The sequence below is a fragment of the Silene latifolia genome, chromosome Y (assembly GCF_048544455.1).
Source record: "Silene latifolia isolate original U9 population chromosome Y, ASM4854445v1, whole genome shotgun sequence".
NCBI lineage: Eukaryota > Viridiplantae > Streptophyta > Magnoliopsida > Caryophyllales > Caryophyllaceae > Silene > Silene latifolia.
In genome coordinates this window covers 173,195,932-173,268,020 of record NC_133538.1, presented here as the reverse complement: position 1 = coordinate 173,268,020, position 72,089 = coordinate 173,195,932, and the positions used below count along the sequence as shown (strand labels likewise).

General features: G+C 39.5%; 3 protein-coding genes and 1 long non-coding RNA gene across 4 annotated transcripts; 3 read left to right on the top strand and 1 right to left on the bottom strand.

Moving 5' to 3' along the window:
* Positions 1 to 15,524: 15,524 nt before the first annotated feature.
* LOC141627467 (uncharacterized) lies at positions 15,525 to 18,390 on the top strand. The gene is made up of 2 exons (XM_074440730.1): positions 15,525 to 15,825; positions 17,323 to 18,390. The coding sequence occupies exon 2, from the start codon at positions 17,476 to 17,478 to the stop codon at positions 18,007 to 18,009; it is 534 nt and encodes a 177-aa protein (XP_074296831.1). The 5' UTR covers positions 15,525 to 15,825; positions 17,323 to 17,475; the 3' UTR covers positions 18,010 to 18,390.
* A 12,199-nt stretch (positions 18,391 to 30,589) lies between these two features.
* On the top strand, positions 30,590 to 34,865 carry LOC141629445 (uncharacterized). Its single transcript, XM_074442446.1, has 4 exons — positions 30,590 to 31,788; positions 31,904 to 32,415; positions 32,509 to 33,309; positions 34,165 to 34,865. Exons 1-4 carry the CDS (start codon positions 30,590 to 30,592, stop codon positions 34,863 to 34,865), a joined length of 3,213 nt encoding a protein of 1,070 aa, XP_074298547.1.
* Positions 34,866 to 42,761: 7,896 nt separating this feature from the next.
* LOC141634233 (uncharacterized) lies at positions 42,762 to 45,257 on the top strand. Its single transcript, XR_012538986.1, has 3 exons — positions 42,762 to 43,080; positions 44,861 to 44,895; positions 45,218 to 45,257. It is a non-coding gene; the product is annotated as an uncharacterized LOC141634233 (long non-coding RNA).
* Positions 45,258 to 49,892: 4,635 nt separating this feature from the next.
* Positions 49,893 to 62,929, bottom strand: LOC141634088 (uncharacterized). Its single transcript, XM_074446392.1, has 11 exons — positions 62,485 to 62,929; positions 58,978 to 59,073; positions 58,621 to 58,724; positions 56,332 to 56,588; positions 56,108 to 56,230; positions 55,628 to 55,716; positions 55,285 to 55,390; positions 51,959 to 52,056; positions 51,128 to 51,385; positions 50,435 to 50,521; positions 49,893 to 50,228 (listed from the first exon to the last, which is right to left on the bottom strand). The coding sequence occupies exons 1-11, from the start codon at positions 62,575 to 62,577 to the stop codon at positions 50,214 to 50,216; spliced, it is 1,326 nt and encodes a 441-aa protein (XP_074302493.1). The 5' UTR covers positions 62,578 to 62,929; the 3' UTR covers positions 49,893 to 50,213.
* Positions 62,930 to 72,089: the final 9,160 nt, after the last annotated feature.

Here is a 72,089-nt window from a genome sequence, read left to right as displayed (position 1 = left end):
GTCAAATACTCGACCATAGAGAAGCCTAATGAAAAGTAAGGTGCCTCACACAGGGTCGTGCAAGCGGTGCGGCCGCACATGGCCCCCGACTTGAAGGGGCCCCAATTTCAAGAAATATCTGTAATAGTTAATAATTAATTTAGCGCGTATTTTAAGTGTAATAATCCGCTTGACTCAGTTGTAAGATTAATGGTATATATTGTCAAATGGTCTTGGGTTCGATTCTTGCTCCAAGTTTAATTTTGTTAAATTTTTACACAATGGTGTTATTCAATTTTCAGCAAAATAAGGTTGTCAGGAATCGAACCTGGGTTGGAATGCTTATTTATCTTACAACTAACCACTGTACTACTTAATTGTTGTTGAAGAATGGAAAAGAAATTTATCTATGTACTACATTATTTCTAGAATTGAGAAATAAACTAGCCATATAAAAGTTACTCAAAATAGTTAACATATATTTTTCCTATTATTTTTTTATGAAAATGAAGGGGAGCCTTGACGCACCAGTTAAGGTGTTGCTTTGTGACCGTGAGGTCACGGGTTCAAGTCCTTGGAGCGGCCTCTTGCCAAAATGGCAAGGGAAGGCTTGCCCCAATTACACCCTTGTGGTGGGACCCTTTCCCGGACCCTCGCCTAGCGGGGACGTCATCGTACACTGGGCTGCTCTTTTTATTCTTTTTATAAAAATGGTACGAAGAAAAACAAGGAAGATTCACTGCTTACAAAAAGAAGATTGTCTGCAGTCAAGCTAGGGATGTCAATGGATCGGGTTCGGGTCGGGTAAATCCTCATCCGTCATCCATCCGTCCTTTTAAAATCTCATCCAACCCGTTCGTCATCCGTGAAACATATCATCCATCATCCATGGATGAAACGAGTGGATCGGGTGATAAACGGGTGTTGTGTATTTATATGTTTCAAGTTAAAAAAATGATAATTTTTTATTCGCTACAAAAATAAAGTTAGATTATTATTTTAATTTAACTTTATAGTGGGAGGTTCACAAAATATCTATAATAAGAGTATAAAAATATGAAAATTTGAATATTTATATCTTAATAATGTGATATATGTAAAAAAAACATTAAATAAAAAGTAATAAAATCGGGTGATGGATGGATGGCGGGTGAAATTTCTTCATCCAACCCATCCGTCATCCGTCATCCGTTTCATCCGTCATCCATCCATCATCTATTTAAATCGTATTTTCATCCATCTTTTAGAATCGGGTGGATCGGATTTCAATCGGGTGCGGATGAAATTGACATCCTTAAGTCAAGCCAACAGAAAGTCAGAGTCATAACTTACCCAAATGAATAGCAACTAATCACAGCACACACTGATAACACAGGTCCCCTTCATGACTAACAATCACTTGAATAAGGTCTCAATTACCAAACAGACAAACTGGATAAAGCGAAAACAGACATATATAGATGACATTTGTGAAAATATATAAGATGAAGAAAGGTGATGTTTCTCATTGATAATAAACGTAATACAAGCCAATGCATATATACAACACATAAGGATCTCCTACTTATCTTCATTCCTAATTCTACTCTTATTCGTTAGCAACTAATCTTTTCTATCCATAACAGAAAGATTACATATCACACAATATATACACATGCTAATAATATTAAGGAATATCCTTAATATTATTCTTTATACTCCTCCTCAAGTTGGAGCTCTAGGCACTCCGTGACCCAACTTGAATTGCAAATGGTCGAATAGCTCTCCTCCTAGCTGTAACACCCCCATACTTCAAGTGCCTTACCAGGACCACTCAGGTATGAAGGTATTACCATCTCGGTTACCCGAGGCAATGATAATCAAATAAACAATAAAGAAACAACATTTAAATAGAAATACTTAGTGAAGGGTTACAATTCTCGAAACCAAAACCAAAAGTATAATACATGTCCTCAAACTAACTGTTTACTGTTCTAACTGAAATGTAAAGAAACTACTAAGCTACAGCGGAAGACTTCTATCATCATATCGTGGCAATCCCAGCTATCACAGTACTCATCTCATACCGCTCAATATCCGCTCACCATCCCCGAATGGATCACCGCAGTTTACAAAACAACAACCGGGGTCAGTACTAATCACACAATTCAATATATATAACAACAATAAGATAAACATACAGCTTGATTGATCACACACACAACCACACCAATTCCAATCGTCTCAATCATCGATCGTCCCTGGATACGCCGCCATGGGGGACCGCAGCCGTACCCACCAAATCCCCGCTCCTCATAATGAGCGATAACCCTGTCCATTAATGTGCACATCCCTTCTGTGGCGGGTTCCACAGAAGGCGAAACTAGGGCGTGAAGCCACTCCCGCAAGTGACCCCACTCAGCCGAGGACACGCCTCGAGGACCATAGACCACAATCACAATCACAATCACAATCACAATCGTCACAATACAATTACTATATCAAACAATCAATCTCAACACATCAACAAACATCCCATTATGGGACTAATACTGAGTAGGAAATCCTACCTGGAAAGCACACTATCGACGGTCTCTCTATCACAGATCAAAAAGCTTCCCGCACGAAACCTCCTCCTATCATACAACATACAAATGCTACCAAATCACATACTACTCAAAAACCCCCAAATCCCTATATTAGGGTTTAACCAAATCAAAGGAAAGACAACAAAAAGGGTACATAGATCTTACCCTCGACGCAAGGATCTCAACGGTATAACCAACGATGAGAACCGACCTTCCAAACTCCGGGATTTGCTAACGATGCGATTAGGATTAAGAACGTACTTGCTTTCTCTCTTTAACAGTAAATTAGGTTTTGCAAAAGTGTTTAGTAAAGTGACGACGAAGGTTATATATCTTAATCGCATAATTAACAAAACCCAAGAAAAACTCCCCGTAAACCGGCTACTCGATCGAGTACCCCCTTACTCGATCGAGTACCCAACAGGTCAGAAACTTTTATAAAACACAACTCACCCTTACTCGACAGAGTAAGGCCTACTCGATAGAGTACCCGAAAACTCATAAATACGGAGTATTACAGTCTTCCCTCCTTAAAAAGAACTTCGTCCCCGAAGTTCAAACCACTACTAAACAAAGGTACTCCCACAACACTTCCGACTCAACAACCAAAACAAAACCCAACATAAAACATGTTACTAACCCAACTCACCCCGACACACATACCGACACAACATACAAAAAGGGTATAAAACTCTTAAAAACTCTATGCGATCATCTCCTACCCCCTAAAAGAAACAAGGTTACGTCCTCGTAACCACACATACCTGATCAAACATAAAAGGGTATCGCTCTTTGATAGCTTCCTCTGGATCCCATGTAGCTTCCTCAGTCTCATGGTTAGACCAAAGGATCTTAAGCAAAACTGTCTCACCACTCCTAGTCTTCCTAACCTTTCGGTCAAGAATCTGCTTAGGCACCTCAAGATATGATAAGGACTCATCTAGCTCTAAGTTCTCTGCCTCTAACACATGTGACGGATCACTCACATACTTCCGCAGTTGCGATACATGAAACACATTATGCACTCTCTCTAACGCAGCTGGTAAAGCCAGACGATATGCAACTTCCCCAACTCGCTCTAAGATCTCATAAGGCCCTATAAACTTCTGACTTAGCTTGCCTTTCTTCCCAAATCTCATAACCCCACGCATAGGAGACACTTTCAAAAGAACCTTGTCCCCAACTTGAAACTCTATGTCCCGGCGATGTAGATCTGCATAACTCTTTTGCCTATCCTGAGCTGCCCTCATCCGTTCCCTGATCATCTTAATCTGTTCCACCATTTCATGCACCATCTATGGTCCTAAAATCACTGCCTCAGCACTATCGTCCCAACAAATCGGGCTCCTACATCTCCTCCCATACAAAGCCTCAAACAGTGCCATCCCAATACTAGTGTGATAGCTGTTATTGTAAGAAAATTCTATCAAGTCCAACCTCTGTTCCCAGCTACCACCAAAATCCATCACACAAGCTCGTAACATATCCTCAAGAGTCTTGATTGTTCTCTCAGTATGTCCGTCTGTCGCAGGATGAAATGCTGTACTCATCTTCAAAGTTGTTCCCAACGATTCCTGGAACTCTTTCCAAAACCTCGATATAAATCTCACATCTCTGTCAGACACTATGTCCTTAGGGACTTCATGTAACTTAAGCACGTTCTTTCGATAGGCCATAGCCAATTGTGCTTTAGTCCACGTATCTTTCATTGGAACAAAGTGAGCTGACTTGGTCAGTCGATCCACTATTACCCAAATCATGTTGTTACCTTGTTGACTCTTTGGCAAACCCACAATAAAATCCATGGAAATGGATTCCCACTTCCACTCAGGTACCTCTAAAGACTGAATCTTACCTTGTGGTCGTCGCTGTTCCCCTTTAACTCTTTGGCATATCAAACAACGGGACACAAACTCAGCTGTCTCTTTCTTCATCCCAGGCCACCAAAACGTGTTCTTTAAATCCTTGTACAATTTGTCTCCACCTGGATGAACTGAATATGGTGTACTATGTGCCTCTGTCATGATTGTCTTTTTCAATTCCTCATCAATAGGGACACACCACCTACCATCAAACCTCAAACTTCCATCTGTATGAATAGAAAATCGGGACACTGTCCCTTTCTCCACTCCAGCTCTCCACTCCACTATCTTAGGATCCAACGCCTGTTTACCTCGAATGTCATCATAAAACTCAAGTTGTACTGTCATATCACCCATGGCATCTCCTTTCTGCATCATATGTATCCCAAACCTCGCTAACTCATCTCTCAGCCTCATCAAAGATAGAGCTGTACACAGAGAATGTACACTCTTCCTACTCAAAGCATCAGCAACTACATTGGCCTTCCCTTCATGGTAGATAATTTCCATGTCATAATCGCCAATCAACTCCATCCACCTCCTCTGTCTCATGTTCAACTCCTTTTGAGTGAAGATGTACTTGAGACTCTTGTGATCGAAAAATACCTTAAAGGTCGCCCCATAAAGGTAATGTCTCCAAATCTTGAGAGCAAACACCACCGCACCCAACTCCAGATCATGAGTAGGGTAGTTCTCCTCATAAGGCTTCAATTGCCTAGAAGCATAGGCAATCACTTTACCATTCTACATCAACACACATCCCAACCCATTCTTTGAGGCATCTGTATAAACCTCAAAGTTCTCGCTCCCTTCAGGCAATGCCAAGACAGGAGTTGTGGTCAAACGCTCCTTTAATGTTTGGAACGCCTTCTCACAACTCTCATCCCAACGAAACCTGTTCTCTTTCCTCATCAACGCGGTCATAGGTCTAGTTATCTTGGAGAAATCTTTCACGAACCGTCTGTAGTACCCAGCTAAACCCAGAAAACTCCTGATCTCCGCAACATTCTTTGGTGCTTCCCACTTTGTCACTGCTTCTATCTTTGCCGGATCCACAGCTACCCCATCTTTAGAGATCACATGCCCTTAAAAGCAACTTTCTCTAACCAGAACTCACACTTGGATAGCTTAGCATACAACTCATGCTCCCTCAAAGTTTGCAACACGATTCTCAGATGCTCCTCATGCTCCTCCTTAGTCTTGGAGTAGACTAAGATATCGTCGATAAACACCACTACAAACTTATCCAAAAACTATCTAAAGATCCTATTCATCAAATCCATAAACACTGCCGGTGCATTAGACAACCCAAACGGCATCACCACATACTCATAATGGCCATACCTCGACGTGAAAGTTGTCTTTGGTATGTCCACCTCTCTAATCTTCACCTGATGGTACCCCGACCTCAAATCAATCTTAGAAAAGACTGATGCACCACTCAACTGATCAAACAGGTCATCTATCCTTGGTAACGGATACTTGTTCTTCACCGTCACTCGGTTCAGCTCTCTATAATCTATGCACAACCTCAGACTCCCATCTTTCTTCTTCACAAAAAGAACTGGTTCTCCCCACGGTGATACACTAGGTCTAATGTATCCCTTCTCTATCAGATCATCTAACTGTTTCCTGAGCTCCTCCATCTCCTTAGGACCCATCCGGTACGGTGCCTTAGAGATTGGCTCCGTCCCCGGTTTCAACTCAACGGTGAAATCTATCTCCCTCTTCGGTGGCAACCCCGGAATCTCCTCTGGAAAAACATCTGTAAACTCTCCCACCACTGGTATCTGATCAACTGTCGGACTCTCTATCCGGTCATCTCTCACATGGCACAAGATCAAAGGACATCCCTTCCTCAGATAAGACTTCAAGGTGACAGCTGCAATCAACTTAACTTTGGGTTTGACTAGAAACCCACGATAAGACACACTAACGCCCTTAGGACCTCTTAAAGACACTTTCTTTTGATGACAGTCTATCTTAGCTTTATACTTTCCTAACCAATCCATCCCGACTATCATCTCAAAACCGTCAAAAGGAAACTCTAGCAAGTCTACAGGTAGATCAACTTGCCCAACTATCATAGATACATCTCTAAACAACCTCCCACATGATACAGACTCACCCGAAGGTATAAAAACTTGCTCACTAACAGACTCATATACCCTCAAACCCAATCGTTTAACATGACTTGAAGATACAAACGACTGAGAAGCCCCCGAATCAAACAAAACAAAGGTATGAATACCATTAACAAGGAATGTATCGGTGATAACGTGTGCATCCTCCTCACCGCTTTCTTCTCCATCATGAATAGCTTTCCATCGGTCTTCCGTCCACCTCCCGGACAAGATCTTGGTTGAAGTGGTCGCTTAGCACCCGACCCTTGATTGTTGTTGTTGTTCGTTGGTGGTTTCGGATAAGAATTACCGCCGTTGCGGTTGCCTCCACTGTAACTCGACTTCCCGGTTTGCCCACGATCCAGCCGGGTCTATTGCTCGCGTAGCTCGCGCAGTCTCCGGAAAGTTCCCTGTACTTGTGCACTCATGTCTCTTGTGGCCTACACCACCACAGCTATAGCAGTTCACTCCCCAACTACCACTAACACTTCCACGGCCACGCCCAAAGGAAGCCCCAAAGAGAACCCCGACCTAAGAAAACCCCTTAGATCGATTGTGGTTGCCTTTCTTGTGATTAGATTGGCCACCACCCTCGCTCTCAGACTTCCTTTTCTCACCACCTGACCTCTCCTGAGCCATCTCCACCAACCTCTCAGCTCTCCCAACCCTCTCATAAGCTTCCTTAACATCAGTAAGGACTCCCACGGGTAACTTATCCATAATCTTAGGGGTCAACCCCTCTCAAACCTCAACGCCAGATTCTCCTCACTCAAACCCATATCCTCAAAGATACCTAGACTTGTCATTGAACCGCTCGTAGTACTCGGCCACGACATCTCGCCGGTTATCTTAAAACCTGTCAAACTCTTCTCTCAACTTACTCCTCACATGCTCCGGTACAAACTCCTTTCTCACAGCCCTACGAAACTCCTCCCAAGGTATAGCAGGTAAACCTTGGTTTGTATATATCTCCTTAGCACTCACTTTCACTGTATCCCACCACTTGCCAGCTGCCTCCCTCAGATAGAACGCAGCCTGTTCCACCCACATCTCATCAGGACAGTGAACCAAATCTAATATGTTGTCCATCTCTCTAAGCCAACTATCAAGAAGGTTAGGCTCCCCAACTCCCTTATACTCTTTCAGGTTAAACCTCGCTATATAGAGGCTGATTTTAGAATGATCAACCTCTTTCTCCTTATCCTTATCCTTATCCTTATCCTTCCCCACAGTCTTTAAAGCCTCAGTGAGAGCATCTTGATGCTCCAACATCTTAACGATGTCATCTATATTCATAAGCTCAGCTCTCGCATACAAATCAGTCTTCTTGGGCGGCATCTTGAAACTATAACAGAAAAGGAGTGGATATAAACATACGCACTAAACCTCAAAACACGAAAAAAAGCTGCCCAGACCCTACTCGATCGAGTTCCCAAACATACTCGATCGAGTAGCCCAACATACTCGATCGAGTGCCCCAACATCAGACCCCAAACAGACCTTATGATCTCTAACATACTCGATCGAGTAGCTAGCTAGGCTACTCGATCGAGTGACCCCCTACTCGATCGAGTGCCCAAAAACACGATTCTGGACTCAAAATCGTCAAAAACCCACCCGATCAAGTCAGTCCCACTCGATCGAGTCATGCTAACTCAGAAACGCTACCCGCATGCTATGTCATATGCTAACATGCTAAAACTTTATAAAATCAACGTTATAACATAACTAAACATACAATGCTACGCATCCTTTCATACGATTCACGAAATCATTATATCATGCTATTAAACGCCACATTGTAAACATCCAACATATTTTCATTCCAACAACAAGTCTACATATATCATCAACCTTTTTTCATATTCTCAGCTTTTTAACTCCCCAACAGTTACACACACTTCATCACATTCACACACAAGTTAACCAAACAACACATACGACCTTGACTTACACCCCCCATGTGACCGGTTCAAAATTGTAGGGCAAGTTTGCGGCTTTAGGACGTCTCCCAAGCCTTTGCATTAGCTCCTACAACTTTTACCCCGGGTTCATTTTAATTGACTCCCTATGTTCATTAGGTTCATTGGTTACAGGTTTCAGGATCGTCGCTCTGATACCATTTGTAACACCCCCATACTCCAAGTGCCTTACCAGGACCACTCAGGTATGAAGGTATTACCATCTCGGTTACCCGAGGCAATGATAATCAAATAAACAATAAAGAAACAACATTTAAATAGAAATACTTAGTGAAGGGTTACAATTCTCAAAACCAAACCAAAAGTATAATACATGTCCTCAAACTGATCACATCGTTTCTAATCGAAATGTAAAGAAACTACTAAGCTACGGAAGACTTCTATCATCATATCGTGGCAATCCCACTATCCCAAGAATCATCTCATACCGCTCAATATCCGCTCACCATCCCCGAATGGATCACCGCAGTTTACAAAACAACAACCGGGCCGTACTAATCACACAATTCAATATATATAACAACAATAAGATAAATGACATAATGACTGATCGTCACACACGCAACCACACCAATTCCAATCGTCTCAATCATCGACCGTCCACCTGGACTAGCCCGCAAGTGGGGACCGCAGCTGCACCCACCAAATCCCCGCTCCTCATAATGAGCGATAACCCTGTCCATTAATGTGCACATCCCTTCTGTGGCGGGTTCCACAGAAGGCAAAACTAGGGCGTGAAGCCACTCCCGCAAGTGACCCCACTCAGCCGAGGACACGCCTCGAGGACCATAGACCACAATCACAATCACAATCACAATCGTCACAATACAATTACTATATCAAACAATCAATCTCAACACATCAACAAACATCCCATTATGGGACTAATACCGAGTAGAAATCCTACCGGAAAGCACACTATCGACGGTCTCTATCTTTGTATCAAAAAGCTTCTGTACGAAACCTCCTCCTATCATACAACATACAAATGCTACCAAATCACATACTACTCAAAAACCCCCAAATCCCTATATTAGGGTTTAACCAAATCAAAGGAAAGACAACAAAAAAGGTACATAGATCTTACCCTCGACGCAAGGATCTCAACGGTATAACCAACGATGAGAACCGACCTTCCAAACTCCGGGATTTGCTAACGATGCGATTAGGATTAAGAACGTACTTGCTTTCTCTCTTTAACAGTAAATTAGGTTTTTTAAAAGTGTTTAGTAAAGTGACGACGAAGGTTATATATCTTAATCGCATAATTAACAAAACCCGAGAAAAACTCCCCGTAAACCGGCTACTCGATCGAGTACCCAAGGTACTCGATCGAGTACCCCCTTACTCGATCGAGTATCCTAGTTACTCGATCGAGTACCCAACAGGTCAGAAACTTTTATAAAACACAACTCACCCTTACTCGACAGAGTAAGGCCTACTCGATAGAGTACCCGAAGACTCATAAATACGGAGTATTACACTAGCGCCTTCGTAAAGAGATCCTCTATCTGTTCCTTGCTCCGTACATGCATCGTTTTAATCACCTTTGAAACAATGTATTGTCTAACGAAATGGCAATCGATCTCAATATGTTTCGTTCTATCATGGAACACCGGATTCCTTGCTATGTAAATAGCAGCTTGATTGTCACAATATAAGTCCATCTCCTTAGTATGAAACACGCCTAAGGAAGCTAGAAATGACCTCACCCATATTAATTCGCTCGTTGCACCTGCCATGGCTCTATATGCCGCTTCTGCCATTGATTTAGCTACTGTGACTTGCTTCTTTGCCCTCCGTGATATGGGTAATTGTCCTAGCGAAACAAAATAACCACTTATTGACCTTCTTGTCAATGGAAAATTTGCGTAATCCGAGTTACAATACCCTCTAACTCGTAAATTTGACTCTTTCTTCATCTTTATACCCTTGCTCGGATTTCGCTTTATATACCTGACAACCCTTAAAGCAGCTTCCCAATGTTCTTTCCTCGGCTCATTGACGAATTGCGATAGTATATGGACTGTGTAGACTAGGTTTGGTCGTGTGATGGTCAAGTATACTAATCTACCAACTAGTCGTCGGTACTTCATAATGTCCTTCAAAACATATCCTTTGGCTAAGGACAAATTATGCCTCTGTCTAATTGGCGTGTACACGGTCTTTGCTCCTGTCATTCCCATCTCTTCTATAATATTTAATGCATACTTCCTTTGGTTCAAAAACAAACCATCTTTGCCATGAGCCACCTCTATTCCCAGAAAATATTTCAACCTTCCCAAATCTTTGATTCCAAAACTTTTATCTAAGAAACCTTTGAATTTATCACATGCCTCTTTATTGTTACTCACAACAATCATATCATCCACATAAATAAGCACTCCATTGAAAACCCCATCTCGATTCAAAGTGAACAAGGAATAATCCGCCATTGATTGAATAAACCCGTAATTCTTAAGTGAAAGAGGTAATTTTGCAAAACAATTACGTGAGGCTTGTTTTAAACCGTAAATGGATTTAAGTAATTTGCATACCTTATTCTCTTCACCTTTTTCGAATCCTTGTGGATTTTCATGTATACTTCTTCTTCGATATCTCCATGTAGAAACGCATTGTTCACATCAAGTTGTTCAATATTCAATCCCTTCGACACAGCAACCGCCAACATGCATCTCACGCTCGTCATTTTTGCCACCGGTGCATATGTTTCATGGAAATCAACTTGTGTGAATCCTTGCGCTACTAATCGAGCTTTGTAACGTTACACCGTACAGTCCACCTTGTATTTGATTTTGTACACTCATTTGCATCCTATGGGTTTCTTTCCCTTTGGTAATGTCACGACCTTCCAAGTCTTGTTTTTCTCCAATGCTTTAATTTCTTTACTCATGGCTTCTCTCCACTTACCATGCTTGGCTGCTTCATGATAATAAGTTGGCTCTCGCCCTTTGTCAATTGTGGCTAGGAAAGCTTTGTGAGTGTTTGAGAAACAGTTGGTTATAACATAATTATCTAGAGGATAACGAGTACCTGACCGTGAAGACTTTGGTTGGCCGAGATGAGCTTTCGAATTCGGGACAATTACTCTTGTGGATGTACACTGATAGTCCTTCTTCCATGCGGGTTCAAATTTTTCTCGCGCTCCTCGACCTATCACCTTCTCCTCTGCTTGCGTGCCTGTCGCACCTGACATAGCAGCTCCCTGTACTCCCTCATTCTCTTCTCTGTTAATGTCATCATTTCCTGCACCTGTTTCTGTTTCCTGTCCCTCTTCCTCACCTGTCTCGTTAATTTCCGATTCATCACTCCCCCTTACAACGTGATCTAGGTCGAGTTCGCTGTTGTAATTGGTATTTAATTGATTGGTTTTTGTATTTGTGTTGAGTTCAAGTTGTGATGAAGGTTCAGTCGTGGAAACAGAATAGGGATATATATTTTCATAAAATATGACATCTCGTGAAACAAATACCCGTCTTTCTCGCAAATCATAAACTTTCCACCCTTTTTTGCTATGAGGATACCTAATAAAAATACATTGTGTACCTCTTTCACTAAATTTATCTCGGGTTCGATCTTTATTATGAGCATAGCACAAACATCCTAAAACTCTTAAATTATCGAGTTTGGGTTGCTTGTGGTATAACAACTCGTATGGGTTTTTCCATTAAGCAAAGGTGTGGGTGTTCGGTTTATTAAATAAGCAGCAGCCATTATGCATTCTCCCCAAAAATGTAAAGGCAAATTTCCTTATAAACGTAGTGCCCTTGCTTTCTCAATTATGTGTCGATGTTTTCGCTCAACCCTACCATTCTGTTGGGATGTCCCTACATTACTTGTCCGAAACAATATTCCATTTTCTTCGTAATAAGCTTGCATCGGTCCGGACAACAACTCCGACCCATTGTCACTTTGTATTATTTTGACACTTTTTTCGAATTGATTCTTAACCATTTGACAAAAAACTTTCATGTAGTCTCCTGCCTCACTTTTATCTTTCATCAAATACACCCATACTCCCCGATTATGGTCATCGACTATAGTGAGAAAATAATGTGCACGGGTCAAGCTAGGTACTTTGTACGGTCCCAAAAGATCACAGTGTATAAGGCCAAATAAAACATCACACTTACTATCATTGGATTTAAAAGGAGTCCGGGATTGTTTTGCCTGACAACAAGAATCACACAAATTATCCAAATTCCAAACTAAATTTCGTCCAACCAAATTTGAAAAACGAGAAAAAACATTCTTTGAAGGATGTCCTACCCTTTTGTGCCACAGCCTGCTCTCCTTATCAACCGTCATTTGCCTTACGATTTCATCTTTTTCCGGCTGAAAGTAATATACCCCTCTTCTATGCTCACCTCGTCCAATCATCATCTTCGTAGTCTGGTCCTGCATTTCACAATGATCCAGATAAAAGGTTATTAAACAATTGTTCTCATGAATTAGTTGTTGGACAGAAATAAGGTTACATGTAAGGGAGGGTACAAATAACACGTCTTTCAAGACAAAATTTTTGCTTAGACGAACTTCTCAATGGGTCGTGGCTTCAACACGTCTACCGTCAGGTAGACTGACAGTTGAAAATTCCTCCTCCCATACGTTTTCCAAGCATTCTCGCTTTTCCGTCACGTGATGTGATGCTCCACTGTCAATTAACCACTCAAGATTTACAGTTAATTGCATACCTTGAATTTTATCGTTTCCATCAGGACTAGTATTCAACAGTGTCTTCAATCTGTCTATTTCTTCTGCAGTGAATGGGATATTCATCTTCCCTTGATCCTCTGTTTTGCCAGTCCCTGTTATTGCGTTCGCCCGATGGTGTCCACGGCCCCTTCCTCGGCCACAGTTTCCGCCTCCTCGACCTCTTCGACCACGGCCGCGCTCTCGTGCTTTCACCTCTTCATACCCATGTTTGTCATAATAATTTTCTTCTGTATGGTAATATTTCAAACAGTGAGTACATCGTGGTGGTGGTGGTCGATCGGACTCTTCCTCATCGTCTCTTGGATATTTTCCTCGATCTTTTCCATTAATTTTAATGGCCATCGCAGCATTATTGCGCTCTTCCTTCACTTGGGTGAGGGAGTTATGGCGCTCTTCCCTGAGTACCAATGCATAAACCCAATTTAATGGAGCAATCGGATCTTCCATGAGCAAATTGGTTCTGATTTGGCCATATAATTTCGCATCTAGCCCCATTAGAAATTGGTGCACTTTTTCTTCTTCTTTCTCCTTTGCTATGGAAACACGCCTTAAATACGATCTTTTATCTTACTGTATTTTGCTAATTCATCCCAAATAGTTTTAAGCCTGGTATAGTACTCGACTATAGTCTCCTTCCCTTGCTTGCATTCATTCAACTCGCTCTTAAGTTGATGGACTCTCGGAGCGTTCCCATCCGAATATCGTCCTTGTAACTCCTCCCAGATTTCTTCTATTGACTGAGTAAACATGATACTCGGATGTAATTTCGGGTCTATTACGTTCCGAAGCCATGCTCGTAACATCGCGTTGCATTGACGCCATGCTACCAACTCAAGATCATCGCTATCTCCACTGCTCGTTGGTTTCTTTACCGTCCTCTCAATAAAACCTAGTTTATTCTTTGCATCCAATCCATTTTTTACTGCATCTGCCCACATATCATAGTTTGTGCCGTCAAAAATTATTTGTGTGACGTTCAAACTAGGGCTATCGGATGGATGAAGATACAATGGAGACGACATGGGAATTGTCTTTGGACCGCTCCCTCCTCCTTTCAATTTATCACCACTCATGATTTTGTTTGATTTTTGTGAAAAAAATAATTTGGATCTTTTAGGCTCGAGATACCATGTGAAAATTTATAAGATGAAGAAAGGTGATGTTTCTCATTGATAATAAACGTAATACAAGCCAATGCATATATACAACACATAAGGATCTCCTACTTATCTTCATTCCTAATTCTACTCCTATTCATTAGCAACTAATCTTTTCTATCCATAACAGAAAGATTACATATCACACAATATATACATATGCTAATAATATTAAGGAATATCCTTAATATTATTCTTTACAACATTCAACAAGCCACAAATTTCTAACCAAATCCATTAATAATGGGAACTTGGAGCACTGAAAGAGATGCACAAACCAGGCAAGAAAACGAATTTTGAAGGTAAAGAAATTTAACCCAAATTAGAGAGGACCTTACAAATAAGTAAACCAAAACCCATTAAGGGGGTGTTTGGTTCACACAAGAAAGGTATGAGGTATGGGTTTGGAATGAGCCAAACCCATACCAAGTGTTTGTTTGGTAAATTTGGGGGTTTCATACCCATACCTCAAACCCATGAGGTATAGGTTTCTCATAGCCAAGGAGGGGGGAGGGTATGACTCGTATTAGATTGATACCCATGGGTATCAAACTAAAATGAACAAAAATATGAAAAAACAAATTATAGCATATTATAAATTCAATTTTTTATATACTTATTTGATTAAATAATCATTTTCATGATTTTATAATATTGAAAATTATTATTTACGATATTTTAATTTACGCATTTTAACCTTAATTGATGTTCAAACCCATACCACTTAAAAATGAAACAAAAACAAGGTATGAGGAATCAAGTTCCAAACCCATACCACCCGGGTATGATTCCTGATTCCAAACTCATACCCGTGCACGAAACAAACACCCCCTAAAGATCAAAGCTTAACCCTTGAATGGGTTAGAAGATAAAATTAAAGAACACAGATGAATTGAACTTGTTACTCAAACCTTTCAAAATAAAACCAGAGAAAGGGATCGGACAAACCGACATAAAGAAAGGGGGAAACGAACCGACTTGTTCATAACAAGGCAGCCGAAGATCAGAGGTAAAGAGGTCCGATTACGGACCGAACACCGTAGCAGTGCTAAGAAGACTCGGCTACGAGCACAAATGAAAAAAAGAGGTTGAAGGGGAAAGGTGGCTAAAAAAAATGGAACTAGAACGGAATCAAACCATGGTCGAGCATTTGAGGCCGCTGAAGATCAGCCGAAGGACGGCCCCATCTCCGGCGGCGCCGGAGGGGAGTAGGGAAGGTCAAGGAGGATGGCGGTGGTAGTAGATCAAAGTTTACTTAAGAGTGGAGGAAAGGAAGAGAGAAGGGAGAGAGTTTTAGAGAGGTTTGGCGCACTCAAAATATCAGAAAATCCAATGCTAGAAAGAGAAAAAGAGTGGAAGCTAGAGAGAGAAAGCACAAGTTGCTCTAACATAGCGGGAGAAGACGATCAACAGATTCAACGCTACTCGATTCTCGAGAGGTTGAATTCGTGCTCTATATTTACATCTTTTAACGCTTAATTTGACATAATCGTTGATCTAAATTAATGAAAATCAACATTAACGCTTAATTTGACGGAATCGTTGCTCTAAATTTGATGCAATTATTGTTCAAAAATGATTAAAAACAACACTTTTTAATGTATTTGAAGTTACGTTTCTCCTACTGTTACTTGAAAGTCCTAATTAGGATACATAACTGAAAAAGTAATGCTGATGTACTGTCGTACTGTCACTGATGATTTATGAAGTTACATTTCAGCTACTGTTGCTTGAAAATGATGATTTATGTTAGTTGATGATAATATATGCATATCTGATGATTAAGAGAGAGTTAATGCTGATTTTTAAGACCTAATTGACTTTTGGTTGAATTATCGAAATTGAGATGGATTTCGCCCTCTTTCTCCATGTTACTAGTACGCTGCTGAAGAATACGGAGTACTCCGTATTATACTAGTTATTTAACTAGTTTTAGTTGAAGATTTGTATAATTGATGATGTGTTCATCAGTTTAGTTTAGCTAATTGACTAGTTTAAATCTAGTTTATGAAGGTAATTAACTAATTGCTAGTTTAGTTGATGAAGTACACGTTGTTTGGAGTTTGTTTGGTGGTGATTATCAATTTATCATGCATTTGCGTGCTAATTGACATTATGTGAAAGAAGTTGATTGACTAATCTTGCTCTTTCGTAGACGTTTGAATGTTTGAAATCGACGTGTCAATCTTTCTCCGTATTCAATTAAGCTCTAAGATGTTGCTCAAGTAAACTAGTTGATCAGAAATGTATTTATTTCTGCTGATACATTAGAACTATGTGATGCATCATGCATCAGCTGACTAGTTTAGTTAATCAACTAGTTTTGTATATTAAGCAACTTCACAAATATCCATTTTCGTGTTTGTTCAGAAATAAGCTTTCAGCAGAATACAAATAAGCAACTTCACATAATTGGACCTTTCCTCTTATCTGATAATTTGCACTAGCACACTAGAGTCCAACTGAATGGCCAATATACTGAAATAACTTGATTTTACTATGACCAAGCCAAGCCTTAATGCCATTAGCTCCGCTCTAGCGAGTAGCGACAGAAAAACCTTTTGAATCCCCAAGGATACCCTGTGCTTGCCTGCGCTGGGCCTCTGGATACCCCTGGATTCCTGATTCACATTAGGGACATACCACCTTGATATTATTGTAATTTCATTTGTGCTTTGCATATGTTCGTCACAGGATCTACAATCTTTCTCTATGGCTTCTTTCAGCTATGATATTCTCTTGGGAGTTAAAAAGCGTAACTAACCATGGAACGATCCAGTAGTTTCTCTGTTAAAAAATTTCTCTCCTAATTTAATTGATGCTATGCATTATGCACATTTGATATCTAGGAGACATTTTAATGGACTAGTTTGGTTCTGTAAGATTTATTTCCATATCAGAGCTAATGGACCAAGTTGATGTTTCTGTTCAATCAGTAATGACAGGAAGGCTGAGGAGAAATATTACGCAACACTACTGAACAACACAATCATGTTGCCTCGAGAGTTGCTTCTGAAGGAGATGAATAGTAGCATTGAAGGTTATGAAGTGACTGTGTCTCACTACACCTCCTCTGAGATCTTGATGATATGAAGAGTGATCGTATTGTGGATGTGAACTTGGAGGGCCTGATAACTGAAGCTGGCAGTCTGAAACAGAGATTGAAGAAGAAATCTGATCATGGATTCCGTGTCCCCAAGAAACCTCTGGTTCAACGTCTAATTCCTTATATCTTCAACAGCACTAAAGCCTACAGGATTGTTGCAACCAGGAAGTGGAAACTCTCTGCAGCTAAAATTTGCCGAAGGCTATACATCATTGCAATCGGGTTCAAGTACATGATCAAAATAAGCTCCCCAATTCTCCTTAAGCGTGCTGCACAACTGACCAATATTGCAGTCGACGATGAAGAGGACTACAGGCTTGCCGTGGAAGCCAAGAATGCAGGTTTTACAGGAACCCTCGTACTCACCAACCAGCTGAGCATGTCTCAATCAGAAGAGAGAGAAGAAGATGCGGTTGCTAAGGGCTTCAAGATCCATGTTATGTACACACTCGCAGAAAGGAGGAAGGCGAAAGAAGATGCTGCTCCTGGCTCCCAAGAGAAGAAAGCAAAAGCCTGATTCACTGCTACATCATTTGCTCAAGTTGAAATTCTTCTTTGTCATATGATGTTCCACTCTCCCATACTACAGTAGACCACTAGACAAGTCTCTAACAGTAATCGTATGTGCAGGTAATAATAGGCTAATAGTCAATGTTTTGTATAATTGCTGAATACGGATAGTGCAAACTGCATAGTGTGCTTGTGTACATGTATGTCATGTCGCCCCAGACGTGTCTCCATTTTGGCATGTGTACGTACATCAAAAACTTTGTAGGCTCGGACTTGGTGTTTGTTAGCTAAAGCTGTTTGTAATTGAATGTTGCGTTTTAGCATGTCAGGTTCAGCCCGGGATTTATGCTCATGGCCTATCTGCTATGAATGTATTGACATGTGTGACAACGTATGTGTTACATTGTCACTAGCTATTATGAGCAGCAGGTTTTGCTTCGTGGTGCTAACTCATTTGTATATCCTAATACCTGCAATTATTCTTGAATTCTCGTCTTATACTCCGTATGATAGTAATCAAGTAAATTGCGTTACTCTTACTCTGTTAGAAATATCGGAAACGAGTGCATCTTCAGGTGTAATATTTACATTGTCTTTGACATATGGCTGCCGCTACTATTCGGTGGTCCTGCAGTCCTGCTGCTACTAATTCCTACTAGTGTTGTTTGTTAGTCATGGTCAATGAACCTTTGTCGCGTGAATGGTTCATGGTTGGGGTTCGGGTTTGGGCTGGTAAACCTTAGTACGGTGTACCGTGTACGTTGGGCATGTTTCTCGTGGAAAGGCTCGTCTTGGCTGGTGCTTATGAACATGCTAGTGTACTAGTCTTGGTCGTCTTGTATTGCTAGTGGATTTGTTATGGTAATTGGTAAGTGGCTATTCCTTTTAAATATTCCCTTAAAATTGGTTAAATCCCTAACCTTTAAAAAGAGAGAAGTTGCCGGCACTGTAACGATGAATAGTGACAACTAAGCACCCTCCTCAGCCGTTGATTTGCCCCTTTTGATCACAGCCCTCCATTCCTCTTTTACTTCTTAACCACTCCTTTACGACATACCACTCTCATCCATTCATTCCCAGCTCACTGCTCCTCACTCCTCAATAACTCATCGATGCCTCTAACCCTTGATGGTAACAACTCTAGCAAGGAGATCTCCCCATCGATGATCTCCCCAGAGGTATTTGCTTCTTCTAATCTTATTCTTATTATGAGATGTGCGCTGCTTTTTTGTTGTTGTTTCGATTTGATGTCGTCATTGTTAGGGTATCATAATGTTTTTGATTGTTGGCAAATAGTTTATTTTGGTCCTGTATGCGATTTGGTTTCGTATTTGGATCATAGACCACGGCTTCAGTTGATTTGGCTTCCTCCGAAAGGTTATTAGCGGTTACAGCAACGGCTTTGTTGATATTTTTATGATGCTTACTGTGATTTCGGATTTATGTAATTGTGGTAATCGTTGGAAATTTTCAGGGTCCCGACTTTAGTGGGCCGATTTTCAAGCTGCCTCTCCTTGAAGGTGCTTTGCGATTGCCGTCATTGTTTTTGTGTAACTGCTTTCTGACCAATTAATGTTTATTATTATCCAGGTCTCTCATTCCTGTGGCTGTTATTTCCAAAAACAGGGATTATGGCCGTGGTCCCGCGGTTAGAGCTAGATACAAATTCCCCTAAAAGACTGGCGAAGGGTACTAGCATTGTGATTTCCTACTTCCTGGGGTTGGAGTTGTATCCGTAGACCTGGACTGGAGTTGCTTTTGATACTCCTGGCAGGTTAATAGTGCTATTGTTGGAAAATGGTTTATTTTAGTACTGTGTGCAATTTGGTTTTGTAGGTTTGGGCGTAATCTAATTCGGCGATTTCATTGTTTTCGTTTAGGGTTTACGAAAAGCCTCGACTCTGAAGGTTTGTCTACTGATTACGTTCTGGTTTGCTTTGAACCATGAGGTGCGTGTTTATTTGTCCATTTCATCCCACTGCCCGTGTTGAGTTGTTCATTTGGTTACTTGATACGTGGTCGGATATCATTTTGTAACTATTTTTTTTATGTGCTTAGAGTACCGCCGGTTGCTGCTACCTTGGATTGGAATTTGGATCATAGCCCACGGCTCCAGTTGTTTTGTCTTTCTCCGAAAGGTTCTTAGCAGTGACAACAATGGCTTTGTTGATATGTTTACCATGCTCTTACTGTGAATTCTGAATTGTGACCCTGTTGTAATTGTTGGATATTTTCAGGCTCACGTCCTGGGTTTGGTGGTTCTCATGCTGCTTCTCCTTAGAGGTACCTTCTTGTAGGCACGGAAAATTTATTAATGTGCCGAATAAATAAAATAGATTAATTATTTTGAGTTAATACTAAATTTTAACTTAATTTAATTATTTTGTCCCGATTAAATGAAATATGGGCCGATTCGGATTACAAAAGGGGTTGTTCGGATCAATAAACCCAGAAAGAATCAAACTTGGGCCAAGTTTGCTAATAAACCCACAAGTGGGCCTGTGACCACCAAAGTCCAACAAGGGGATTTGAAACTCTATAAATAGAGCTCTCCTCATTCATTCAAAGAGTGGGAAATTCATAATTGCAAAGGAGCTGGAGAGAACAAGGTATAAATTCCTACAAATCCTCTCTGTCAAAATCATTGCAAGCAGTCAACAAGCACATCAAATCGTGCCGCCTGCGTTGAAGATTCAATCACAAGTTCAAACCTTCAGGAGAGATTCAAGTCATCGCGACTGTGACACCCTTGATATTTAGCGTTATCTAATTCATTCAACCGAATTTTTTACCCAACCAAACTGACCTGCGACAGTGCGGGTCAAATTGCGTGCCGGTGACCAATCACTCAATTAATCGACATCGCATCGGTCAAAGGGACTAAGGCTCGGTTTTGGACACTCAACAAAACATTTCAATTATAGCTATAAAATTCATTTTGAGCCTATTAATTACCATTTCATTTTGTAAATTATCCTAACATGTGATAATTGTCAATATAACATAATTTTTCTACCATTAGCATAACTTTTATGATTCTCTTAACAAATTTAACCATGTATACTCATTCTAACTATATCCATGATGAACTTAAAATGACGGACAAAGCATGGAAAACCGCAAAACAAGCAACGGACCGACCCGGGCCAACCCCAAGACCGGCCGGGTGCCGTGGGCTGCCGCTGCTCTTGGGAACCCGCGCACCATTTCTTCTCTTTTTTTTTTTCATTTTTATACATTATAAGACCGTCTGAAAATTAATTAATCGTCCCCAATTCAATTTTGATAATTTAAACTACCAAAAGGCACAAATTAAGCTTGCATGCAACTAAGTTTAACATGTGAAAAATTACTACCCAAACAAAAATTCACCAAACATACAAAAATCAAAAACATGTGACGATAATTCGTCGAGTAGCTCGAAATATGTTACCTTAAGCTAGAAAATGAGCAATTAGTCCTCAAAACCGAAACCCTAACCACAACTAACCGCTATCCTCTACAATATACGAGTCCCCGAACTCGTCTTCCAATCCTTCACCTAATTTAACAATAAAAAACACAAAAATTAAGCACAAAACCGAAATCACCGAAATTTGGTCTTAAAAGAACTAATGAAAATTGAAATTAGAACATACTAAGTTGTAGATCGTGGCGAGGGGATTCCGAAAAGGTAAATTTCGCGAAAAACGGACAAGAAACGAAGATTTTATGGCGATTTTAGGCTTGATTTTATATAAATGGTGTTTTGGGTTGAATTTGTGAGATGTTGATGATGATGATGGAACAAAATCAGAAAAAAAGAAAGAAAAGAAAAGGGGTGTGCCGTGTAAGAGGAAAAGAAAGGAGAAAAAGTACGTGCGGGATTTTTAGTCGGGATTTTTAACGAGTCGGTTTTGACTCGTTTCAAAAATAATTAAACAAGTAAGTCAAATGCAAATTCCGTCAAGTCCAAAGTCTTTAAACACGAGATTACAATAAAATTGAGTATTCATTCGACCCATTTCCAAATTCGTTTACCCAACGTTCAAACGAATTGTCATTTTCCCCCCGATACGCCCTTTTTTCGAAATAAAAGATTTTACACGGTTTAAACTATTTTTAAACATTTCCAAACTATCAAAATAAATACTTTTCTTCAAAATATAATAAAATTATATTTCTTTGAATTATTTTTACTTTAAATACATTATTGTCAAATTTTACTTGATTAATTAATTATTTTCGAAACATATTAACGGTCCGAAATTTACGGGGCGTTACAATCACCCCTCCTTTTAAAAAGTTTCGTCCTCGAAACTTAGAAGGAGAAATTATAGTTATAAGAAAATATAGGTATCTTTTCAATGAAACGGTGATACTCTTGTTGATCAGACAAGAACATCCATATTCATATCAAGATATAAAAATATTTCTACACCAATAAATGAGAAAATCCATTATTGGGACGTCTCCAACAACGAGATTTAACATTCACTAATGTTAAAACCATTGAAAATCATAAAAGCCTTTTCAACCTTTTAGTTTAAAATTCTATAGTAAGAATACTATCTTTACTAAATATGATTATACAAGGCTTAGAAACTCGGAACAAAAGTAAGAAAAAGGAATACCTTACGGAAATAAATCAAAATTTCATTTTCAAATCCTTAAAAATAGGTTAGGTTTGCAGAAGTGACATAAACTTTCAAGAATGAATCGAAACTGGTAGCTTGAAATATTTAGAAATTCCCCGAAGTGAAAAGTAACTTAGACCTCATAGGAGCAGGTGGGCTAAAATATTCAAGCTGGGACTAGCTGTGACTAGGTCCTAGGTGAGTATTTCGACCTTCATCATAGATAGGTCTTTATAGTCTCTGACGAGTATATGTTCACTGCTTGATAGCCTTTGTGTTCCTGACTAGTGGATGTTTATCCAAGTTGGGGCATGACCTCGAGTGCGATTTTGATAGTATGGGGTCGGCTTAAGTACTAGCCGACCCTTCGGTGGTGTCCTTAGGGTACTCACTTCACTTTGTTTTAAAAAAGTTGTGAGTCTTGGGTGCGGTGGTGTGTATCCGCATGTCTAGGTCTGCTGTGATTTTAGGCTAGGGTTGTGTTGTCTCTTGGCCATGTTTTCTTAATAGTAACCGCTGAGCCAAGATACCGGTTCGATTACCTTCCCTACCTCGTGGTATAGACTTGAGTTACAAAGTGACTATTGACGGTACTAAGAACTTATGCCTGTCTTTGATATATTGCCCTTTCTTGTTTGATGATTCTATGAATCATAGAAGGTGAGATGCAAGCCGGCTATGGTTGATAGAGTTTGGATTACAATTTGTTATATGATTCACATGATAGTTAGTTGGGTCAGTTTAGGGGTCATTTGTTAGAATACATGATAAGTAAATGGTTTATCAAATTGTTTACATGTTACACTACATGTTACATTAATTTTGACGATTCGTGGCTGGGAGGACTCGAAGTTACTCCCCACTGAATTGTGGCTTTCGTGTTTGTATAAAATGCGATTGACAGGTTGTTGATGCTTTGTTTGGGGTCACAGACGGCTAGTGAGCAAGGAACCTTGGACCTAGTTTTGGCTATTTTATTAGTAAACCTTTTACACTTTTGGTTTGTATATAATTTGAAGGGACATATGTCTCCCTTTCTATTTTTGGGTTGTATCTTTATATTTCCGCGTCTTAAGCTATGTATGTAAATTAGTTTATCAGTTGTTGCAGGGTTTCTGACACTCTTCTTGAGTTGGAATTGGCTGTGAATGGTTTAGTTAGAAAATTTTTGAAATTGCAGGTTTTTGGATTAGTTGAACCATTTACAAACATATCCTACCAGTTTTTCTGTAGAAATTACGCATTTAAGTAATTAGATAACGCTAAATATCAAGGGTGTCACAGCGCGACCCTCTCAAGAAATCAAATTTACATCGCGCGTAGAGCAATTAAATTTGTCTACACGCGCACCCCTCACGTGTACCCCGTACACGTACCCCTTACAACATATTAGAATTAGAGGATACATTAGAGATTGTACACGTACTTTTGATATTTATTAAGAAAATTTAATTGTTTCCTTGTTTTGTATTCCAGTTATCGCAATACAAAATTTGCTGTTACAAATTTTGGTGAACCCGACGTGAAAATCTCTACCTCTCATCTCTCTCTTTGTTTTATTCAAGTCTACCAAAACAAGAAGATGTCTACCAAGCAAAGCACCTCCTCCAGTCCATCCAAGAAGACCTACGCAGATATCCTGCAGGTACCCCCATTGTCGTTACCTCCTCGCTACGCATCGGTTGGCATCTCCACAAGAGGAATGGCGAAGAAGGCTACTTTGTCAATCGTCAATGCGCTCGCCGTCACGCTCTACACACGTCCCAACTAGGCCGCGCAAGTTCTCTGTCGCCTCTATAGCTGCTGCCGCTACAAAGACTCTTGGTCGCCTCATCTCCTTCACGCGAGGAGGGTAGAAGTGTTAAGGCTGGCAAAAAGGCTTCTCCCTGCAAATCAAGGCGTCGCAAAGAAGAAAGAAACATCAACTCCTAGCATCGCTTCAGTCATGGTGATAAGTGGTGATACTCTTGAGGATCGAATGCAGAAAATGAATGAACTCCTTGAGAAGATGATGAAGGAAAATGAAGAAAAGAACAAAAAAATTGATGAGCTCCAAAAAGAGGTGGTGGCACTCCGTGACGGGGAAGGTCGAGAGCGAGCATGGTGACACCGATAGGGATGATGATAGCGATAGAGAAGTTGGCGAGGATAGGGAAAAGCCAAAGAATGAGATCAAAGAACTTCATCGAAAGAGAAGCTGCAGGAGTTAATAGCCGGGACGATCAAGTGTCGGTTGGATGATAGCTCGACAAGTAGTGGACGCTACATCAAGCCTTACACTAAGAGGATTGACGACCGCACATGCCATCCGGCTATCGGCCTCCAAAATTTCAACGATTCGACGGGAAGGGGAACCCAAAGCAACACATCGCCCACTTCGTCGAGACATGCAACAATCTTTGGAAAGAAGGTGATCGTTTGGTGAAGCGATTCGTTCGTTCGCTCAAAGGGATCGCGTTTGGCGGTACACGATCCGGACTCGAGTCAATTGTGGCTAGGGCCACATGGAAGATGAATTCCTCAACAGATTCTACAAAGACACGACGTGTCGTCGCATGAGCGAATTGACAAAGACAACTCAATGGCAAGATGAGCCTGTCGTCGATTACATCAACAGGTGGCGTGCCCTGAGTCTGGAATGCAAGGATCGCTTAAGCGAAGCGTCAGCAGTTGAAATGTGCGTCAACGGGATTAAATGGGACATTCTTTACATCCTGAAAGGGATCATGCCAAAGAGCTTCCAAGACCTGGCTACCCGCGCCCATGACATGGAGATCACAATCAAAGAACATGGTAGTGCTCGACCAAGTTCTTCTAAGGTGCCAAGTGAAAAGAAGGAGTTCAAGAAAACTGATAAGAACTCCAAATCGTCGACAAAGGAAACAATGGTCATCGAAACCAGCAATGCACCTGTGAAAATATCGTCAAAGCCTAAGTATGAAAAGAAGAAAGAGTCATTCTCTTACAACTACCAACGAGACAAGCCTACATTGAAAGAGTTGCAGGCTAAGAAATACCCATTCCCAGATTCTGACTTGTCTGGAATGCTCGATGACCTCTTAGAGAAGAAGGTTATACAATTGCCAGAGTCGAAGCGCCCTGAGCAAGCAAACAAGACAAACGATCCCAATTCATCGTCGTTATCACAGGCTGGTGAGTCACCCTATTGAAAAGTGTATAACACTCAAGGAGAAGATCATGCAGCTCTCCAAGGAAGGGAAGATCATTCTTGACTTGGATGACACAGTAACCACAAATCAAACTACTGTAGTCCTGGAGCAAACTGACGAGCCAATTATACGGCAAGGACAATGTGTGTATATGTTGCAGTTCGGAAGTTTTGAGCCTGTGGCATTACAGATCCAAGGGTCATTGCCGTCGCTACCTCCAATGTCATTGGAAGAAAAACTACCTCCTCAGAATAAGAATGAGGAAAAGAAGCATGAAGATGACGATGAAGGTTGGACTTTGGTTACGCGCAAGAAGTCAAAGAAACAAACAAGACAGATAGCGCAACCTGTTCACCCACTACAAGAAATAGCTTTCATTCCTACGGAGCTTTTCCTACGGATTAAACAAGTTGTCGGAAATTCGACATTCCTACGGCTTCTTCCGACCACCCAGTAAATCCGTCAACCTCTCCGACGGAATTATAATTTTACCGACGGTTTTTGTCAACTTTAATGGAGGGAAAACCTGAAAAAGTTGGCGCGAAATTCATCTGACGAGGGCCGACGGATGACTCGTCGGAAGGAAAACGTTCCTACGGAGGCGTGCCTTTTCCTACGGGGAAATGGACTTTGTTAATTCACTGTTCCGACGGAATTTCCGTAGGAGCTAACTATTTCCGTAGGCCCGTATAAATTTAATAAAAAAGCCCTTATAATTTAGTCAAACCTAATAAACCTATTTTGCAAAAACCTCTCGACTACCAACTGCTTAACCTCGCTCACCGTCGCTCATCCTAACACTCGCTATCTGTTTAACCTCGCTCACCGTCGCTCATCCTAACGCACGCTGCTTAACACCACCACGTTGTCGCTGCTTTGGCTGGTCTGGTGCTGGCTCCATCCCCCTTTCCGTACTTCGTCCTCCGCACTTATTTGTTTAAGTTTGGTAAGAAATTCAAACCTGAACAATTTTTTTTTTAATTTATTGATAATTTTCATTTGAAATTTATTTGTTTATATGATTATGTGATGAGTTTGTTGTCTGGTTTATTATTGTTGAATAATTAAGACTGTAAGACTTGGTGTATATGTTTTGTCCGCTTTGCCTCTACACTTCTGATTTATCATATACCATCCTCTTCATTCCGTTTTAAGTTCTGTTGTACATAGGTTGTTTAATGCTCCATTATTTTAACATTGAACTTAATTAATCGTTCCATTAATTGTGTAACATGAAATTATTATAATATCATGTGTTATATTCAATGGATTCTTTGTTTACAATTTTACATGATGTTGTTCTGTCCTCGACCATGATTTGGCAATATTCATCCAAGCGTGTGTATACAAGAAACCTGGAGTACTCTACTATCATTGTAATGATGGGATTTATTCTTGTTTCAATAGCCTGAACTACATGCTTCCATTTATGCAATTATTTTAATGTAATGTATGTAGTGTTTGTGTAGTATTTTAATGTAAAACGACTTTCAACCATCACCATTCTTAATTTATTGTAAAATTTTGACACAAGATATACATTGCATACATTTGAAAAAAAAAAGACGATAAGTACGCAATTTAGTTCTTATTTATGGATCAAAATGTATCGGGTTTTGACTGAGTTAGCTATACAAAAAGAATTTAAAGTGTTTACAAATGAAGCTATAAGGACCTAAACTATATAGTCCCTCCGTCTGATCAGTCAATAGTTTACACTTGCTTTATTTCCCCTCACAAAATAAAGCAAGTGTAAACTATTCACTAGAATAAAGGGAGTATGAAAGAGGAAATATATGGACCTTACTAACATTGTCGTCAACAATTTCGTTAGTTATTTTGAATTGCTTCTAAACCTTTTTTTTAGAAAAACAGTTGGTTATGCTTAAGACAATCTTAACTTAAGACCTCTCACAAACTACTTTTATTTACATCTTTATTAGCGTGAGAGCCGTTTTAAATTATGATCGTCTTAAACAAGTAATGGTGTTTAATCATTTTATGCCATCACTTAGCTTCAGATCGAAAGTATATCTTTAGGAGGTAATGTGTTTCCATATTTGTCAGTAGAAGTTTTTCTGGAAAAATAAATTAATTAAGCGAGTGTTTTCTTAAGACTAATTAGTTGAACACATGTCTAATCTTTGTGATTTTGGGTTGAATTGCGTGAAGTCCTATGACCATTGTACTACTGTGTGAGGATGGTAAGATCAATTCAACTAACCATTGTGATAATGATCTCTTCTAACCTCCCTGGCTCATACACCATTTTAATAACCATTTTAATAATTGAATGCGGAGAATTTTTCTTTATCTTTTAACCTGTTGTTCTAGTTTTTTCTAATTTTAATTTGGGTGACGACGTACATATATCCTATAAGGTTCACTTAGTTAGTTATCTTGTACAATCCTACATTTAAGACAAGAATGTAGTAAGTGGTTGGGTGAGTCGTATATGTGTAAATATCATAATTTTGACTTGATGAAATTTGCTTAGATTTGATACAGTTGATTTACTAGGTGTGATTATTATGGAGATTTATAATGAGGAGATTAAATCGAGAATGGATGTATGAAAGGTTGGATGACAGTAAAAGACCTAGGATTGAGTTTATAAATGGAGTTCGTCAATTCATACAACACGCTAAGAGTCAACAAGATTTTCAATTGGAAAAAAAACTAAGGTGAACATGTTTGAAGTGTAAGAATTTGAAATATTTAAATGAATATGAAGTAAAAGCGCATCTTATTGGCAAGGGTTTTGTCCAAATTATTATGATTGGACTAGTCACGGTGAAGAGTTCATCCAAAATGAGGGAGAATCTAGTGCATTTGATAACACGTATAGGGAAATGGTGGTCGATGCTTTAGGTTCTAATGTGTTAGATATGTTAGAGGAACCTCCTATTGAAGACGAAGAGTCTCCAAATCCTCAGTCCAAGTTATTTTTTGACATGTTAGATGCCGCTGCAAAACCTTTGTACGAGGGGAGCAAAGTCTCCTTGTTGGAAGCGACTGCAAGGATAATAACTTTAAAATGTGAGAAAATTTTAGCTCATAGATGCGTGGATGGGATTGCATCGTTGATTGAGGATGTTATCCCAGAAAATAACTCTATGACAAGAACATTTTACAACACTAAAAAGATTCTTAAAGGTTTAGAACTTCCTCATCAAAAGATTGACGCTTACCCTGAAGGACATATGCTTTTCTGGAAGGAAGATGCACTGCTTGAGAAGTGTAGCAAGTGCGCCTTAGATAGGTACGAAAAGACTTCAAAGGGGAAGCGAGTGGGACATAATGTCTTAAACTTACTTCCCGCTTACACCTCGGTTACAAAGACTTTACGCAACAAAACAAGTTGCACGTGAAATGAGATGGCATAAGGAGAACCCCCGTGTTAGTGGGACAATGGCTCATCCAAGTGACAGTGATGCTTGGAAACATTTTGCAAGTGATCCCCGTAATGTTCGTTTAGGTCTTTGCACTGACGGTTTCGCACCATTTGGCCAGTTTAGGAAATCATACTAGCATCAACATTTCATTTATTTTTGTTTTAAAATTAGTTTATATATTATAGTTCTTATTTTGTTTGTTTTTTTTTTTGTAAAAAAAATTTGAATCTCGAAAGGCAGAATTGTTGGAAAAAGGAGAAGATTTTGATGAAGATGAACTTTTCGTTGAAGTTGTGGGTGGCTTTCATAAGGGGCGTTTGTATGGCATTGGTAGTGCTGCTGATATTTATATCAAGAGGCCGTCAACTTATTCAACACCCGGATCTAGCGCTACTTCTTACATTGGTACCGGGATACTTAGTAGGGTGCAAGCGGAAAATGCTAAGCTTAAAGAAGAAAATCAAAAGTTGAAGGAGGAGACTCAAGCGCGATTCAACAAGACGGATGAAACAATCATGAAAATGCAAGAAACATTGCACACTATTTTCGCCACATGCTCCCAATTCACTCATTTTGTTCGCCGAGATCCCAATGAAGATGGAGACAGTGGAGCGGAAATATCATTTGGGATGGTTTAGATGACTTTATGATTGCTTTAAAGGATATGTTATGGATATTTCATCTTTTGTACTTGATGAAGTTTTATGTTTGGAACATAGTACTCGACATTATTTTTTATTATGCAAAACTTGAAATTTAGTTCTATAATGCAGTTTTTGCATGGAATTGTGGCCTCCCGTTTTGCGGTTGAGTGATGGTGAATGATTGTTTATTATTTTGTGCAGGGATTTGGGCAATTGAGCATGCCATAAAACGAGTCGAATATGCCTAATTTTTTATATGTTCCTACGAAATTTTCGAACTTTCCTAAAAAAATTCGTAGGTAAAATAGTATAATGGTTACCGACAGATAGTAGTGCATTCCTACGGATTTTCGTAGGATGTTTAACTCCTCCGACGGAATTTTCGAAATTTCTACAAAATTTCGTAGGTGCAATAGTAAAATAATGACCAACAGATAATACTACGCTCCGACGGACTTTTCGTAGGATGCTTAACCCCGCCGACAGAATTCCGTAGGAAGGTTTCGTTAGTCCAATAGTCCGTGAGATTTTAAAATCCGTAGGAAGGTCCGTAGGACGTAAACTTACCGACAAAAAGTCGTCGGAATAGCCCTTTTTTCCTACGAGAATTTCCGACGAACACGTTCCCACGGAATTTCCGTAGGAAATTTCGTATTCCTATGGTTTTAATATGTTTTCCGACGGAAACCGTCCGTAGGAAACAAGCTAGTTTCTTGTAGTGACCGTCGAAGAAAACAATCAAAGAATACTAAACCTCGCAAGATGAAGGGAAAGAAAAAGCCCAAAACAGTGATCAAACAACATGTCTTGCCTATCGATGTACTTGAGCAAGAACCACCGAGTCCCGTCACCTTAAAAGAATTCTTCCCACAAGACTTCTTAAACAAGGTTACCGTGTGCACCGTCTCAGCTACGGAAGGTGGTGATGATAAAAAGAAGATAGAGGAAGGAGGCCCAGATGATGTGGTATTGGCACAACAGTTGCATTCTGAAAAGGAGAACGAAATAGTGGCTGCTCTTGACGCCCTTCCTACAAACATGGGATGGAAGCAAATCTTTCATCTACCTAAAGAGAAGCGTCAGTTGATAATTCAAGGACTTGAGAAGCCCGAGTTGTATGCGGGCAAAATGAAAGAAAAAATTGAGCCTCTTGAGCAATCAACTGGATGTGTCTCATGCAATGCAGCCTTGAGTTTTTCAGACGAGGATTTACTTCTTGGATCCAAGCCTCACAACAGGCCACTTTATGTGCAGGTACATCCGGGGCAAAAGGTCAAGCGCATTTTAATAGATGGAGGCTCAGGAGTCAATCTCATGCCAAAAGCTACCATGAACGAATTAGGGATCACGATGGATGAACTCTCCAGTAGTCGAACAATGATTCATGGTTTCAACTTGAATAGGGAGCGTGCGGTTGGCATGATCCGTGTGAACCTTACCATGGGTGATCTTTCTTCCGACACATTGTTCCATGTTATGGATGGCAAGACATCGTTCAAACTATTGCTGGGACGACCTTGGAAGCACGAGAATGGAGTTGTCGCCTCAACCCTCCATCAATGCTTGAAATATTATCGTGGTGGCGAAAGGAAAATAGACGGAGACGCCAAACCTTTCTCTAAGGTCGACTCTTTCTTCGCTGATGCAAAATTCTTTGAAGAGAATGGTACTTCCAGTGAGTTCATGCCAACCACCATCTCTTCAACAGGAAAAGGAGGTAAGCGGGAAAAGAACATCATCAAAGAAGATGAAGCTGCAAGTCCTGCTAAAGAAAATGATGTTAAGAAAGATGTAGACAAGGTCAACAAAACAGCTACTCCTGTTGCGTCACCCAAGAAACAAGAGACGCCGCAGAAAACTACACCACCAGTACTACGCTATATCCCGAAGTCTCGCCGCAAAGATGGGGAGAGTCCTTTTGCAGAGTGTCTAACACCAAAGACAGGGCCTAAGGATAAAAAGTCAAGTCTGGTGTTCAAGCAGGAATGGGTGGCCAAAGTCGTTACACCTCTACCAAGTTCATCTCAAACGAAGATTGTGAGACCTCCTCCGATATGGTTTTGTCTGTTCATCCAGCCAATCATCAAGTGAGGGAAACAAGGGGATATTTGATTCCAATGCTTACAAGCTACTGGCAAAGGCTGGATATGAATTTACAAATCCGACTCCTCTCGGCAAAGTTATAGAAGTTGAGCCGTACGGTCTGAACAAAGCGCAACATAAAGTGTTCAAGCAAGATGGGAGTTTCATGGTGACCAGGGCCGGGCTCGGATATGAGTCTCCTGCGCCTGTGAAGATTGGTGCTCGTAGAAAAGGGGCTACTGCGTCTTCTCAGCACATCACAGTAGAAGAGGTCGAAGAAAATGAAGGAGAGGAAAAGATGCATCCATCTTCAGTCTTCGATCGAATAAATCCACCTCCAGAGAAGTGTCGCCCTTCTATATTCACAAGGTTAGGGAGACCAAGTGCTTCAACCAAACACATTTCTGTATTTGCTAGGCTTAGCAATCAAGGAGAAAGTAAAGTCAAAGTGTCAACACCTTCATTGCGCATAAACAAGAAGGGCGCAATACATGAACGCTTGGGCGGTCCATCAAAAACGGTCTTCAGTCGACTAGGGGCTCCCAAGAAGAATAGTGGCAAGGGTCGTCCTCTCTCAACTTTTGCAATACAAAATGAAGAAGAAGTAAGAGTAAGCGATGACTTGAGAAGCGCAATACCATCTTGCATGAAGCGTACGCAAGTAGTGAATATCATCCAACATGAGCCACTCAAAGCAAGGAGGCGCGTACTAGTTCTTACTGGTCAGCAAAAGAATGCCGAAGAGATTGTGCCTTCATCTTCACGTCCCTGTGATACAAAGAAGTCAAGTGACTTAGAAATTACAACGTCGTCATATCACATCACAGTAGAAGAGATACCTGACGAGAATGAAGAAGTTGAGGCCGATGAGGCCTCTGAAACACTTGAAGACGGGGGGCAATCGACTGTGGATGAACTCAAGGAACTCAATTTGGGAACTACTGAAGACCCTCACCCCATTTATGTTAGTGCTCTGTTGACTAAGGAAGAAGAAGAGGAGTACTACAAGTTGTTGGTCAAGTACAAGGATGTCTTCGCTTGGAGCTATAAAGAGATGCCTGGACTCAGCCCAAAAATTGCAGTTCATCGTCTAGCAATCAAGAAAGGCACCAATCCCAAAAAGCAACCTCAACGTCGTTTCAGGCCGGAGCTTGTACCTGAAATTGAAAAGGAAGTCAACAAACTCATTGAAGCAGGTTTCATTCGAGAAGTCAAATATTCTACCTGGATAGCAAACATTGTCCCAGTCAGAAAAAAGAATGGACAATTGCGCATATGTATCGACTTCAGATACCTTAATGATGCATGCCCGAAGGATGACTTCCCTTTGCCAGTCACAGAGTTGATGATTGACGCAACCACTGGTCATGAAGCCCTCTCATTCATGGATTATCTTCTTGGTTACAATCAAATACATATGGCACCTGAAGATCAAGAAGCAACGGGTTTTCGAACCCCAAAAGGGATCTTCTGCTACACGGTCATGCCGTTTGGATTGAAGAATGCTGGCGCTACGTATCAACGCACAATGCAAAAGATCTTTGATGACATGCTGCATAAAACAATAGAGTGTTATGTTGATGACGTGGTTGTCAAATCAAAGAAAAGAGAAGATCATATCAAAGACCTTAGAACCGTCTTTGAAAGACTTAGAAAATGTCAACTCAAGATGAATCCACTCAAGTGCGCATTTGGAGTCACATCTGGGAAGTTCTTAGGTTTTGTGGTTATGCATAGAGGCATTGAAATTGACCAAACAAAAATCAAAGCTATCAACGAAATGCCGGAACCAAAGACATTGAAAGAGTTGCGCGGATTGCAAGGACGTTTGGCATACATCCGAAGGTTCATCTCTAACTTAGCGGGCGTTGCGACCATTTAGCCATCTCATGAAAAAGGATTCTCCATTTCAATGGGATGAAAAATGCAAAAATGCTTTTGATAGCATCAAGAAGTACTTGGCCAACGCGCCGATCTTTGGGGCACCGATTCGGGAAGGCCACTTGTCCTCTACATTGCAGCACAAGAACGCTCACTGGGGGAAATGTGTGCTCAAGAAATTGAAGACCGCAAGGAGAGAGCACTCTACTACTTGAGTCGTACCTTGGTTGGAGCTGAGTTGAATTACGCGCCCATAGAGAAGATATGTCTTGCTTTGGTGTTCGCCATCCAGAAGTTGAGGCACTACATGCAGGCGCATACCATACATGTGGTCTCAAAAGCTGATCCAATCAAGTACATACTCTCAAGACCAGTCTTGTCTGGAAGACTTGCGAAATGGGCAATGTTGCTTAAGCAGTATGACTTGGTGTTCGTGCCTCAAAAGGTTGTGAAAGGTCAAGCTATCGCCGACTTCTTTGCCGATCATCCGATTGCCGGCAGAGTGGGAAATTTCGAGATGACCTCCCAGGAGGAGAAATTTTCTATGTGGACGTCCTACCTCCATGGCAAATGTACTTTGACGGTCTTTGCAAGGCAAGATGGAGCTGGAGCTGGAGTTGTATTCGTAACTCCACAAAATCATCTTATGCCATATGCCTTTACACTCACTCAGTTGTGTACATATAATATGGCAGAATACCAAGCTCTCATACTCGGTCTTCAAATGGCGATCGAAATAGGTGTCAGGGATATGGACATATATGGAGACTCAAAGCTGGTGGTCAACCAAGTCCTTGGTGAATATGAAGTGAAAAAGGAAGACTTAATTCCCTACCATCAACAGGCATTACAACTGCTGAATCAACTTGACGACATCCATGTTGGTCATGTGCCAAGGAGTGCCAATAAGTTGGCTGACGCGCTTGCTAATCTTGCAGCCACTTTGGCACTGGGGACAGAAGAGTCTATGAAAGTCCCAGTCTGCAATCGTTGGGTAGTATCATCGCTTGAAGGAGAAGAAAATGTAGACACAACCAACATGATATGCGTCTACACAGTTGATGAAGATGACTGACGTCAACCTATCATTGATTTTTTGGACCACCAAAAACTACCCGATAATCCCAGACACAAGGTAGAAATACGTCGACGTGCTCCAAAGTTCATTCACTATAAAGGGACACTCTACAGACGTTCTTTCTCAGGCCAATGGTTGAGGTGTCTAAGCAAGGACGAAGCTATTGAAGCAATGCATGAAGCTCATTCCGGCATTTGTGGTGCTCATCAATCTGGGCCTAAACTTCATGATCGTGTAAAGAGAATGGGGTATTACTGGCCAACCATGGTGCAAGATTGTATGGACTTTGCAAAAAAATGTGAACCCTGTCAGTTCTACGCAAACTTCATACACCAACCGCCGGAGCCGTTGCATCCTACTGTTTCTTCATGGCCCTTTGAAGCTTGGGGACTTGATTTTGTGGGACCTCTTACTCCAAAGGCCTCAAATGGACACGAGTATATCCTCGCTGCCACTGACTACTTCTCAAAATCGGCAAAAGCCATCACACTACGGGAAGTGAAGAAAGAAAATGTTGTGGACTTCATTAGAACCCAAATCATCTACAGATATGGTGTACCTCAACGTATCACAACTGACAATGGAAAACAATTTTTCAACCATCTGATGACAAGTCTGGGAGAAAAATTCAAGTTCAAACAATACAAGTCATCCATGTACAATGCCTCTGCAAATGGTTTGGCTGAGGCCTTTAATAAAACTCTTTGCAACTTGTTGAGAAAAGTAGTAGCAAAGTCAAAGCGAGATTGGCATGAAAGAATTGGTGAGGCGTTGTGGGCATATCGTACCACATACAAAACACCTACTCGTGCAACCCCGTGCACGCGTTGGTGTATGGAGTGGAGGCCGTGTTGCCTTTGGAGTTGCAGATCCCTTCCTTACGCATTGCTATTCAGGAGGGACTCACAGATGATGAGAATGACAAATTGCGATTAGCAGAGTTGGAAGCTCTCGATGAAAAGAGATTAGAGGCTCAACAAAAGCTCCAGTGCTATCAAGCAAGGTTGTCACGCGCATTCAACAAAAAGGTGCGCCCTCGTTCTTTCCAAGTAGGAGACCTCGTCCTTGCAGTACGAAGACCAATCATCACCTCTCACAAGCCAGTTGGCAAGTTCACCTCTAAGTGGGATGGTCCATACGTGGTACAGGAGGTCTATACAAATGGTGCTTACAAAATCGTGGATGAAGACGGCATTCGGGTAGGCCCAATCAATGGGAAGTTTTTGAAGCGTTACTATTCTTAAATCCCAACATTGAAGGCTCCTAAGCAAGAGCGTAAACTGCAAGTCCAAGCTCCTAAGCAAGAGGTTAAACTGTATACAAACAAAAAAAAAATCTCCAAAAAAAAAAAAATACTCCTTTCTTCCTTTATGAACTACGTCGGCTTGATCTTGTGAAATACACTTTGTGCTTCACAGGTACGTAGGCAGCTTGGGTGAACATGTAGTTCAAGTGCAGCCACACCTCCAAACAAAAAAAAAAATCCCTCTCTTGAACTACGTTGGCTTGATCTTGCAAGTTGTCATCTTGGTAGCTTTGCGAGTACGTAGGCAGTTTGAGCAAACACTTTGTTCAAGTGCAGCCACACCAAAAAAAAAAACCAAAAAAAATTACAGCAAAATAATTACTCCTGGCCCGCAAGAGTTTAAACTGTGTACGGCTAAAATTACAGTCAATCATCAACCAAGGTTGTAAAAGCAAAGCCATGTTAATCGATGATGAGTTCCGCTTGAGCTGGGTCTTTACAGTATTTGCTTCACGGTTAGCCTTGGATAGATCTTTAAAAAAAAGAGGGTCACATCGCATACTGGTGATGAAATGATGTAGCAATCTGGCACATAAAGGCTTAGAACTTCCTTACAATCGACGAGCGAGTTCATTTCATGGTAACTCCAAAGGGAACCCAAGATGACCCATCCAGGAGTGACTCGTACTCTCTTGGAGTCGACGAGTCAGGTCCATTGCGAGTTGCATCCCTGAAAAAAAAACAAAAAAAAAAAGGACAAATACAAGTAAATATAAAGAATATGTGGAAATCTTTTACAAGTCGAAGAGACATCAAATCAAGAAGCGTATTCATCCGGCATGCCTCAAGGGGAGAGCGTAATGAAATAATATTCATAAAGAGGTTCATTGCATGAGTCTTCAAAACTGTGTCGCGATGACCCGAATGGGTTCACCCTGACACAACCTGTCGCGATGACCCAAAAATGGGTTCACCCTGACAGGTAATAAGTCTTCGCCCTGTCGCGATGACCCAAAATGGGTTCACCCTGACAAGTAATAAGCCTTCAACGATAGACAAATAAGACTGCCTCGCATGAAAATATCGACAAGTTGAAATTGGCTGACAAGACGGAATATGTAATCCCTGCTGCATGAAATCATGGACGCACGGACATACAAGTAAAGAAGGCGTAATATAGACCGTTATTCAAATAATGTTTGTATATACAAGCAAAAAAGGAGATGTGAATGTTATTTTACCCGTAGTTACTTCGAGATGACCACTCACAAGCTAATGGCAAAGTGCTAAATTAATGCTGCAAAGCTAACAAAACATGAAATAAAACGTGGTAAATGGCATTCAATAACTAGGACTATAAAAGACAAAATGAAAATTCAATGAGAATGAATGGCATTCCCATAACCATTTATGTATCAAATTTGTCTTCCCCTGCCAAAAAAGGAAACAACCTTATGAATTTTTTTCACTAAAGCTTCCTGTCTTCATCAAGATAGAAGATAAAAATTGAGCTTTCCACGGAACCATGACAGCCAACAATAAGGCTCATAATCTCCGCTCTCCAACGCTAATAAGATCGTCATTGCCGTGAAAGAATACAAAGGCTACAATGTTGATCTCGTTATTGTAACATGATGTGGGTGGTTCTGATTGTTCCTGCAGCAGCTCCGGACGAAAAAATCGGACCAACTTTGAATCTGCAGTGAAGTTCAAAGTTTCCGGGTGAAAAAATTCGCTTCGAAAAAAAAAATCGTAACTAAATTCTGTTCAGAAATCCGAACAGAAATTCAAGCCTGAAGTTGAATTCTACTGCTAAACTACTGAACAAGTTTAGAGTTTTGGGTAAACAAGAAAGATGGCTTACTTGGAGTTTGTTATACCAAAAACAACAAATCAGTTTCGAAATTTTCCGACAAAGGTTGGGTAATTTGGCTAGAAATCGATTACTGGTTCTATGCTAAAACTATTGGTCTCAGTTGATAGCGAGAAGCGAATGATGATTGATGAAATAGGGCACAAATCGAATTGGGAGTGGGGACTAATTATTTGAGTTTCAAGCTCGAGAATATATACTTGGCTGTGTAAACAAAAAAAGAAGGGGACATCGTCATTATAGTTGTTATTCAAATCAGTCATGTTCCTTTAAAAATTACCACAGGTATTTGTCAATCATATATAATGGAATTCATGAATTTGATCACCACACAGACGCAATGAGCAAAGAGTACAACAACAAAATTAAATAAAGGTCAAAGACTACTTCTTATCTTAGGTTGTGGATGAAGTTGTTAATTTCTTTTTACATGACAATGAAGATAGAGGAAGTTAGTACCTTTGGATCTCTGAGTTCCAAAGCAAAAAGAGAAATAGAGAAAGAAAACAGGGGCCGGAAGAAAAAAGGACAAATGAAAGCATACGAGCGCCATTCTAAAAGTTCAATTGAAATAGAGCAAAGGAATTCTTAGCCAGAGTACGAGTATCCAAGTCAACTCATACTCTTAACTCAGTATATAAAGCAAGTTCTTTTTTTTCTTATGGCCAGTTATAGGGAGATGTATGTGCGTAAGTACAAAAGGGCCACCAACGCACAAGCAATCAGAAAGAGTTCGAGACAACAAAAACAAAGTCAAATTAACGAAAGAAGGAGATGAACATACATACCCGTATTGTTCCTGTCCGGATTGTCACAAGTCTCGACAGCCCAGATTCGAGTTCCACTCTGCCAAAAGACAAAATAACATCACGAAGGATACATGTCTTCCGTTACGATGATTAATCTCAAATCGAAAAACATGATGGGGTAGCGTCTCTCTTAGGCTGAAGAATGGTTGTTTGATAAGGTCTTTGAATAGAAAAGGAATTAAGATGGTGTAACTTCCTTATATAGCTTTCGGGATCGTATTTGAATCTTAACCCTACTGCAAAATATGGAATTTTATTGACAAGGCAAAAAGAAGGAAATAAGGAAACCCGCACTTGGTTCATGTTTCCTAAATACAGTGCAGTTCGCGTGGACTTCAAAGTATATTTGGTTGACTAGAAGATTAATTTTGGGCCTATAATTGCTATTTTAGGCTGGATACATTAAAATGACGGGTCAACTATACAACAAGTTTTGGGTTCCCGTTGACTTCCAAGTCATTCAAACACAAATTCACCCGCCAAGTTAGATAATGACAGGGTGACATTACAAGATAGAAGGTTATCCTTACGACAAGTTAAGGTGCTCAATATCGACTTCCAAGTCAAGCCAAGTGGAGGAGCCCTGCGTGACAAGTTAGGGCGCTCATCATCGACTTCCAAGTCAAAGCAAAATCGAGACCCCGCCACGTCAAGACACCAAAAAAGGCGCACGTGACAAGGTCCCGAGGGGGCAATTTGTAGGCACGGAAAATTTATTAATGTGCCGAATAAATAAAATAGATTAATTATTTTGAGTTAATACTAAATTTTAACTTAATTTAATTATTTTGTCCCGATTAAATGAAATATGGGCCGATTCGGATTACAAAAGGCGTTGTTCGGATCAATAAACCCAGAAAGAATCAAACTTGGGCCAAGTTTGCTAATAAACCCACAAGTGGGCCTGTGACCACCAAAGTCCAACAAGGGGATTTGAAACTCTATAAATAGAGCTCTCCTCATTCATTCAAAGAATGGGAAATTCATAATTGCAAAGGAGCTGGAGAGAACAAGGTATAAATTCCTACAAATCCTCTCTGTCAAAATCATTGCAAGCAGTCAACAAGCACATCAAATCGTGCCGCCTGCGTTGAAGATTCAATCACAAGTTCAAACCTTCAGGAGAGATTCAAGTCATCGCGACCCTCTCAAGAAATCAAATTTACATCGCGCGTAGAGCAATTAAATTTGTCTACACGCGCACCCCTCACGTGTACCCCGTACACGTACCCCTTACAGCATATTAGAATCAGAGGATACATTAGAGATTGTACACGTACTTTTGATATTTATTAAGAAAATTTAATTGTTTCCTTGTTTTGTATTCCAGTTATCACAATACAAAATTTGCTGTTACACTTCTGTTTGATTGTTTTCGCTTAAGGCTTACGAGCAGCCTTGTCTTTGAAGCTGTGTCTTCTAATATGTTGTGAACTGCTTTGCCTACTGAGTTACATCTTTATTTGTTCATTTCAATTCATTGCCCGTGTTGATTTGTTCATTTGGTTATCTGTTTACGTGATCGGATATCATTTTCTAATTATATTTTGGTATGTACTTAGAGTTCCGAGGCTGCTGCTTTCTGGGATTGCGATTTGGATCATAGCCTACGGCCCCAGTTGGGTTGGCTTTCTCCGAAAGCTTATTAGCGGTGACAACTATGGCTTTGTTGATGTTTTTACGATGCTTATTGTGAATTCTGAATTATGTGATTGTTGTAATTGCTGGATACTTTCAGACTCGCGGCTTTGGTTTGGTGATTCTCATGCCGCCTCTCCTTGGAGGTGTCTTACGTTTGATTGTTTTTTATTGGAGGCTCACGAGCAGTCTTATCCTTGAAGGTATAACTTCTAATTATATTCTAAACTGCTTTGCCTGCTGAGTCATGACTTTCTTTGTTCATTTCAATTCACTGCCCATGTTGATTTGTACATTTTGTAATTTGTTTACGTGGTCGGAAATCATTTTCTAATTATTTCTTTCTATGCGCTTTGAGTTCTTAGGCTGCTACTACCTGAGATTGGGCTTTTGATCATAGACCAAGGCTCCAGTTAACTTGACCTCCTTTTAAAGGTTATTAGCAGTTCCAGCAACGACTCAGTTGATATTTTTACGATGCTTATTGTGTATTACGATTATTGTGATTGACGTTATCCTTGGATATTTTTAGGGTAGCAGCTTAAGTCTGGTGATTTGCAGTCTTTTGTTGACTGATAGTTTGAGGTTTTCTTTTTCTTGAATTAAATGGGATTTTGTGTTTAATTAAAGTGGGTCTTAACCTTATTTATAACTTTTATTGTCAAGTATTCCAGACATAAGAACACCGAACATAATGGTGGCCTACCACAATCCAGAAAAAGCAAAGTTGTATGTTTGTATATCTGTATCAGAACACCGGACATAATGCGATGAATGTTTGAATATATGTATTAGTTTAGCATAATTTGTTTGTTCTAATTTGCCTATATCACTGCTTTCTATTGGTGGTCTTAGGTTACTTGTAGATATTCATGTGCCATTGGTGAAGTTCTTGGGGCTGGAATTTAGCTCTTGCATTTTTTTAGCATCTAGAATCTCCGGGGGTACCGTTCGGTGTCTAGCCGATGATCAACTTTCGTGATTTTAGTGTTAGTTCACACTGTTAAAAGTTGGTGATGGTGTTGGGTTTAGTCTTTAAGCATGTGCTTTTATTGGTTCTTAATTTGTCAAGCTTATTTAGGGTGTTCATCTGTTTTAGCTTGCTTATTTAAGGTTTTGATAAAGCATATTTAGGTGCTGGTTTCTGGTTAATTTGTGTTGCACTCCTCGACGTCCCTTTTATATTCTGTTTTGGACTTAGTTTCTCTGTTCGATCTTTAACATGCTAAGCATTGCATTTTTGGCGTGGCAGAAAGGATTGTTAAGCTGTTACCTGCGGTGCTTTATGTTTGTCAGCCGGATTGGCGGCGCGACGCCAAAGCACCGGTATTGGTCTCGCTTGCTGGCCTAATTGACACTGGATAGTTTTGTGGGAGATGACAGGTTGTGACATTTCAATTGTCGTTTTCCTTTCCTGGGGCGGTATTATAAGTATTTGTGGTTGTAGATTACGGGGTTGCTGTTGGCGAGGGGTCTAGGTGTGTGAATTATGTGCCAATATCCTAAACTCTTTTTTATTTACAGGTAGATGTTTTCGACTAATCAGCCTAAATTTGGAGGTGCTAGATAGTGGAGAATCGGTGCAGCCATGGAGGGCCGTTAATTTGATCTAGACAGCGCTTTAAGGTTTTCCCTCCTACTCAGCGTTTGTCTTCATTTGTTTATGAGTAGGAGCTTACTTCTAGAATCTTGAGGCTAAACGTTGGCTTACCTGATGCTGTCTTCAGGCTGTTGGTTGACCATCTTAGTTGGGCTTGTCCCTTAAGCTTTGAGTTTGTTTTCAGATTACTGTCTGCGTCCCTTAATTGGCTTGTTTCAAGTTTGTTTATGATATTAGATTGTCTTAACTCTAATTGTACCCTGAATTGCAGGAGAGGGGGCAGGCTGGCTGCGAAGAGATGATTCTGGATTTGTTTGCGTGTTTCTCCAGGTGCTTATTTCATACTTTTGATTTATTCAATGTTTTGCCACATTGTTTTGTTGGATATTTCAAGTGATTCAAAAATTTCCCCTGCCTATCTTAATTGGTTTCATCCTTTTTCTCTCTTTCACTCGCCACACCCATTTCACAATTGACCTTACCAAATTTTATTTCCTCAAACCTATTCTCTCCTATTTATAATTCGTTTTTTAGGCTCTTTGTTAATTTGTTTGCGTTTTTAGTTGACGATTCATGCATTGTTGATGAGTTATTATGTATACCCTCCTCTCAAATGACTCCTCCACTCCATCAAATCTCTATCCATTATTCAATTTAATTTCTCATTGACGATTCATGCTGTGTTAATTTCTCATTGCTGCATTGGCATTATCTGTTTTGCAGGATATAGGAGTGCGGGCAGTGCTATAATCTTGAGGTGAGCCAGGACATGTATCCACAGAATAGCGCCACAGAACATGTTCACGGGCGATAGGGGTGCTGTGGGTGAGGGGCTGAGGGCCCTGGAGTTGGAATTTATGTGATGCATTCTTCGGCTGTTCGACAACTTTCGTTTGCCTTTTTAGCTACCTTTAAGTTTCTTTGCTGTAATACAGCTCTCTAACTTCCGATTGTACCGTAAATTGCAGGAGTGGGGTACAGGCAGGTTATAATGATACAACTTTAATGAGTTTGTTCGGAAGATGGTGTTTGTTCGGCAGTTGACGGTGAGTTCTCCTACTTAGTTAGTGTTTTAATTTAATGAGTTTCGTTAGTCTTTGTTGCGCTGCCTGCTTATTTTAACTACCCTTAAGTTTCTTTGCTATGGTACAACTCTTTCTTAATTCTAATTATGCCCTAAATTGCAGGAGTTGGGTGCAGGCAGGTTGTGAAGATACACCTTTAATGAGTTTTGTTCGGAAGATGGTGTTTGTTCGGCAGTTGATGGTAAGTTCTTCTACTTAGTTAGGATTTTACTTCAATGGTGAGCTATCCACTGGTTTATTTGTTGGGTACTGATTGTGTCTGAATTTTTTAAAACCATCTTGCTTCTCTTTCCCTGACATTATACTATATATATGGGGTCACGTGGCGCAGAGTGTCGTTAATGAGGGGCATTATTTTTGACACTTTCTTTGCTTACCTTGCATATTACTAGGGTTTCTTTTGGCCGACCTCTGACATGTCGAATCTCCTTTTGGTTTGCAATTTATGGTGCTGAGCACTACATATTTTATGCTGCTGAATATTTTGACACTTAAAAGATGAAAATTGGAATAATGGTGTGTATTAAATGAAATGAAAGCTTAATGGAATGTTAACTAAGTTATTTAGTGATGTTCTGGACCTCACTTGAAAGCTCCAATCGCCCTTGTGGCCTAATCTACCCCTGAAATATGATAGTTGTTGGGTTAATTGATTGGTCTTACATATAAGATTGTCACATACAAGTTTCTAGGTCCTTGTATTATTGATGTTTGTTTAAAAATATTTGGGTTGAATCTCAAGGGCCCATAACAATTAGACCAATAAACCGCCAGTCAGGTAATGCAACAGCTTCTAAATCAGCTTGTTACTCTCGAGGAAATGGTTATGTTCATCGGCGAGAAGACGTTACTAAATGGAATAGAGTGAGGGAATAATAGGTTTTGATTGTGATGACAATATTGATGGATACTTGAAGTATATAGGGGTCCCATCATTCTTTCCTTGAAACATGTTTTAGCGTGCGAAAGATAGTTTCTTGTTAACCATTAAAATTTGTTCTCGACCGCCTGACGTTCTTTTTCATCTTTCAGATCAGATTGAATTATTAAGATTGTGGTTGGAATAATACCCAATTTGTTGTCGTCCCTTTTTTTTAAGTAATTACTACTCTTTTTCCCGATCGTGCTTGTTGATTGCCATGAAGTACAGGAAAGAGATGCTCTAGCTTTTTTAAACGCTCATTTTGAGTTGGTCCATTACTTTGCACTGGTTAACAGTTGTAGGCTTGTAGCACACCCACAATTTATGAGGATAAACATATTAGGACGTGCTTAAAATTTTAGCGTTGTAGGATACGACATACTTGATTTGGGTCCCTCGTTTGTGGTCCGGAGCCGTTTCTCGGCTCAACTTGTTATATCCAGCGACCCATGAACAAAAGTCGGTTGTGGCCTCGAGCTGAGGTCGCCTCACTTTCTAATTTTCACTTACAATATCCTCTTTAATTTACATAATGTTCTTGTATGGGTATCCTTGTTGCATTGTGGAAGATTTCTTGTATAAATTGGATTGCACCTTTTTTTTGACGAAATTGTGGAGGGTGAAACACATTTGTGATTTGAAGATAAATTAAGTTGGAAATTATATGGGTCTCGCTTGATATTTACAATGGAAGAAGCACCCTGCCATTGAGTCTTTAGTAAGAGTTATATATTCTATTTTGCTTCACTCTTAAGTTTGTCTTATGGATTCTCTTCTAGCATTATTTTAGTTAACTTCTTATTCTTCATGGTGCATTAGGAATAAAGATGTTCAAATTGGAAGTAGGTCATCTGGTGAGTTTTCTGTTGCCTTCACTGTAGATTATGTGCTCAAACACCTATGTGTTCAAAGAGTATCAAGCTCTTAAAGAAATTAATTTTAAATACCCCATTTTTGTGTGGGTTTGAAGAACTGTTTGTTCAACCTTAAAAGTGCACAAACTAAAGTTACTCTTGAGCGTCTTAATTTTTTTTGAGATCTTAAATAACCAAAAACTAAATTGCGCTATCTCTCCCTCCCTTCTTACCCACCTTTAGCTTTTCAGTTAGCACTTAGCAGTGTTTTACGATATAACTTAGCGCAACAATTAATACTTAATTTTCATGGATTGTGCAGGAGGTGCTTGTGGCAATGCTAATCAGGTACGCCTTATTTGAAAATATGCACTTCAAGTGCATATAGTCATTACTATGAGAAATGTGTTCATGCCTTGTAATCTTACATAATGTCGATAAGTTGTTTATGGAACATGTGTAATGTTAAGAAAAGTTATTGTTGGTCTCTGCATCCTATGTTCACGGTTCAGCCCACGAAAGAGTATCGAACCTCATTGTTCCATTTGAGGTTTTCAAGACTGTTAAAGTACTTGCCTGACAGGCTTTACACAAGTGAGTGCTTAGTAGTTAGTATACACACCACATTTCTATATTTTGCATGAGCAATGGTTTTGTTGTGTTATTTTCTTTAGTAAGTCAAGTTGTTATTGGACCTTCAATGATTAGTATGATCTCAGAGTTAGATACAATTAATGGCCCTTATCTTCCTATTTTATCTGCGATGATTGTTTTGAAACCCCCACTATTATTTAAATAATCCTAAAAAAATATCAAAGAAACTGGAGTCTCGAGGCGAAATAGATTCAAATTTAGGAGGTTTTGTCGAAGGTGAATGACGGAAATAAGTGGGACTGGAAGACCCAATTCGTAATGCACAATATTGGGACATCAGTAATCTGGTTATTTAAGCTGAACGAGGCAACAAATGATATGCTTGGTGAGTACTCCGGAGTCCGGACTTGGTTTATTTGATGCCATAATTAGAATGCTCTATCAATCGATTGGTATTAATAGTTTGCTTTTAGTTTTGATCTGTCTATGCTCTTATCGGTATTTATTCTACCGGTAAGTGTGTCAACAAATATTAACTCGACTTGTTTCCGAGTACTTCAACTGGGCTACAAACTACGCGCGGGTTCCCCATAAAGTCAGACATGAAGGCCAAATGCTTACTAATGCACATGGTTGTATGCGCATACACTGTTGTCCGTCTCTCCTTATGCGCCATGTACTCAAACTGTTGTAAAGACACTTAAAGAGTAACTTTTAAAACATCTCATGTTGTAGTCTGGCTTTTGCATTGCTATCTTGTCTTCAATTCCTGTTCGCACCGTGTACTTTAGTTTTCAGAGAAAACGGGTCTCCCTTATTGGGCATGGGTTTTCGATTTATGTTTATTCTAATGTCGTGTTTAAAATATCTTACGTAAATATCTTTCTTTTATGCGCTTCTCTTACATGTAGTATAATAATTACCATGTTCTACTCGGTTTCTACCGAGGTGAAAGACAATTTTCGTTTTTATTTTGATGGTGGGTGAAATAAACGTAAATATCTTTCCTTGGATATTCTTGTGAAAGAACCTTGTAAATTAAGAGCATTTTATATCAAGTCTTATTGTCCAACATTAAATGTTGGAAGCTCGATTCCGCTTTCCGGAAGTGCTTGATTTGAGAGGTGTTGAGTTCAACACCAGGCTTGTTTGGCTTGTTAAAGGTTGATGGTGGGTCGGAGCTTTTATAATCAGTAATGGCAATGCCATGTAAAACATTTCAGCTCCATCTTCATCTCTTAACATCTTCATATTCATAATTTCTTTGTTTTTTGCCTTTCATTTGATTGACAGCGGATTTAAAGTCAGAGTAGGTTTGATCATGCATTGTAGGGTAATTAGAGACGGAGATTTAACCCTCCGCTTTATTTGGTACATTTTAATTTGGGAATAGTGAAGTTATTATTATAGCTTGCCAAATTAAGTATGATCAATATTTGTTAAAGGTGAAGTATATGATCAATATTTGGTGCATTTTACACATGGATGATTATTTCGAAAAAAATAAGAGAAAAAAGAACCCTAGACTTATATACCCACCAATGATCGTCTGAAACAAAAAAGAGAAGAAATAGAGATCTGAGCTTCGTATACCCTCCCACGATATTCTGTTTATTTGTGATTTGTTGCAACTTTCCTCTACCATTTTCGCATCCGAGCAATAGTCATGACCATTTTTTGTTTGAGTCTGTCTTTTCTTTCTTATCCTGTTAATTTGGGTGACTTATTTTTCGATCAATTGCCCGGTCAATAATCACATGCTGTTTAATTTACAGGTTTCAAGTTTGGTTTATTTGTACTGTACAAGAAACTTATGTGAAAACAACAGATACATCGATTGCCTATTGATGGGGCATATTCTGCACCCGCTGACCGAGTCAACACATTGAGCAAGGTCAAAGATATCCACAACAAGTCAACGACTTAGACAGCCTAACCGACGCAGCCTGTCGGCCTGTCTCTTGTGCATCGGCTAGGACAACTAGCCAGCCGGGGCACATATCCGCGAACTCATATCCAAGACCTCTCGGCGGCGAGTCATCAGGGCCCGCCGGCCTGCCATGGGTCCCTCGGCCGAGGGTACATCAGTCTTTCCACCTGCTAGCCACTTGGCCACTTGGCCACTACGTGACAAAAGGTGAAAGTCTATAAATACTCCTCAACCCTCATTGAGGAGAGGATCCACAATTTAACCTAAGAATCACTATTCATCTGGTAATATCTTCCTTATCTCTCTACAATATATACTTCGCCAAGTAACAACTTCTCTCTTTAAGTTTACTGACTTGAGCGTCGGAGTGAGTTCGCTCGGTCCAAAGCCGAGCCCTCAGTTTGTTCATCGTTTCAGGAGACCGCGAGGAGGATTCAATCAAAGACGTCATTCTACAAGCACGGGTGGCAACAAATAACTGCTCTGGAATTACACCCGGAACACCCATTACATCTCACACGATTATGTTGTTGCAGGTGCTAATGATGATGGATATCTCTTATGTTGGTGATGATGATGATGATGATGATAGCGATGATGATAGAAGTTTGTGCGCATTCAACTACTTTTGTCGATCAAGTTCAAATTACTTGTGATAGTTTTAGAAATAGCCCTTCTTTTGTGTGGGATAGCCGTTAATATATGTTCTAATAAATACTACGCCGTATCTGATAGGTATATAGCCTTACTTTTTAATTTTGTGGTCGTTTGTGTGTATGAGACTAAGCATGACGAATCGTGGCGTAGAAACGTCTATCGACCATAGGAATTACTATACTAATGTCTGTTTTTACGCGTCCGTCTTATAGTACATTAACTACTATGGTTTATAGACGTTTCTAGCCAGGTGAGAGGCGGTTTTCGATTCTATTTCGATGTCCCATAATGAGGTCGGAGACTCCCCGATTACTGACTCAGCTGTTAACTTGTACGTTCTGGCCCCAAGGCTATACTATAGGATTTTGCCTGCCCAAGATAGCAGCGTAAGGTTGTCGATAGGGGTGAGCAAGTTTAGGTCCGGACCGAAAAAATGGACCGGACCGGACCATTTGGTCTGGACCAAACCCGGACCGAATTTTTTAGGTCCGGTCCTCGGTCCTCATTTTTTGAGTTTTTCGGTCTTCGGTCCAGTCCGGACCAAACCCGGATATTTTAGGTCCGGACCAAATGGACCGAATTTTATGTTTCTAAAGACTATCATTAGAATATTATAAACTAAATTACCATTTTATCTTCACAAGACATTATAAATTAATATTGAGTATTTTTTTCTCAAAAACAATCGTCTAATTATTCATCGGCATTTAATTTAGTGAAACTTAAATGTAATTATCATACACGAAATAGTGAAAGAATTAGTTCTAGGTCCATTTCGGTCTAAGACCGGACCGGACCGAATATTTCGGGTTTGGTCCGGTCCAAGACCGAAAGTTTTAGGTCCGGTCTTCGGTCCACTAAATTTTTATTTTCGGTCTTTGGTCCGGTCCGGTTTGGTCCGGTTCGGTCTGGTCTTGGACCGATTCTCAGCCCTAGTTGTCGATGTGTCTGCTAAATGGTAGGGGCCAACTTCGGAAAGTAATTAGCATGCTATTCTAATGCCAGACGCACATTAACTAAACAGGAATCCCGTCAATAACATGTCAGCGGTTAATCAAATTGGGACTCCGCGCCCGGCAGGGCGCGGCGCAACGACTAGTATATATTGAAATACGCTGCAGTGTTGAAGGTCATGAGGATTTATACAGCTCAGTATGACTCAGAATCTGAAATGGATGGATTAACGCAGCTATTTATGGTTCGCAGGACTTCAAGACACTGTGAATTCAATATTTGTATACCTCCTGAAGATTAGGCTATAAGAAAGAATTTCCATATAGCCCTACTTTTCCTGTTTATTGTTCAAGGGTCCTGACACTTCTGATTCACCTGATCCAATGCCTGTTACGTTTGCATCGGAAATTACATTTTGTTAATCCCCAATTTAGGATTCTGCGTATGAATTGCTAAATTGTACCCCATATGCGTTTTTCATATTTTTTGGTCGCAACTGGAATTCTGGATTACCACATCAGAATGTTTGTGCTCAGGGCCGGCCCTGTATCGGCCATTTGTTCTACACATGGTAGAACACTCCATTCGTGTTCTCTTCCTTTAGTGCCAAACGGAGAGAGTTATTGCAGTCTTATTCCATAACAGTATTCGTGAAACTTATGGCATGTAGATTAGAGTCAATAATTCTTGAAGAAAAGTGTATATGGGCATGATTCTACAATGTAACCAAGTTTATAATTTCCTTTTCCGTTAGTTGTCTCCTATGATTTACGACATTGTTATTTCCTTCCTAAAAACCCAACACCAAACACATACTAAAACATCTCTAGTAGCTTAATGTAGCAAATGCTAAATAAAATCATAAAACTGTCACACAGAAATTACATTCAATTAAAATTCCAAAGAATTCCTGTTTGAGTGTTTTTACAAACAGGTTTACAAACCACAAGAAGTGGTCATATTTTAATAAAATCTATACAATTAGTACAAAGAATGTATAGGATCTACAACAAAAGTACAATCCATTCTGGACTGTATGTGAATCAATAATTTTATCATTACTTCTCTATAATACAGTTATTAAAAAAAACTCTCACAAAAGGGAAAAATATATATATGTGATTATGCCGTGTGGTTTAAGTAATTTTCGACTTGATCAGATGGATATTGTACATTTTTCCTGCTATGTTTTCTTTGCCTGAAATTTAAACAAAAACTTCTATGAACACAATGTGAAAAAAAAAAAACCTCTTACCTACAGCAATCTATAGTTGTAAATTTCGTTGTTTAAATTAATGAATTAAAGAGTTAATTTCTCTTACAGTCTTAAGAATTTTAATCCAATCTCGAAAAGAAATCCAAAAAACTAAAGAGGGAAGAAAGAAATAATGTAGAAAAAGTTACCTGTTGTTTTAAATACTTTTTATGTAGTTTCATTGCATTAACACAAGCTTTCTTGGCATCTAAATCTCCAGCTATATCATTCAAAATCTGAAGAATATATTTTGAATTAAAGATAAATTAGAAGAATATATTGCAAATTGAAGTGTAGACTAAATCTCATGTAGTGATGTAGACAACAGATGTTTTTTTTTTGTGTGTGTGTGTGTCGTGTGTGTAAAAGGGAGCTACAACAATTGTTTCATGTTTCTAATAACCCGTCTTGAGTACCACCAAACCATAGTATCAAATTTCAGTTGCGGTTGGGGCCTTATTTTGTAAATGTGGCGAATAAAGTCTTAAAATACAGCCGAGGAATCTTCAAAAACTATGCAAATAGTGTTTCAAACTTTCAATATTGAGGGCTTAATTGATATGATACCAAGAGCTAAACTAGATGACATATCTAACACGCCGGTGTAGGGTTAGCATAAAGCCAGCAAGACTGCATAATATATCATTCTTGCCACTCAGGCAGTGCCATGTCATCGTTAGAGTTGTACTATGCCACTACGGTTAACCAACAAATGCAGGGTTAAAGTGAGCCGAGTTGACCCAGCCCATTGGCCATCTCTACTTCGTGCAGTAAATGCATCACACAGGTAAACCATCATATATGGGATAAAAAAAGTAACTGTCCAAAAGGAGAAGACGAACCTTGACAACATCGTCCAGACCACGAGCTTCTTTCAGGAGTTTGGGGCTCTTTTCTTTCAAAACACTGACAACAAGAAAAACGGAAATAGGGAGAGGAGCATCTTCCTTTACTCCACTTTTCATATTTTCCCTTTCAAACTTCCCATAATGGCGTATTGATTTCGTTCGTCCTTTAGATCCATCAGGATTATCACTAGCAGAATCAGAATCTTCATACACAAAGTAAAGGTCTGGATCATATTCTAAAGCCCACATCATCTGCAATCCGGAACAGAGAATGATCAGTTGTATACGGCTTCATTCAAAACAATGCAAACCAAATGAAAAGTGAAAAAACAATTATGGCGTACATGTTAAAACTCGTTTTCTATTTAATTCACAGAAATGCTTGTGTGCCATCATAAATTTCTTCAGTAGACTTGTATTCAAGAGGAGAGCAAGTGTAACAGACTAAAAGTGTGTTTTGCTGTACCGTTTCATCCGTAGATGATCTTTCTTCATACTAGTACATGTTTGCGTCAGGCGGATATCTAGTTAATCTGGCTTATGTCATGGGTTCTTTTCATGAATAAACAGTTCATCCCTTTGCATACATAACTTTTGTGAACAGAGAAGACCCCTTATATTTGTTTTTATTATTTTCTTCGTAAGAATATCTCCATAATTTTTCTCACACACTGAGGAATATCAAAGACTATAGGTGCGTTGCAAAATGTGAGAACAAGCATTATCCCTTTTCGAAATGGCAAGACTAATTAGCCACCATACGATAAGATCAAACAAACAAGAATGCAACATCTAATTTCTAGATCAAAAGCAACAATTTCATACCTCCCACAGGTACAGGGAATCGCCAAACGAGAATTCTCGGCGAAACAGTACCATGAGCATTCGAATGGCAAATAGATAATCACCTCCTCCAAGTGTCTCTGTTATCCAATATAAGAAGGCAAATTCAACAACAACAACAACAACAACAGCAACAACAACAACAGAGATTTGATCCTAGAATGATGTGGGACTGGCTGACATGAATCACCCATTCACACTATTTATGTAAAGATACCAATTTATTTGTTTCGTCTTTCCTTTTCTTCCGTTCACACTGTGTATTTGTGATTACCTTAATTTTTCCATGTGTTCTCGCTTCGCTTTTCATCATCTTTTTTCTTAGTTTTAGATCATATTAATGGTTCAATGGGTGAATGATGTTAGCAAGGCCAAATACTTTCTGGACTATGGAGTTGTTTATCAGTTAATTTATTTAACAAGCAGAAACATATTAAATGCAAGATACACAACTCAACAGAGGATAAAGTAAAATACAAGCGGAAGAAAGGCGTAAATTTGAACAAGCTGAATGCAACTCAAAAGTATATCATATTCAGTGAAAATTACTCCGCACATCTAAAGAAAGGAACCTATAGAAGTGGAGGTAATGCTAGTCAAATTGACTTCCTTTTGGTAAGGAATGTGTGGAGGAAAGAGTACACTGATTGCAAGGTCATACCCGGGGAAAGTGCCGCAACACAACATAGACTAGTGGTTCTTGATTTTCGGGGTAAGAGAGACTTGAGGAAGAGAAAGATAATCGGTGAGGCACGGATCAAGTGGTGGAAGCTACAAGGGGGAAACCAACAAGCGTTTTTGGATAAGGTTGGAAGTAGCGATATTTGGTCGGATTGTGAGGAGAAAGATATTGATGCAACGTGGGATAAATTGGAGCATGTTGTAAAGGAGTTGGCGAGGGAGGTATTAGGGGAATCTAAAGGGAATAGACCATCAAGTAAGGACACATCTTGGTGGAACGATGTGGTGAGACAAGCGATAAAGACTAAACGTGAATGCTATAAGGTTTTGGGGAAATGCATGAGTGATGAGAACTTTGAAAAGTACAAGGAAGCTAGACGAGCCGCTAAAAAGGCCGTACGGGATGCGAGGGCAAAAGTTAACCAAGAAGTGTATGCCAGGTTGGACACGAGAGAAGGAGAGAAGGATATCTATAAACTGGCTCGCATAAGAGACCGAAAGACGAGAGATATTGGGAGAGTTAGGTGTGTGAAAGATATGGACGACAAGGTTCAGTTCGGGATAACGAGATAAAGGCTAGATGGAGTTCTTACTTTGATAATTTATTCAATGGACATCAGGAACAAGGTTTTGGGGATGTAGAGGTAACATCAAGCATGGTTAACCGGGAATTTGTGCGTAGAATACAAAAGAGTGAAGTTAGAAAGGCGTTAAGGAAGATGGGGTCAAAGAAAGCAGAGGGACCGGATGGTATACCCATAGAAGTTTGGAGGTGCTTCGGGGAGAAAGGGATTGAATGGGTAACCATGCTCTTCAACAAGATTTGGAGGAGCAACAAGATGCCATCGGCTTGGAGGAAAAGCACTCTTGTCCCTTTGTACAAGAACAAAGGTGATGTCCAAGAGTGTTCCAATTATCGGGGAATTAAACTTATGAGTCATACAATGAAGTTATGGGAGCGGGTAATCGAGCAAAGGCTTAGGAGATATGTAGACATCTCGGAAAACCAATTTGGATTTATGCCCGGGAGATCGACTATGGATGCGATTTTTATCATGAGACAGTTGATGGAATACCATCGGGACAAGAAGAAGGATTTGCATATGGTTTTTATTGACTTGGAAAAGGCATATGATAGGGTACCAAGAGAAGTACTTTGGTGGGCTTTGGCGAGAAAGGGTGTGTCGCGAAAATATATTGACCTCATAAAGGACATGTATGATGGGGCTAGTGCAAGTGTTCGCACTAATGTTGGGAGAACGGAAGAATTTCCTATTACCATCGGGGTGCATCAAGGTTCCGCACTTAGTCCTTTTCTCTTTGCTATAGTTATGGATGAGTTGACAAGGGATATTCGGGGACGATATCCCTTGGTGTATGATGTTTTTGATGATATTGTGTTGATTGATGAGACAAAAGAGGGGTGGAGAGAAAGTTGGAATTGTGGAGGCAGACTTTAGAGACTCGTGGGGGTTCAGTGAGCAGAGTAAGGCGAGTATTTGAGGTGTCGAGTTCACTAAGGTGGCGGGGTTGAGATCGACGAGAGGCGGGGAGTATTATTTTCGATGGGAATGTTGTTGAGGTTCGGATTTCTTGGATATCTAGGATCTATTATTCAAAAAGATGGGGAGTTAGACGGAGATGTGGCTCACGGAATTAAAGCGGGATGGTTGAAATGGAAGAGTGCTTCGGGGTTTCTATGCGATAAAGATATGCCCCAAAGATTAAAGGGAAAATTTTATCGCACGGCAATTAGGCTTGCCCTACTTTACGACTCTCCGAGTGTTGGGTCGTGAAACATTGTCACATTCAAAAGATGAGTGTGGCGGAGATGCGCATGTTGAGGTGGATGTGCGGACATACAAGGAAAGATCGGTTAAGGAATGAGGTGATTAGGGAAAAGGTTAAAGTGGCGCCAATAGAGGACAAGATGATGGAAAACCGACTAAGATGGTTTGGCCATGTGAGAAGGAGACCTATGGACGCACCGATTAGGAGGTGGAAACTTGGAGAACGAGAAAAAGGTCCCTAGAGGCGAGAGGAAGACCGAGACAGACATGGTTGAGAGTGATAGAGCACGATATGAGAGTTCGGGGGCTTGAGGAGAGTATGGTGACGGAGAGGGCACAATGGAGGGAAAGGATACATGTGGATTTTTAGTATTTGATGTTTTTTGACAGATTTAGTGTTTTTATTTATTTATTTAATTTAAAGAAATTAATTTATTTATTTTTCTCTCCTTTATTACACACTTTTTCAACAACCACTTTCTTATAGATTTTACCTGGTTCATTCCGAATCCTTAACTCTATTTCGGTTTTTAAAAATCGTTTTAATCTTTTCTCTCGATTTAAATTTTAAGTTTTTATAAAAGAAAGACGGAATTCGATTTTAAAACCCCTAAGTTCACCTTGACTTTCCATTACATTTTCGTTTTCCCTTTTGTTTTTTATCTTCCCTTTTTTATTCGCATTTTGAGGCGTGCGTTCACCCATGGACGGTTCGAAAGGATGATTCATGTCAGCCGACCCCAAATCATTTTGGGATTAAGGCTCTGATGTTGTTGTTGTTGTATCTAAAGAAAGGAACCATCCTCACTCAGAGAAAAGAACCAATGTTGATCATACCTAGATGCTGATGAAGTTTGGGATCAACTATTTGAGTAATCGCTGCGAGATTACTAAGTTGTGCCTCTACTCCAACAGATCTGCCAGTAGATCTGAAATTTCCTCGCTTTAAAAATTCAAATGAAAAGTATTTAGTAAAACATTGTAACAAAGCATCAATATACTTGAGATGAAAGACAAAGCTCCCCAACTGAGCTTCATCCCCTTCTACCTAGCGGCAAGGGGAAGATAAACCAGAAGTGCTTAAATAAGGCCGCACCCACAAGGGCGAGGCTATTCAGATACATGTGGACCATACCAAGCAGTGTGAAAATATTTTAAAAAATAAATAAAAATAATGTACCAATCGGCGCATAAGACGTTCAAAGCACCAAAAGGCATCTGCTTCATTTTCCAGGAGAATTATCATGGGGGAGCATAGATCACTCATTCCTGCACTTGTTGAAAACAACATTTTAGACCTAACGTCTCTTAAATTATACTTCCTCCATTCTCATATGATCTAACCATTTTATTAAAATACTACACTCAAATATTCAACAAATGGGTAGATCATATGAGAACGGAGGAAGTAGGTGACAACCACATAATAAGATGCTAGAGTAAGTTTAGTTCAACTAGGATACAAGCAAACACAAATCATCATATGAGACGGACTTATGATAAGATTATCATGACGGCTGACCCATATAATAGGGTAGTTATTCCATGATTTTAACTTTTAGTGGGTTACTGAGTAAACGGTTAGTGCTTTCCTTTATCACATTATATTAATATGAAGCTGTCAATTGGCAAGCAAAAGCGAGAAAAACCAATGACTGACCTTGGCAATAACCGACATCTTCATCTATCCAGGCATAAACAGATAAAATATCCCAAAGTTTAGCAAGATTTTCTTGCTTCTCGAAGAACACGAGTGCCCTGTCAGTACGTTTCACATCGAGACCTGTTATAAATATTGTCAGGCATCATGAAAATAAGATTGGTAAGGAAGTATCAACCATACACTTCAATTATAGATTAGAACAAATTTGTCTTGATACCAACCTATTTGATGTAAATGAAGCTTCCACTGAATTTCTTTCTGGGACATAGGACCAGTATCCTTCTGCAGATTCTCTAATGTCGAAGCATCTAAAGCTCCATCCGTACCAGGTTCATTTCCCATATTTGCTTCGAGTAGTACCAATGGATCTAGAATTGGTTCTCCTTTCTCATTGATTATAGGAGCTGTAATAAACCTACCACTGCCAATCAAGGGAAACATCAAACGGCAAGTGTCCTTCCAATTAGCATACTGTACCCTGCAATTCCGAACATATGACTGATATTAGCAACTGTATAGACAAATTTGTACTATGGGTAGAAAGAGCGAAAGACTGAAATACTGCTAGTAATATTTACGCATAACATGAGTGATGAGTCATAATAACATGTACTTAGACATTTACTTTGACTGTCTATTGCGTGTACCCTCTCGGACCTTCCAACACTTAATGTTACTTCACTTGACACCGTGCAACCAAGTCCAGTCATATATAGCTATAAGTATGCAATTACTTGAAAAATGGGGTAAGAAAGTAGATTTACAATACCAAGAATCAAGTTGGAAGCAGAAACAGGGAACACTTTTAGCTCACAGAGAGTGTGATGATATATGTTCGCTAGTCATCTACTGTACTGGCAGGACGTTTTACAGGAAACAAAAGAGTCCCTAGGAAATAAATCAAAGTATTGGAGCTTGGGACAAACCAACCCTCAAGCATGATACTCCACTTGTCCCATTTATATTCGCTCCATAGTCCATATGACTATGGTGGTAAAAGGATGTCAACTTTGACCAAGATTCTTGCACAATACAAATTCATGTCCAAAATGATTACAGGAAAATAGTTGTATGGAGTATGACAAATCAAACATGACAAATTTTACAATGAATCTCCACTTATATTTAGAGAAATTAACACTCAAAGTTGACATTGGTTGACCGGTTGACAACCACACGAGGACGACATACTTGCGATGGAGGTAGTAATACACAATTTTATCGAAGACACTGTCATAAACCTTGACCCAGTCGCCGCACCTAGAAGAATCATTAAATGCAACAAAAGTAGGATTTAAGTTCTTCCGTGACACTAAGGTCGTGGCAAAAAAATTTATTAGTTGAAAACCAAATCTAAAAAAATGAGGGGCCAGATTCGAAAATGAAGTAAAATAGTTACAGTAAGAGCATAAGAATATATAACGACGAAAGCTAAAGTACATAGTTATAGAGCATAGGAGCATTATTAAAAGTCTATATTAGATGAAAAAAAAAAAAAACAGAAGGAAAACTTATATATATATATATATATATATATATATATATATATATATATATATATATATATATATATATATATATATATATATATATATACTCAAAAATCAATGAAGAAAGTTAAAACATTTTAAGATGTTTGAAATGATAGTAGAAGTTGACACATTTTCGTAGATGATAGATCCCAAATCCATTGTATAAAGTAACCGGGATTCCCATAAAGACTAAGAAAACATATAACCTTTTAATAATCTAAAGAATGTCTGATCCCTGACTATAGAAAAAGGAATTCTACACTGATCACATGCACAAAAAAACAAATCAGGCCATATAACCGTAATTGCATCTCATCTTCGTACTACCAAAGCCTCCAAATTTAAAGCTGAACAATTCAACCATAGAACACAGCAGTTTCCACGAAAAAAAATCAACCCCAAACACAAGGTATGAGCAACATAACAGTAGAGGATTAACACCATGCCTCACAATTTCTCCAAACTCCAATGCCCCAACCACATGGAAAAATACCAGTAATCCTTATCAACACAAGGTTATGTTGATAATTCCACATGGTGTAATGAAATGACCCACACGAAAATATAGAAGCGTGACAGGTTTGTGAGTGTTGACAACTCACTTGTGAACCAAATTAGCCAACTTTATTCAGGCCCAGCAGTTTTCTTGAAGACTAAATAGATTCAAATCCCTGTGACCTTGGAATCCTAAAGTTAAGATTTCAGATGACTGATTCGACAACAGTGGCAGGTAACATCAAATAAGTTTGCATGATAATTAACGGTTTAGAATATACGAACAGATGAAAGAGAAAAAAAGCATGGATTTTTTTTTATTTAATGAATAACAGGAGGAAGTTCACAATCTTCACATGAACATCTCAGTCTCCAGTGTCTAGATCATGCAATAGAGCTACAACGATTAGCTTCTTTGTTAAACAATCAGGCATTACTCAAATCTGAAGTTAAGTAAATATAAGGATATGATCTAGAGACTACCTTCTTTGCTCCCGTATTTGTGATCGCTCTTCATACGTGCTGTTTGGATCAAAACATCCTAACAAAAATTCCCACACCTCTCCCCTAATTGATGGATGTATCCCCTGATTACGAATATACATTAACAATGGAAACACTTTCAAAGGCGAAGAAAGAAGACATTTAGACAATGATGAATCTGACACAGAGACATAGTAGATAGCTTGCATCTACTATTGGATGCAAACTACCTTATATTTTCACATATGAAAAACGCTGATTGATTTTTAATGTTAATAGAATTTAGCGTTCAACTTGTACAACATCAAACACTTCCTCGGAAAAATAAAGCTGAAAAAAGTTTCCCGTGAAACTTACCCCTCGATGAATCCTGCTCAGTGTTTTGGTAAAATCGACTTGGCCTTCTGGAGAAAATGAAGCTTGCCATTTTCTTACACTTAAGGTTTTACCTGCCTGCAAATGATGATAAAAAGAAATAATTAATATAGAGTATCATGAAACAGCAATAAAAAAACATTTTGTAATGTTACGTCATGTGCTTCTTTAATTAATCAATCGCCAATGCTGCAGAGTGCAGACATAGTTCTTCCCAGTTCAAATATCCAAAAAAGAGTTATTCACATCGATTATAATGGGAGACCACAAAGCTGTGAAAAAGGATGGATACAATATAAGATAATCAACAAATATCTGCCATCAAAACCATTCCTGCAATACAATATTACAATGTCCAACTAACAAATAAAGAGCAGCTGAAAAAAAATACACCCCTTCATAAAGGGAAAAAAGAAATTTGAAGAAGAGCATCCTACATCTTCGCAGCATAATCAGCTGTTCTAATAATACTTTCTAATTAAGGACTGCCTAATTCTAGAGGGTAATAACATAAAATGCACATAAAACAAGAATATTGGTTACAATAGCCACTCAATGGCCATCCCGCTAATGTCAGCTAGCTGGTAAAGTTATTGTGTGGCAGTAATCATATACTCGTCAACATACAGCCTTGTGGTTCCTATTACATCGATAAGAAAAATCTTGACCATCTAGGCATCGCCATATTTTTGACAAAACAAAATTCGGATAATGCACGCGGTGCCCTTGAGGTTTGAGATTTTGCCCAAAATACCCAATTTTTTGATCCGGAAAACTTTAAGAGACAATAACTCGTGTTTACAAGCTCAGAAAGTGACGGATTTTTTTTTCAAATTGATCATCTTTTTGAGATCTACGACTTGAAAAAAAAATTTGTCGAGTTTGGAATTCGTGACCAAGAGATATGGTCACTCAAAGTTTGTTCGGTAAAAAAAACTTTGACATACAAAAACTCATAGCCAGAGGATCCAAATACGACAATTTTTTTTTTCAAATCGTAGTTCTCAGAAAGATGTTCGATTTGAAAAAAAAAATTATCACTTTCTGAACTCATAAACACGAGTTATTGCCTCTTAAAATTTTCCGGATAAAAAGTTTGGGTATATCGGGCAAAATCTTAAACCTCAAGGGCACCACGTGCATTTTCCCAACAAAATTTGGAGCCAAAAAACAATTTGTGAGCTAAACATTCAACCTAATGAAAACAGAAGCTTTTTATACCCAAACATTCTACACCATTCCCACAATTAAAATCTCAGCAACCATTGTGATAACAAGTATCATGATCATGCCACTACAAAATCATGACTTATTCTAATGTGCATTCACAGGATATGGGTACCAGCGGCGGTGTGCACCCGTTGTTTGTGGAAAATGAAAATTAAGACCGGGGTGTTGATGTTTGTAGGTTTAAACTACAACCCGAGAATTTAAATCCTAGGTCCGCCACTGATGGGTACACACTATTACCTGAATCAATGGATCATTATATTATACTTCCTCCATTCAACTCCACTCTACCATATTACCATTTTCATCCATTCAACTCCACTTTACCACTTTCCAAAAAAAGCATGAAAAATTACCTTTTTATCCTTATTACAATCTCTTATTTACATACTTTGCCACTACTTGGCCCACTAAAATCAACACACATTTGTACTTCTATTATTTAATAAAGCGTCTTTCACACACCCATTTGTACTTCTATTACTTGTTTAATTTTCTCCTTAATATGTGTGCATTTTACAATATGGTAGAATGGAGTTGAATGGAGAAAGTACATTATATTCTAGTAACATACTCCCTATGTCCCGGTCATTTGTTGTCATTTTCTATTTTGAGGTGTCTCAGTCATTTGTTGTCCTTTCTATTTTGAGAATGAACTTGATGAGTAATTTGATCATTCTCATTCAATTTGTTCCACATGTCATTTAGTTATTAGCCTATTCCTCTTTCCTTAGTCTTTGTACCAAAACGAAAGGACAACAATTGACCGGGACGGAGGGAGTATTAGCACATTATGATACTCAAATGAAATAACAATAGGTCTTGGTATAGACGGTTCGGGCGAATAAACGGGTAAAGACCTCTAATAAAATGGGTAGGGGGGACAAGGTGGGGCACCCCCATGTGCTTCCCACTTTATGGCAAATGGGTATTTTATGAGGGAAAATGGTATCCGTCTATACGTATAAACGGATAGTGTCCGTCTATAATGAGAATTTGTGATGAAATAATGGGCATTTCCAAAATTTAAAAACATAATGGACCAAATCAAATAAAGTTGGGATTAAATTTAGGGATATGCTAAATCCCACATTTTTACTAAATCCCGCGCATTTCTACGCCTTATCCCGAGTCTACCCCTTTCATTTCACACACCCACCAAAGAGACACAAATAAAAAATCCTAAAAAATATCCCGATTGGGGAACTGGACGCCTCACCTGAAACCGACCGACGACAGAGGGAAGGGGACGTCGGCATCGGAAGGTCGACGGCGATGGTGGTCGACGGCAAAACATGATTGGGTCGATGATAAGGGGGAATGGGATTGCGTGAATTTGATTAGTTTTTACTGATTCCATTAATGCCAGGAGATAGGGTTGCTGGGTTTTATCAATGATTATACTTGCCTGCAGTATCACCCATCCTTTTCCTTATAGACTGAATTGCGTACTACCAGAAACAATCAAACCCCAATTGAAAAATTTATTCTCTCTTTTTTTTTTAAAAAAAAAAACATTCATTAAATCAATTAAGCGACATGTATTAATAAAATTGTTGATGGGTGAAATTACTTTCGACATGAGTGAATTAAGATTCATAATCTACGAATTTATTAATGAATTGGTTTGGTTTTCAAAAGGGGGAAATTGAGAAGGGATATAACTTTTTAGGGCTCGCTTGGTATGAAACAATTTATTAAGGGAGTAATAGAGGCTAAAATAAGAAGAAATTGAAGGAGATTGGTGGTTTGTGGTGGTTGTGAAGGGTGGAAAAAGGTTGTGAGGGAGGAATTATTACCTCCATATAGCATATAGAAGTAATGCATTACTTGAGGGACAAGGTGGGTAATTATTACCCCTTAATGAATTAGATTATTACACTATCTTCCTCTATTTCTATCTCCAACCTCCCTTACTTTCCCCCATTTTTAGTACAATTTGATTTTAAGATAAAAGGTAAGATTGAACACAAATTCTTGTTTGTGACGGCACATATCCGTCACTCTTGAGTGACGGATACCATTTTACCTCACAAAGTACCTACTTTTTCTCTCTCTACAACACTATTCATGTGGTCCCCTTTCTCCACTAACCCATTTTGTTACCATTTTATCTCACAAAATATCCGCCACAAATGGTAACCCGTCACAAGGGAGACCAATTGAAGATTGAAATAACAGGGATAAAGTGTGCGGGATTTAGTAAAACCCGCACGGGATTTAGCAAATACGTAAATTTTAAAAAAAAAAGTCGCAAACCTTGATCCTGAACTTGGACTTGGGAGCATCAGTGATCTCAGGTCTAACTTCATAATATGAATCTGCAGGTTGTCCAGGGTCTAACCACATCATCTTGAAAAACTTCTTAAATTACAAAGTTTGCTCCTTTACATCAAAATTTAATCAAAATCCTCTTTTTATTAACACAAAACTGCATTTAACAAAATACCCATCAAGCTAAAATCCCTCGAAAAAAGAAATATCACACAAATTGACTCAAAATTCTTGAAAAAATTAGATAAATGGGAAATATAAGAGGAACCCTGATCACAATGTAAGTTAAAGGACAAGTCCAGGAGACAAATTCAATGACCCAACAACATTATTAATTTTTCAATTTGGGAAAATGAAATGCAATTTTTATCATTTTTTATTTATATTTTTATTTTAGGGGTGTTTTTTTGATAATCTGAAATGGTGTTCTTCTGGTTAAAGGGACATTATTTTGTCAAATAAATGGAGGGATGTCCTGAAGTGAAGTGCTTCTCCATTGTACATCTGCCTGTCAATTACAAAATTAGCATTGAATGTTTCATAACCATGACAATCTTATGGCTAATTTTTTTTGTTGGTGGAGATTGTTTACTAATTTTGCTTTGAATCCATTGGATGTTAGATAATGAGTAATTGAAGTAAAAAAAAAAAAAAATAAATAAAATTAGCATCAGATCCTTGATAAACCATTTTTACAGGGATTGAGTGAGAGTAGATATGCCAAAGCCAAACCATTATAAAAAGGTGGGGTTAGTTTGGATTTGGGTCAGTTTGGTTTTTTATGCTTACGGTTAGGCTAAATTAGATGGATAGTGTTTGTCGATTTTATGGTTTATAGCATAACTAGTTTTAATCCCGTGCACGAAATGCACGGGTTGTCTTTTTAAATATGTTATTGAATATATGGTAGTCAATTCTTTTATAGTTAGCCGATATATCGTGTTAAAGTTTTAAAGTTGTGCAAATATAATTGCACATGATTAATTGTTCAATTGTTCAATTAAATAAATAGGTATTTAAGAGTTTGTTATAGTGAATATCAGCCGTCTAAATATATTACAAATACTCAAATATTTATTTGTAAATACGATTTCATTGTTGCTTATTTCGATAATAAATTTGAATCATAATATGCGTAATATATTACTCCATTTGTCATAATCGTTTGTTTGTCTTTTTTATTCTTTGTGAGGGATAAAAGATTAAATTAACGAAAATGAAGTCTCAATTTGTAAACCGAGTTAATGGTCAAGCCTCGTAAATAAATCAGCCCAAATGTCAGTACCGTATCCGCTAAATACCAACAAAATAAAACAAAATCATCACAAATCGAGTTAATGAGTATAAAATTTATCCGAACCAAATAAAAAGAAATAATCCTTTGAGTAAGTCTCCCTTAAAATGGAAACATCTTTTTAATTATTAAAATGGGTCAAATACCATATCACTTGTGTAATACTCCGTATTTATGAGTCTTTGGGTACTCTATCTAGTAGGCCTTACTCTGTCGAGTAAGGGTAAGTTGCGTTTTAGAAAAGTTTCTGACCTGTTGGGTACTCGATCGAGTAACTAGGATACTCGATCGAGTAAGGGGGTACTCGATCGAGTACCTTGGGTACTCGATCGAGAGTAGCGGTTCTCGGCGATTTTTCTCGAGTTTTGTTAATTATGCGATTAAGATATATAACCTTTGTCGTCACTATTCTAAACACTTTTGCAAAACCTAATTTACTGATAAAGAGAGAAAGCAAGTACGTTCTTAATCCTAATCGCATCGTTAGCAAATCCCGGAGTTTGGAAGGTCAGTTCTCATCGTTGATTATACCGTTGAGATCCTTGCGTCGAGGGTAAGATCTATGTACCCTTTTTGTTGTCTTTCCTTTGTTTTGGTTAAACCCTAATATAGGGATTTGGGGGTTTTTGAGTAGTATGTGATTTGGTAGCATTTGCATGTTGTATGATAGGAGGAGGTTTCGCAGAGGAAGCTTTTTGAATACAGCAGTAGAGAGACCGTCGATAGTGTGCTTTCCGGTAGGATTTCTACTCAGTATTAATCCCATAATGGGATGATTGTTGATGTGTTGAGATTGATTGTTTGATATAGTAATTGTTTCGTGACGGTTGTGATTGTGATTGTGATTGTGGTTTCTGGTTCTCGAGGCGTGTCCTCGGCTGAGTGGGGTCACTTGCGGGAGTGGCTTCACGCCCTAGTTTCTCCTTCTGTGGAACCCGCCACAGAAGGGATGTGCACATTAATGGACAGGGTTATCGCTCATTATGAAGAGCGGGGATTTGGTGGGTACGGTGCGGTCCCCCATCGGCAGGGTCGGGTCCGGTGGACGATCGGTGATTGAGATGATTGGAATTGGCGTGATTGTGTGTGTGTGTGACAGTTAAGCTGTCTGTTTATCTTATTGTTGATATATATTGAGTTGTGTGATTAGTACTGACCCCGATTGTTGTTTTGTAAACCTGCGGTGATCCATTCGGGGATGGTGAGCATATATTGAGCAGGTATGAGATGAGTCTTTGGGATAGTGGGATTGCCACGATATGATGATAGAAGTCTTCATTTGTAGCATAGTAGTTTCTTTACATTTCGGTTAGAACGAAATGATCGGTTTGAGCTCATGTATTATACTTTTGGTTTTGGTTTCGCGATTGTAACCTTTAACTAAGTATTTCTATTTAAACGTTGTTTCTTTATTGTTTATTTGATTATCATTGCCTCAGGTAACCGAGATGGTAATACCTTCATACCTGAGTGGTCCTGGTAAGGCACTTGGAGTATAGGGGTGTTACAAATGGTATCAGAGCGACGATCCTGAAACTTGTAACCAATGAACCTAATGAACATAGGGAGTCAATTAAAATGAACCCGGGGTAAAAGTTGTAGGAGCTAATGCAAAGGCTTGGGAGACGTCCTAAAGTCGCGACCTTGCCCTACAATTTTGAACCGGTCACATGGGGGGTGTAAGTCAAGTTGTATGTGTTGTTTGGTTAACTTGTGTGGGTAAACGTGATGAAGTGTGTGTAACTGTTGGAGAAGTAGAAAGCTGAGAATATGAAAGAAAGGTTGATGATATATGTAGACTTGTTGTTGGAATGAAAACATGTTGGATGTTTACAATGTGGCGTTTAATAGCATGATATGATGATTTCGTGAATAGTATGAAAGGATGCGTAGCATTGTATGTTTAGTTATGTTATAACGTTGATTTTATAAAGTTTTAGCATGTTAGCATATGACATAGCATGCGGGTAGCGTTTCTGAGTTAGCATGACTCGATCGAGTGGGACTGACTCGATCGGGTGGGTTTTTGACGATTTTGAGTCCAGAATCGTGTTTTTGGGCACTCGATCGAGTAGGGGGTCACTCGATCGAGTATGTTAGAGATCAGAAGGTCTGTTTGAGGTCTGATGTTGGGGCACTCGATCGAGTATGTTGGGCACTCGATCGAGTAGCCTGTTACTCGATCGAGTAGGGTCTGGGCAGCTTGTTTTCGTGTTTTGAGGTTTAGTGCGTATATTTATATCCACCCCTTTTCTGATATAGTTTCACGATGCCGCCCAAGAAGACTGCTTTGTATGCGAGAGCTGAGCTTATGAACATAGATGACATCGTTAAGATGTTGGAGCATCAGGATGCTCTTACAGAGGCTTTAAAGACTGTGGGGAAAGATAAGGATAAGGATAAGGAGAAGGAGGTTGATAATTCTAAAATCAGCCTCTATATAGCGAGGTTTAACCCGAAAGAGTACAAGGGGGTTGGGGAGCCGAACCTTCTTGATAGCTGGCTTAGAGAGATGGAGAACATATTAGATTTTGTTCACTGTCCTGATGAGATGAGAGTGGAACAAGCGGCGTTCTATCTGAGGGAGGCAGCTGGCAAGTGGTGGGATACAGTGAAAGTGTGTGCTAAGGAGATATATACAAACCAAGGTTTACCTGCTATACCTTGGGAGGAATTTCGTAGGGCTGTGAGAAAGGAGTTCGTACCGGAGCATGTGAGGAGTAAGTTGAGAGAAGAGTTTTGACAGTTTTAAGATGACCATTTGAGATGTACGTGGGCCGAGTACTACAGCGGTTCAATGACAAGTCTAGGTATCTTTGAGGATATGGGTTTGAGTGAGGAGAATTTGGCGTTGAGGTTTGAGAGGGGTTTAACCCCTAAGATTATGGATAAGTTACCCGTGGGAGTCCTTGCGATGTAAAGGAAGCTTATGAGAGGCCGGGAGAGCCGAGAGGTTGGTGGAGATGGCTCGGGAGAGGTCGGGTGGTGAGAAGAGGAAGTCGAGAGCGAAGGTGGTGGCCAATCTAATCACAAGAAAGGCAACCACAATCAGTCTAAGGGGTTTTCTTCCGGGTCGGGGTTGATCTTTGGGGCTTCCTTTGGGCGTGGCCGTGGAAGTGTTAGTGGTAGTTGGGGAGTGACCTGCTATAGCTGTGGTGGTGTAAGCCACAAGAGACATGAGTGCACAAGTGCGCCGAGAACTTTCCGAGAGACTCGCGCAGAGCTACGCAAGCAATAGACCGGTGGGTCATGGCCAAACCGGGGAAGTCGAGTTACAGAGTGGAGGCAATCGCAACGGAGGTAATTCTTATCGAAACCACCAACGAACAACAACAACAATCAAGGGTCGGGTGCTAAGCCGACCACATCACCAAAGATCTTGTCCGGGGAGGTGGACGGAAGACCGATGGAAAGTTATTCATGATGGAGAAGAATGCGGTGAGGAGGATGCTCACGTTATCACCAGTACTTTTCTTGTTAATGGTATTCATACCTTTGTTTTGTTTGATTCGGAGGCTTCTCAGTCGTTTGTATCTTCGAGTCATGTTAAACGGTTGGGTTTAAGGGTGTATGAGTCTGTCAGTGAGAAAGTTTTTATACCTTCGGGTGAGTCTGTATCTTGTGGGAGGTTATATAGGGATGTACCTATGATAGTTGGGCAAGTTGATTTCCCTGTAGACTTGCTAGAGTTTCCTTTTGACGGTTTTGAGATGATAGTTGGGATGGATTGGCTGGGAAAGTATAAAGCTAAGATAGACTGTCATCAAAAGAAAGTGTCTTTAAGAGGTCCTAAGGGCGTTAGTGTGTCTTATCGTAGGTTTCTAGTCAAACCCAAAGTTAAGTTGATTGCAGCTGTTACTTTGAAGTCATATCTGAGGAAGGGATGTCCTTTGATATTGTGCTGTAACACCCCGTAAATTTGAAGACCTTTATTATATTTTAAAAGTAATATTTTAATCTATTTTAATTTAATATTAATTTATTTGAAATAAAATCTATTTGATAAAATATAATCTTATTTTATTTTGAAGAAATGTAATTATTTTTGATAGTTTAGAAATGTTTAAAAGTGATTTAAACTATATTTAAACCTTTTCCTTTGATAAAATAGATTTCGGATAAAAGTCGTAAAATCGGGATTTTCCCATTTCTTACGGTCGTTGGGTAAACGAGTTTGGATATTGGGCATATGAGTACTTAATCTTTTAGTAAAATCGTGTTTAAGAACTTTAATTTTCTCGGAAATCGCGTTCGACGAATATTTCTAATTTCCGTCGAAACGAACCAAAACGTAAACAAGTTGACCCGACTCACCCTTTGACTGCATGGTACTGTTCATCCGGGCACTATTCACCCTCCATTTTTCTCCTCTTCCAATTTTCATTTCCTCCATAACTCAATCTAACTCCTCCTTCTCTCAAACATCAAAAACTCACTAAAAATCCTCCTTACAATCCTTAAATCCACCATAACTCCTTCATTTCTCCATCAAATCTCATAAAAATTATATATTTGGAATCCTCTCTTCAATCCTCATCTACTAGTAAGCTTTATTTTCATTTCCCCCAATTTTTGTTTAAGACACTTTTTTTAGGGGTTTCGAATTTAAGCTTAATAATTGTGTTTTTGTTGTTCTTATAGGTGAAGAATTTGAAGATGAGTTAGGTGACTCATATGTTGTTGAAGATGAAGAGTAATTTTGGGTTTTAGAAGCTTTCTCAAGTTATTATTTGTCTCTTTGCTAGCTTAAGGTAACTATTCCGAGTTACTCGACGAATTAATGTCACATTAGTAGTTGTATTCGTTGTTTGTTGTTGTTGTTTATTGAGCATATATTATCATATCTTTAGGTGTATCATGTGTATCGTCTTATACATAGTATGTAGGAGTATCTTTATCTTTCAGTTATTTTGTTTACATCTTTTAGGAGATATGCTAGGAGGTAGTTCCTAATATAGTGGGATATCTTTTGTATATATGTAAAGCCTTTCAACGTAATTGACATCAACACAATTACAATCTTTTACTCTGTCATCTTCCTTTTCTTCATGGTATCAGAGCAGGTTCTTTAATCCTGACTCAAAAACAAAACAACAACAAAAATACTCAATCGATAGCCATGACAGGACCGAATGCCAATCAAGCAAAGGTCGATTTTATTTCACCATCTTCCCCCCTTTATCTCCATCCAAATGAAAGCACAAGTTTACTATTAACCCCCACAAAATTCAATGGAGAAAATTATGATTTATGGGCAGATGCGGTAAAGACCGCGCTTGATGCGAAAAACAAATTGGCCTTCATCGAAGGAACAATTAAAAAACCTGTCACGGCCGAGGGTGAAGAGGAGTCTCTTCAAGCAGTAGCATGGCGACAGTGCAATGCTATGCTTAAGGCATGGATACGGTGTTCAATCCACGAAGATTTACATGCCAGTATTAGTTTCTCTGGATCTGTCATTGATGTTTGGAAGGAATTAAAGGAGCGTTATGCTGCTGGAAACGCGCCAAGGGTACATCAATTAAAGGCGGAATTAAGCGAGTGCAAGCAAAAAAAGGACCAGTCCGTGGTCCAGTATTACACTCATCTGAAGATGATATGGGACGAATTGGCAAGCTATAGCAAGGTCCCTCAATGTACTTGCGGCGCCGTCAATGCAATCCTCAAAGAACGTGAAGAGGAGAAAGTGCATCAATTCCTTATGGGGCTTGATACAAGTCTCTATGGTCACATCCGATCAAACTTGTTAATGGAAGATGAAATTACTTCCCTAAGTAGAGCTTATGCCTTGGTATTACGAGAAGAGAGGCATAAAACCGTGACTAAAGGGAAAGAAGAGGTACTTGAAGCAACCTCGGCTATGGCGACTAAGATCACAGAGGAAGTTGGTCATGGCCGAGGAAACAACGCATCTAAGAAAGAAGAACAAGATGTGTTTTATTGCGGACACTGTGGAAAACCGTGGCACACTGAGGAGTATTGTTGGGACAAACCAGGGAACCAAAACAGAGGGAGAGGCAGAGGACGCCGTGGCAGAGGTCGTGGCGGCCGTGGAAACCACCAACGAGCAAATGCGGCAGGTGTTTCCAATGATGATAACAGCAATAATGCACAACAGTTGAGTTTGGAAGAGTTAACACGAATCCGAACCTTTTTGGCAAAAAACGAAGGTAGCAATAAGAATGCAGGTAAAATTAATAACAGTTGTGACAGTTGGCTTCTCGATAGTGGTGCTTCGCATCACATGACGGGCCGACGATATTTGCTTGAAAATATTCATAGTCGTCAACCGTCGACAGTGGGACTCCCTAATGGTTCTCAAATCGTGGCTCATGAGCATGGCAAAGTCGTCCTTAATGACAACTTTGTTCTTAAAGATGTTCTCTATGTTCCGTCTTTAACTTGTGATTTGATATCCGTTCAACAACTTATTAAAGAAAACAATTGTGTAGTAACTTTTTATACCAATCATTGTGTGATACAGGACCTATCTACGAGGATGAAGATTGGACGGGGTGAGCTTGAAGACGGGGTCTATTATTTCAAAGGGAGTCACGATAAGACAGTGGCACGGGTCGACACAAGTGGGGATGCACGATTTTGGCACAAGAGACTCGGTCATCCTTCAAATAGTATTTTACCTCTTTTCTCTAGTTTAATCGGTTTTAATTTGCATTGGAATTCAAAGGATATTTGTGACTCGTGTTGTCGAGCCAAACAAACACGAAGCAGTTTTAAGTTGAATAATAAGCGAAATGATTCTTTATTTGGTCTTATTCATTGTGACATATGGGGTAATTATCATGTTAAAAGCCTAAGTGGAGCTAAGTGTTTTCTTACCATTGTTGATGATAAAAGTAGAGTTTGTTTGGGTTTACCTCATGAAAGATCGGGGTGAAGTAAACCAATTAATGATTAATTTTTGCAATATGGTAAAAACACAATTTGAAAGGCAAGTTAAAATTGTTCAAAGTGACAATGGGACGGAATTTCTCTCCGGAAATTTAAAGGAATATTATAATGAACATGGAATTGTTTTTCAAACTAGCAATGTCGATACACCCCAGCAGAATGGTCGAGTTGAGCGAAAGCATAGACATATACTAGAAAAAGCCCGAGCCTTACGTTTTCAAGGGAATATGCCTATTGAATTTTGGGGGGAGTGTGTTGTTACCGCTGCGTACTTAATAAATCGAACACCTACCCATGTTTTGAAGGGCAAGACGCCCTATGAAGTGTTACACGGCCATAAGCCAAACCTTGATAACGTGCGAGTTTTCGGGAGCCTATGTTATGTACACAATAAGGAGAGACCAAAAGATAAGTTTAAGGAACGAGGGATACGATGTGCTTTTGTGGGATATCCGTCAAGTAAAAAAGGGTGGAAAGTTTATGATCTTAAACGACGACGTATTTTTGAGAGTCGGGATGTAACATTTTATGAACATGTTTTCCCTTTTGTTGACCTTAATAATACTAACGACAACATTGTACAATCCACCCAACCAATGGGAGACCCACAAAATATCATTGTAGAAGAAATTTTGGCAGAAGATACTAATCACCAGGAGGATACAAACGAGAATAACGAGAAGGACAGTGGGATTAGTGAAGAGACTGTCGAAGACGTAGTTCCGGGTAATGAAACTGAAAATTTAGAAACCCACGAGGATGTCGTGCCAATGGGACGTGGTGCTCGAGAAAAGATCGAACCATATTGGAAGAAGGATTACCTTTGCAAATCGACTCGAATTTTAGACCCCGCAACGACCCAAGCTCATCCGGATCAATCCGACTCCACAAAGAAAGGTACCCGTTATCCTTTGGTAAATTATGTAGCTACAAATTGTTTTTCTAACAATCACAGGTGTTTCTTGAGTAAGATTGATGAAATAATTGAGCCGCAAAACTATCTAGAGGCAGCACCAATTCGCGAATGGAGAGAAGCGATGTTGCAGGAATACCAAGCCTTAGAAAGAAATGGAACATGGTCCATTGTGGAGTTGCCCAGAGGAAAGCGACCAATCGGTTGTCGATGGGTTTATAAAGTAAAATATAAAGCAGACGGGACAATTGAAAGATATAAAGCCCGACTCGTTGCACAAGGTTACACTCAAATTGAAGGTGTAGATTACCATGAAACTTTTGCGCCAGTTGCTAAAATGACGAGCGTACGGTGTTTGTTAGCTGTGGCCGTTGTAAAAGGATGGTCAATTGGTCAGTTGGATGTAAACAACGCTTTCCTTCACGGGGATTTAAGTGAAGAAGTGTACATGAAGATGCCACCGGGGTTCGA

What these genes read in the sequence shown, in the direction of transcription:
- LOC141627467 (XM_074440730.1), top strand. Translation starts at nt 17,476, where the DNA reads ATGAAGAGTGATCGTATTGTGGATGTGAACTTGGAGGGCCTGATAACT.
- LOC141629445 (XM_074442446.1), top strand. Translation starts at nt 30,590, where the DNA reads ATGAAGGGAAAGAAAAAGCCCAAAACAGTGATCAAACAACATGTCTTG. An exon ending in AATACATGAACGCTTGGGCG is followed by an intron (nt 32,416 to 32,508) that starts GTCCATCAAAAA and finishes TACAAAATGAAG; the next exon opens with AAGAAGTAAGAGTAAGCGAT. An exon ending in ATTCATGGATTATCTTCTTG is followed by an intron (nt 33,310 to 34,164) that starts GTTACAATCAAA and finishes TCTCAAGACCAG; the next exon opens with TCTTGTCTGGAAGACTTGCG.
- LOC141634088 (XM_074446392.1), bottom strand. Translation starts at nt 62,577, where the DNA reads ATGATGTGGTTAGACCCTGGACAACCTGCAGATTCATATTATGAAGTT. An exon ending in CAAACTTCATCAGCATCTAG is followed by an intron (nt 52,057 to 55,284) that starts GTATGATCAACA and finishes ATTGGATAACAG; the next exon opens with AGACACTTGGAGGAGGTGAT. An exon ending in GTCTGGACGATGTTGTCAAG is followed by an intron (nt 50,522 to 51,127) that starts GTTCGTCTTCTC and finishes TATATTCTTCAG; the next exon opens with ATTTTGAATGATATAGCTGG.